Here is a 60,948-nt window from a genome sequence, read left to right as displayed (position 1 = left end):
TTCAAAACTCTACTTAAAGGTCCATACAGTATAAAAGTCTATTTCCATGTGTAGTGTGATTATAGATCAGGTCTAGGTTCTATATTAATACTGTGAAAGTATCAAAGCCTCAGTCCACAGAGAAATGCACACAGCCTGTATTCAGAAACTGAGCCTTAAAACCAGCCGTCAGGACTTCTGGAACTTTGTGATGTCACAACAAAGCAGTCACCAAGCTCAGTGATTCTCCAACACAGATTCCTCTGGTTTGAGAATTGGCACAACTCAACAACATATAGAACATAGGTCTAATTGTTTTTAGACATTTATATGTGGAACATTTACAGATTATAACTTTAAAGCATCAAAGTAAAAGTCTTTTAAACTTTAAGTGATTAGCTGATTAACTGTAAATGAACTCAAATATCTCATTAACATTAAAGGAGAAGATCAGATTGATTGAAACATTGTTCTGCAGGAGTAAATAAAAACACAATGTGGGGGACGACCTGACAACTGATCAGCCCTTCCTGGATACACGGCTGCATCATTAACCTGTTCAAACCTGATTTACCCATGGAGCCACTTTTCACTGTGACATACAGTATTTATACCCGTTAGACGGATTATTTCAGACATTGATTGAAACACGCATTTCCTTCATTAATGAGATCATTGTTTTAACCTGCAGACACAGAAAGATAAATGCAGCTGCTGCAGTGGCCGCTCTCTCTCTCTCTCTCTCTCTGTCTCTGAGGTGGGTTCAGCTCTATGTGCACTCTGCTTTTTTTTTTCTCCTCTTTATTTCCAAAACATGAAGTCATTCATCATTCTTCGCTGCAGACTGGGGGCATGAGGACATGCTTTCATTACTGTCCCCTTGTAAGGGCAATTTAAGCCGAGCAGACCGTGCAGCCCCGCTCCCTCATTCCAGAGGCTTTGTGGTGGTCGGTTCCCTGCATGAGGCGCAAACAGAGCAGCTGTGGTGGGCGACACATTTTATCTTCCCATTACTATTTTATTTTTCTCCAGATAACAAATATTGATAGAGATAATTATCCCACGACCGTTTCAATTTCTTGTTAAAGAGACATGACTCAGTGTATCGTTACTGAGAAAATGTGCGTGTGTGTGTGAAAAACTCACACAAATGGTTGATATTTTCTACGACTCTAGATAAACCGGGGTGTAATCTGAAACTAGTCTGAGTGTGGGAGGCACTAAAGTGAACTGGAATGCCGGGGGCATAAAAACTGCATGTTGGTTATTCCAGTTATTTTGTACTACACAGCACCACCCTTTCACACATCCACCCACTAACACTACTGACCTACTGACTGCCCTTTTCATACCTTTAGCTGTTGCTTTCTTTTTGGGATTTCTTTATTTCAGGTACAACTGTGTGCGTTCCCCTCCTTTTGTCAAGGCTTAAGAGCCGGGTCGGACAAACCGGGGGGCTCATCCAGGAGTTTAGGAGTCATACCCCCGACCTGTGGACGTACCTCCATGTAAACAGACTGAATGACTGATCATAAGACTGAACACACCTGAGATGCTGGGTTGAAGACAACGGTCACCACTCCTGAAGAGACCATCTGAGCGTCTGAGTTTTTAAAAGAAGAAGACTTCGGCTCTTTTCAGCTTCGGTGTTTTATTCTGTGGAAAAACCAAAGTCAGAAGGTCACGTGACAAAGAGCTTTTAATGTCAACACTCCGCAGGAGGAGCGGAGCTTTGTTTCTGTCAGGTGGAAGACGACCAACACAGTTAGGTACCATATATAGTATAGCTGTCACAGTGTGTGCTATAAGTCTGTGTGTTTACATGAGCTCACAGGACGTCCCATGAGCTGCCACCTTTGGTCAGAGTAAATTTACCAGGGAAGAAAAAAGGTGGAAGTCGGACAAAGCATGAGGCAAATGCAGCATCCGTGGAGAGTGGAGGTAATGACAGAGAGCAGGTGTGATGATGGGCCACTGATCGTCTCAGGTCACCCACAGAATCAGCCATCCATTCCATTACGTCCCTGTTTATCCAGAGTCATAGAAAACATGAACCATTTGTGTGAAAATCTGTCACAACTGCTGCGTGAAGTCTTCGGTAATGGCTAAAAAGTGTTTTCTGAGGTCACACTGACCTTGACCTTTAACCTTTGACCACCAAAATCTAATCAATTCGTCCTTGAGTCCAAGTGAATGTTTGTACCAATTTTGAAGACGTTCCATCGAGGCGTCACAGAGGTTTCGTGTCCATGAGAATGGGACGGACGATGGACGGACAACCTGAAAAACACTCTGACATATAAAACACAGCCATTTATCCGGTGAGGAAAAAAAAGCCTCATAATTTAAAACAGCTGCAGCGTGTGTTGGGAGGGTTTAAATCCTTGTTTCTAAAATGTGGATATGTAGCAAGTTGGATTCGCTGAGTTATTTGTTAAGTTAAAGGATGTTAAGGCTAAATCCAGGCAGGCAAAGGAGATTTCACGCTCATTCAGGAACACAGCATGTGTGAGGACCATGAGACACAGCTGCTTTTCAAAGAAGATATTGTATTTCAATAATATTTAAGAAAGAATACACACACACACAGAAACCAAAATAAGCCATCTCGGATTTTTCCAAGTATTCAAAGTTACTTTGAGGAGGGGAAAAAATAATAATAACAATAGAGCAGTTCAGCCCAGTCTTTGTGTGGAAAAGTTCATTAAATCCATTGAGTCCTCTCCTACCACACGGTGGAGGCGGGGTTCATCTTAATCCAAGGTGTTTCCAGTCTGACGCTGAGGAAGACAGGAAGTCACCTGATCTAACCCGGATATTTATACATGTCTGGGATTGGCTAGAACAGTGCAGTTGGCAAACCATGGGTTATAGATGACTTTTAAGACTCTCCATTTTTAAAATGCTCTGCAGCTTATTCCATGTGTCTGGAGCTTTACATCCAAGCGGTAACCTGAGGCACATGGAGTTTTGCTGGTACTAACTGATCTGACCAAGAGAGATGTGATGTAGGATGGTCATTTCCCAATGAGGGCTTTTTAAATAAATAGGTACCAATGAGAGAGAGAGGACCAACCAACCGTGTAGTACAGGGTCACATCATCATCATCTAACCCTGACAGGAAGACTGCTTCACTGATCACAACTCTGGTTTAAAACATTTTTCCTGAGTCCAAAGTGACCTCATTCTGCAAAAATGTTCAGTCTTCAAGCTGTAAGAATCCTCCCATCTGACACACACACACACACACACACACACACACACACACACACACACACACACCGCAGACACAAGGCTGTTTTTAATTCTCATTCCCCTCTGAGGACCTGCTGGTCTCAGAGGGGAAGCGGACTCCGCGGATCAGCGACGGTCCAGGTTTATTTGGACAGACACGAGCGGTGTGTGGACCGACACACATGTTTCTCACCCAGTCGTGGGTGTGTTTATTTGAAAGAGCCTGTCACTTGCGGAGACACAGGGCTCGTTGTTCAGCAGGATGGAGACATGTTTATCTGACTCTTCTGTCTCTTCCTGTGTCTCTACTGAACTTTATGGTTTAAAAACCACTGTAGGAGTTTGAGGAGATGGATACTCTGTCTGAGGAACATTTGAGCGGTCATGATGAATAAAACGGTTTGGTAACTTTTCAGTCAAGGAAAATAAATTCCTGCTGCACATGTTGAATATGTGAAGTCAGAGTCCTCCAGAGTAACTGAGTGTAGAGCTCAGTATGGATCATTAAGGAGCTGTCACTCATTATTCTATAAAACGTTTCCATAGAAACACATCTGCTCCTGAGCACATTTACAACCTTGTCATTTCTATGATCTGGATCAGAACCTGTGACTCAGGCAGCTCAGATGGAGACAGACAGGAGTACATGTGATTCAGAGGCAGCAGTAATATTTTCAAGTGAGCCATGAGTTGGAAAACGTTGGGAACCACTGCCTCACATCACGTTACTGAAAAAAGTAATCACATTACTGCAACATGTTACTAAGTAATGATTTACCACCCGTCACTGCCTGGTACCGAGCGTCGACCTCTGAGAAAAATAATAACCAAAGCCTGCAGTTCCTCTAATGGCCACTAGAGTCTGGCTCCAACAGTGAGTCAGTCCCCATAGACTCCCATGTTAAAATGTCCAACTTTACAGCACAAATAAACATGTTTACAGCCTGGTACAAAAACAGTTTTGCTCTCTAGAGCTAATTTCCTGACGACTGTACGGGCAGTGAATTTTTACATAACTCGCTTGTTTAAATTTTATTAAGGCTTAAAGTTCTGCATAATTAAGGGCGTGGCCGCTTTGAGTGACAGGTGGGTGAGTGTATGCTTGCCACGAACCATCATGCACTGCAGTCTCAGCACCACACGCGCTCCTCCTCTTTGCCCATTAGCTGAGAGTTCGGCGGAGTCAGGTACTGCCAAGATGGCGACGGTGGAGCAGCCCACTCTGGGCTTCAGAACGGTTCTCTTCCTGAAAGAATTGAAGTAAAGGAATTATTTTACATGCACACCTGGAAGTCCCTTTGTGTCCAAGTCCAAGTATATTTCCTTACATTAGATAGATAAATAGATACTTTATTTATCCGGTAGAGGAAATTCATAGTAATTTTCGTCATAATCAGGTGATTGATGGAAACTGTATATAAAACCAGATGAGAGTGTGCACCTTACACAGTAGGCTGAAGGTTTAAATATAACAGGTTAACTTACTGAACAACAGTGTGAACCAAAGAGAGCAGACTGTGAAGAAATCTGACCACCTGTGAAGTCTTTATTATCTTCACCTTGTGTCTTTTCATCATCACTGTCACTGTAGACTGCAATGTAACACGAACAAGACATTGGTCATAGGGAAGGAAGCAGTGCAGTTTCTCATCAGGCTCATAGTTTCATTAAAGACTCGTCCTGTAAAACTTAATTAAACTGTAGTTATTGTAAAAGACACCAGAGACTCATTACGTCAACAAACACTTGAGTCTGAGGGGAAGCTGAGATCCTGAGAACTCAGAGTCTGTGGATCCGAGATCAAATCATTTATTTGGTCACTTGTTTCACTCACATATAAGTTTAAGTGGAGCATTAATAAAACTAACCACAGAACAACTTTCACTTCATGAATATATCGTAGATGTCAGTTTCATTAGAGTTTCTTCAAAGACTCAGTGAGAGCTCAGGTCAGAAACTACAACCACACCTGAGGCCTGTCAGGTAATTCACTGCCGAAATCAAACTCCAGCACCAACTGATTTCCTCTGTTAATCATGGAAGGAAGCAGGAAAGATGACGGATCATGTTTAATTTGGCCGGACCATAAAGAGACGAGTGTCGCCTGACACTCACAATCTCTCACTGCTGTTCGACAGGTGGTGTTAGAGCACACACAGTCCGTCAGCTGGGATTACCTGGACTTTAATGAACACCTGGATCATGATGGTTTGGCAGTAGAGGGGCCGTGGGAATGACTGTATAGGACTTCATCCTTCGTTTACATGGCTCTGTGTATGAAAAGTTGTTATTGTCAAAACTGCTGAAAGCACGTGAATCAGATTCATTCAGTGCAATTTAAGCATTAAGAACAAAATCCTTATTTTGCTTAAATTAAATTCATTTTTTTAATTACATTTTGGATGAATTCAGTAACGACCATTACCACAGTCCATATGGACACACGTGAGCACATATGACACACGTGCATGCGATTTTGCACGTGAAATTGAACATTTGAAAACACGCTAAATTCACATGTGAAATGTGTGGAACACGTGCTGACACATGGGCAACATGTGGTTCTGTAGCAGCTCAAATCAAAATCATTCAAACGGAAAATCTGATTAACATGCATTCAGTTGTATATCTTTAATCTCATCAACAGTCTGAATAATATTAACATTTTTATTGATTGAGTTAAATTTATTTCCACATTTCCAGAAGCTGCTGTGATGGTTCAATAAATACAGGTAGAAAACGGAGCTGGTCACAGAGCCTCTAACTAAATCCATCAGGAGAATTCAGTGTCAGTAGTTCATTAAGTACCAGGAGATATTAAATCTCATCGTATGCATCCATCAAAATCTGTACCAGCTACTCGAGGTCACTGAAAAAGTTTATTATTGTATATTTTCTAGAAAGACGAGAGAACAGTTTCACTTGAGTTTGTGTTTTGCTTGTTAGTGTCTTTAGATTTTTACTGGAGCAGACTGAGATTATTGAGCTTATAAATACTGCAGGCCCTATTTCAATCTAAACTCACGACGTTAAGCACATGGAGCAAGTGCATTTAGGGCGTGACATTTACCTATTGATTTATTTTAATGTGAATTAATGAAGGACACTAATGTTTAATCTTGTGCATAAAGTACAACAATTCTGTGGCAACCTCATCTTCATCATCTCCAGAGAGGGTTTTTAAAAATGGGAACTCCTTTGTGATCAGTTAAAGAAAAAAAAGCCAAAAAGATTTAAAAAACAAAAAGAAACAACACATCCACTCATCCATCTTCTGGGGTTTTTCTTTCTTTGTGCGTCAATCAAGAAGTTAGTTAGCAAATTTTCCGGTGGCCTTGTCCTGTGAGATGCTTCTGTGAAACTGATCTGGGGAGATATTAATCCTCCTCACGTTCAGCTCTGCAGCGAAGCCTCTCGCCTTCTGGTAGAAGAAGAGCGACAGATCCCGGTCGATGAGGAAGTTGTGGTAGATGGTGGCGAGGCGCGTGCACAGCTGCAGCTGAGACCTCTTGTTGCCCAGGTCCATGGCTGCAGCCAGAGCCAGGTGGTAGTAGCCTGCAGCATCGAACGGGTCCTGGAGAGAGAACGGCAAAATGCACGGCCCTTAAAAATTTGGTCATATTATTGTCTGTTGTGTTTGATACAAATGACAGTTAAAAACACATTAATACGGAAGCCAAGTTGGTTGCATTGTTTTTATCCTGTTATTTCGAGATCATGATTCATTTATATTTAAGTTTGTTTATTTATATTAATCTTCAAGAAAAGAAGCACATTTTAATTTTTATTTTCTATTTTCAAGTTATATGCTGTTATGGAATTCGAACTCTAGTACTGAGTAGAGAGCAGCAATGTTTTTATGAGTGAGTTCCCATTTTGTTTGTAGTGTGCATGAGTGCAAAGATGTTCATGCACACCAAGCAGCAACCTCCAGGGCTGAAAACTGAAGCCGACACCAAAACCTGCAGTTCCGCTAATGACCACTAGAGTCTGGCTCCAACAGGGAGTCAGTCCCCATAGACTCCCATGTTAAAATCCAACTTTACAGCAGAAATAAACATGTTTACAGCCTGGTACAAAAACAGTTTTCTAGAGCTAAATTAGCTCTAGAGCTTTCTCTAGAGCTAATTTCCTCCTTCATGACAACTGTTTATATAACTCACCTGTTTACATTTGATTAAGGATTAAAGTTATATATAATTATGGGCGTGGTCTCTTTGTGTGACAGGTGGGTGAGCATTTACACCAAAATCTTGCTTCCATTTTAGGATTAGTTGGGAGTTAGGGGCGGAGTCAGGCACTGCCAAGATGGCGACGGTGGAGCAGCTCTCTCTGAGCTTCAAAACCGCTCTTCAGAAACCTGTAAGTGACACCACAGAGGCTACGTCCATCTTTATTTACAGTCTATGATGCACATGCATGAACAAAAGACCAGCGCGCAACACCAACACGTCCTTCAGTCTGAACAACTGAAAATAATTTGTCCCTATTATAAAAACATCCACAGTGCCTGAAGAACAAAGAGGTGGTAACTGTGAAAACTATCACTGTGTGGCAGCTACACAACAAACAGCTCTGTCCATGGTTCTGAAACAGCTGAGCAATAGTCACAGGTACAGATTGGTGAGAAATTATTAGGAAAAAGGAATAAATAAGTGAAATCATAACAAAAGCAGATGCCTCCGTACAGGGAACAAGAGTTCCCTGAGCGGGTTAAGGAGTATGAAGATTAGCACTATGCTAACTTTGTGTTGAGATGGGCCTTTCCTGTTGTCTGTGCAGCGTTTCATTGACAAAATCAGAAATGACTTGGAACTCATCTTCGATGATGAATGACTTGCTAAGTTCTTCAAACAAAGTTCAGGGGCCAGATGCATAAAACTCAGTGTAGATTCATGACTGAAACTACGTGTCGCACAAAACCAGAAACATACACACACATTCTTTTCAGCAGGATTATAAAGCCATGTGTGCGCATGGTTCCACTTTATAAATCTCACTCGTTGAGAACTCGGGCGCATGTGCACGAGCCTCATTTCCACTCCCACGATCAGCCATCAATAATCAGTCAGTTTGTCTCCACCACAAGTGATCAGACACAGAAGGAAGAGGAGAAAAAGAATTTCACTGATTGTGAAACAGGTACAAACGTTCATCAGTTTACTTTAGTACAATTACTCTAATGTAAAGTTTATTGGGACCAGAGAGTCTTAATGAGGCTCCAACACTGATCAGTCAATATTCTAATAGTATGAAACAGTTACACAATGACTCAAAATGAAGAATAAGAACATTAAATGATGCTGAAGGAAACATTGAGCACAAACATTAGTTCTGTTTATGATTGTTCAATTGTTATTGTCATGGTTTGCTATGGCAGACACTTTTTGTTAGTTTTGTTTTGGACTTTTCGCACTTCCGGTTTTATTTTGTAATAAGGTTTCCTTGTGTGTCTCAGTGTTTTGCTTCCTGTCTTGGTCTTGTTTGTGTGGTAATTGTCTGCCCCGCCCTAATGTGTTTCACCTGTGTTCAATCACCCTTGGCTTCCCTTGTCTATATAGTCTTTGTGCTCTCCTTTGTCATTGTCGGTTCGTCTGTTTATCCCTGTTGTCTCTCCGTTGTTCTCTGGTTCTTGTGTTGAATAAACCTGTCTGCATCGTCCCCAATGTGTTGGCTGCATTTGGGTCCTACTTACCTCTATCCCTGACAGTTATTGCTGTGTAAACAATAAAACGTATAATCATGATAATGAATGAAGCTCCGTGAAGTCCGTTATTTTATTTTGTGTTAAATTACGTGTCTCTGATTTAGTATTTCCACTTCACTGTAACATGGATCACTCAAAGGAATAGCCTGTGTTTATGAATACCACTTTATGTGTACGCATGGTTTTTATGTGTACGCATCATTTACGCATCTGACCCCTGGTCTTTCAACTCCCAACTTGATGGTCTTGACCTGGGACAGGACTCTGGATGTAACCTTTACAGTCTGGCGGTGCACATCATTGATATTTTGCGGCACATCAGCTCAAGTAGGCCTCAGTCTGAACTCTGAACAAAACAGTGTGGCACATTGTCTCGGTGACCTGTTACGTGACCCCTCACCTTCAGGTCGTAGAAGATGATGTCCCCCAGTGTCTGGTAGACCCTGACGTAGTACAGTGTCTCCTCATCAAACTGCAGAGGTGCTGGACACAGGGTCAGGGTCTTCAGGTAATGGTGTTCAGCAAGTTCATACTGCTCCAGGCGGTGGTAGAGAGAGGCCAGGCGGTGGTAGGCCACCCGCTCATTCAGACACTCACCTGTATGTAAAACACAAACGCATAAAAACACAGGACTTCAAACTGTCAGGAAAAACTCACATGTGCACCACTATCTACCACTAACTGCCTGTGATAAACCCACAGAGCTGCTGAGTCTCTGTGTTGACTTGTTTCTCGTACCCTGAGTGATGCTGATGTCCAGAGCAGTCTGAGCAAACTCCACAGCGTCCCCGTACAGCTGGAGACTGAGCATCACCTCAGTCAGTTTATTACACAGCCTCAGCCTGGTGTGAACGCTGCCGCTCTTCACTGCGATGGGCAGAGCTCGGTCCTACACACACACACACACACACACACACACACACACAAACAGGACAATTTGAAAGGCTTAAAGGATAATTCTGAGTCACTTTAACAGAACTCTTATTGCTATAGTTTCAGCACCTACCCTGTAGAAGGTGATGGCTTTGTCTCTGTCCTGGCAGCTGTTGAAGAAAATGTCTCCTGCAGCTTCCAGCAGCTTCAGGATGAACCTGGTGTCTCCGATGCTCAGAGCGACGTCCTGAGCTACCTGACAGGGACATCAGCACAAACACAGGCTTTTATTCTGAAACTTCTCACTGTGAGTCTTAGTTTACCTGTCAGTGGCAGCAGATGTTCAGGGTCCCACGAACACAGTCCGGAAAAAGTACAGTTTTCTAATACACACCAGTTTTTAGGATTTGTGCAATTATTCAATCAGCCAATCATGTGGCGGCAGTGCAGGACAAAGTCAAGACTGGTTAGAGCTGACAGAAAGACTGTGGTAACTCAACAGCCCCAAACCCCGCCCACCTGGACCCACCATCCAACCTTGCATCTGCTATATTTTTATTCTAACATTCAGAAAACAGTCAGCCAATCAGAAGAGAGGCTCCTCTCTTCTGATTGGCTCACCGACCTGTTGTTACTAGAGCTCCAGAGAGAAGCCTGAGAGAGGAGATGTAAAACTACACTGAGATGGTTTTTGGTTCTTAAAATCACAAATATATTTTCTTATGGATCACCACTTCAAATAAAACACAGAAGAGGAAAATATGGAGCTTTAACCTAGAGATATTTAGTATCAATGATTTGCTTTTGTTGTTTTGTTTTATTTGGATTATAAATGTTAGTTGCTAGAAGCAGCTTTGTGATAGGCTGGAGATCTTATTGTAACTTGTTAATAAATGATATAAATATAAATGATATATAAATGATTTACAATAAGGCTCCTTTTACCAGTTATAAATGGTACTAAGTCAGTAGTAAGATTAATATGTAGAAAGCATTAACTTGATCTTGCCAAATAGTGAGCCTGCATTGATGTATGGAAACTGTTGTAACTTGTTTATAATTGTTTATTTCTGTTTTCTAAAGTGTTAACAAACTAATTAATAAACCAACTATATACCATTTATAAACCCTTTATAAGTGTAAAGTGGTACCCCTGCCTCTCACTCAATGTCAGCTGGGATTGGTTCAGCCCCCCCACGACCCTCAAAGGGTAAGCTAGTGGATGGATGGAGCTGCTGGATTTCGATTTTTATATTTCATATTTTGTGGGACAGACCACTCTAATGGCATGATACAAAAATACAAAAGTCAACAAAAAAAAAAAATCCAGCATTTCAGACCTAACAGTACTTTAAAACTCAACAGTTTAGCATCCGACTGACAGACAGAGACTGTGTGTTCTCAGACCTGAACATAAAGGTCCACCAGCTCAGTCTGGCCCAGCAGGTGGTAGATCTTCCCGGCCTGCAGCCAGCCGTACGCCTCCTTCTCCCTGCAGCCCAGATCGATGAAAATACCCAGACTGCTCTTGGTGTAGTCCAGAGCTGCCCTGTACGCCCTGACAACATTCACACACTTAGATTATTTCAACAACTCAAACTCATCTTTGACGCACACACACAAGCACGCACACACGCACGCACGCACGCACGCACGCACGCACGCACGCACGCACGCACACACACACACACACACACACACACACCTCTCTGTGCCCAGAGTGAGGTAGAGCTGGCTGACGGCCTCCAGTGCGTCCCCCTCCTGTGCTCTGTCTCCGGTGCGTCTCAGCAGCTGGACCTGGTGCTGGTTGTAGATGATGCACTGGGCCTGGTCTGGACTCTCACTGCCGTACAGACAGCACAGGTCTCTGGTTGCAGTCAGCTGACCTGGCAACGAGCAACAGTCAGTTACAGATCACTGAAACAACACAGCATGATCCCAGAATATAAACCAGAACAAATGCACCTACAGTCTAACAGGTTGGCGTTGATAGCCAGCAGCAGAGCCCACTCGTAGCATCCTTTCCCATAGTGCACCTGCTGCTGCGTCACGTAGAGCTGCCCAAGCTTCAGCAGCACTGTGATGAAGTTCGCCTCATGACCGTCTGAATCCAGCTCTGAGAACAGCTGCACAGCCTCCGTCAGGTGCCTCTGAGCCAGGCCTCTAGCTCCCGCCTTCAGACACAGCAGCCCTTCATGAGGACGAGGAAGGACAATGTCACCTCACAGGACTGAAGTCCGCCGGAAGACCCACCTGTCACACAGCCTGTGTGGTCTTACCGAGGTTAGCCTGAGCTACAGCCCAGTTTGGCAGGTCCTCATACTCTTGGCAGATGTCGACGGCAGCCTGGTAGCTCTCTGCCGCCCTCTGGAGGTCGCCCATACATCGGAGTGCCACACCACGCATGTTGAGCACCACACCTTCATGTTCAGTCAAACACATGTACTTTAGCATGAATGACACAGCCAGGAGCAAACTAAGACACAGAGAATTACCAAAAACATTTATAATAGTCATAAAATACATCAAATAGTAAAGATTTAAAATCTCCAAGGGAAATGTAAGACTATAGTATGCATAGTACCTGAAACCAGTTCTGACAATATAAGTGTGAACATGAGGGATATCGATTGGAAGTAGTTACTGTGGATACTGGATTTAAATGAGGGAAGAGATTTGAGGTAGTTTGGAAGCTTTATAAATAAATAATATGAGATGTCTGTTTCTTGCTGACTGAAGCGAGGTCCAACCCACAGTGCAATATATGTCGAGTATTATTACCTGGCTGAAGTTCTTGGCAAGACTGGCAAGTAAACAGTTGTCAATGCAAACGTTGCTATGTAGCAATAGCTAAACCTACAAATAGCTCCTTTAATCTCTGAGGATGGGCACAATGCTCTGACACGGGACACAGGCTAACCACAGGAGCCGTTATGAGCATGTGCTCCTGTTAATAAAACATGTCACTGACATATAACTGACAACTGTATATAGGGTTGCCACTTTTCCATGCAGAAAAATAAAGGACGCCCCCTCCAGTGGGGGCGCCGCTCCACTGGGGCCCGATCACATCTGGCCCAAGAGTGGGGTGGGGCACTAGTTGTGGTAAATCATAACTTTAAATATTGTTTTAATAAAATCTTAAGATTCATACTTTGAAGTGCTCTATAACCAATGTTTTTTAGAAATAAGCTTTATAGATATCTTTGAAGTTAGAAACTTCGAATCAATTTTACTTCAGTCAATGTTGACAAATGAACTCCATCTCTTTATCACAACTCAACAGGCTTCTCTAGTGGTAATTTTGTCATAGCTGAGAACAATAGGCCAACATCAGAGCGTGACAGAGAGACCATGAAAAAAACAGCATGTATCCTCACATCATTTCACAGTGCTAATTTTAAGAAATAATCTACAAACACAAAACCTTAGTGTAAAGGAAGATACGAAAGATAAGACATTAATGTTTGCACAATGAAATGCACATAACACAACGTTGGCAGATGCTTATTACTAGCTATTTAACGTACACCTTATTAACTTAAACTTCAAATTAACTTATTAACACACTTTCTCTCACCCTATCACTGACGATCTATCGTTCCTTGTGCTTAAAACTAACCAACCAAACCAACGAACGCTATGGGCAGGCCGGTACTAGCCATAAGAGGCTGAATGCGGGTTGGATGATGCTGAGTTCAAGGCAACTGGGAATACGGGACAAACAGTGTCCCGGGACGCAATATTTAATTGTAAGAAACGGGACAATTGTGTATTTTACGAGACAGGTGGCAACCATAGTTGTGTAATAATTTTAAGTTTCATCTTGCTGTAACATGTAACCATAAAAATCCACTGACCCTCCAGGGGGCTTGTGCAGTGCTCTGGCATTGAAGACAGGACCGAGTCCAGTATGTCCAGAGCCACACCAGGCTGTTGGTCGTCGATGTGAAGCCATGCCAGCCAGATGAGGGCGCTGTTTCTCTCTGGCACTGAGATGGGGACTTGCTGTAAAGGTGGACTGTTGTTGATGAGGCGATGCATTTGGTGGATGGCGTGGCCAACCATTCTGTGCTTATAAAACAGCTGGCAGAGACATACAGTCAGCTGATGGAACAAAGTGTGGTGTTGGTTCTTCCCTCCTCCCTGGAACTTGGTGAATGAGAGGGCCTGGTGTAAAAATGGCGCCACTTGAGGCGGGACGGAGACATCTTGCTCCGTGATCCCATTCAGTTTGTGTACATTGTCCAGAACCAGACCCATGCTGTGAAGACAGTCGCTCAGCTGGGCAGACGGCTGCAGAGAAGCTCTCCTTGCTGAACTGACGCTGAGGTGGGGGAGGCAGAGTTGACTGTAGAGCCTCCCCAGGCTGAGGTATCCATGACTCAGAGAGATGCTCCATGTTCTTTGAGCTTCAGCACAAAGAACAAGTAGTCTTTCAAGATAGGGGACAGCTTGAGCCCCATCAGCGTGGGTCCAGTGGTGCTTTGCCAACAAGTAACAAGCCCGGGCCTCTGCCTTTCTGTTGTGGGAGAGCACAGCTTTCTTGAGGATGTATTTAAGAGCAGAATTGTCCTCTAAGCTCTGCATGCAGTCTGGGATTCCCAGAATCAAGGCAACGAGTCGTTGAGTCACAGCAAAGAAGCTCTCTGTGTTTTTCTGCAGCAGGTAAATGGCGGCCAGGTTAGAATAGATACTGGCCAACAGCTTGAAGTCCCTGAAGCCCTCTCGTGGAACGCTGAGGGCTTCCTCAAAGTAAACCCGAGCCTGGCTGAACTTTGACCTCCCAGCGCAGAGCTTACCCAATAGGAAGCACAAACGAGTCTGTGACCAGAAGAGTCGCTTCTTCCTGGCTGTTTCCCTGGCAACAGCCAGGAAGGCGATCAGCTGATCCTCGTCAGAGTGACCAGAGAAGGTGGAGGAGGTGAGGAGTTCAGAGTTGAGACCGTACAGGACGCCAAACTCTGCTTTGTAGAGCTGTCCCTCCAGAAACGAGAAGAGGGGAATGAAGCTCTCAGTGTTGTTGTTTCCTTCAACAATCGGGTGAACGGTGAAACGGGGGGGGCTCGGGTCTTCAGCCTCTGTAGACGGAACCGAGTCCTCCCGAGACCGTTTCATGGTCACGGTGAGATCTGGTGCTGAGTCTTTTCCCTGATCCAGAATCCTCTGAATGTTCATCTTCAGCTCAGTCTGCTGAGTCTCAGCTTCACTCAAACAGCTGACTGCAACAGAGAAATGGATGGAACAAGCAAAACTAAACTAAAGAAGAGACAAATAAAAAACATGTTCATATGACATTTAAGCAGAAACGCTTACCTAATGGTTTCTTCTCAGAGTCTTGGCAACTGATAACATCTGAGATTGAACAAGAAAAAGTGAATGAGACAACTTCCTAAAAACAACGATTCAGTTCAAATCCAATTGTAAAATGTTTTAAACATTGGTTTCATAAATCAAGAACGGTCCGGCACATCAGTGAGCTTCCTCGTACATGTTCAGACTGACAAGAGGTCACATGGGAGGAGCTGCATTGTTGGTCACGACCTCTCCTTCCTGAGTTACAGTTACAGTTTGATGTCATTATGATGTCAATGTGAAGTTGACCTTTGACCTTTTGGATATAAAATGTCTTCTCTGGATCATTTTATCCATATAGACATTTTTGTTAAATTGTGCCTTAATTACTGAATGAATTTGTGAGTTATGGCCAAAAGGATGTTTTGTGAGTCTGGTTGTCATGACGCCTGTGCTGAGCTCACATTAACCCAGAGTCTGTTCTCCTCCTTGTCTTTACTGCTCTGTGTGTGTGTGTAGTGGATTCTGCTCATTTCACTCCCTGGTCTCTTCAGTTATAGAAGAAACAACCTTAACACTGCTGCCGTGAGCCAATTCCAATTAAAAAGTATGTTCTTCGGATCATCCCTGTTCATAACAGTGTGTTACTTTTGTTTTGTCAGAGGTGAGAATACATTCAACAGATTTCTGTCTTATAACACAGTTATTACAGTTTTGATCCATTAGACGTGTGGTCAGAGGATGTCGACATCTTCATCGTCCCCAGAGGATGAATCCTAATGACTAGCACGATCACACAGCTGACTGGTTTTGACTTCTACTGAAGCATCTTGACAACTGTGGACTGCCATGAAATTAGGCTCATATATTTATGCAGGAAACTACAGTAATCCTTTGGTTCACGAGCAAATACCTGCAAAGTTTATGACCCATCAGCCTCAGCTGGACTGGAGTGTTTAGTGCTAATTAGCATGCTAATACACTAAAGTAAAATGGGGAACATGGTAAACTTTACACCTGCTGAACATCAGCACTGCAGCCTCTCTTACCCAGTTTGTAGTTGTGACCAGTGTCATCTTGGGATCTCTTCTTCAGTAAAGTCGTCGTCTCCTCTATGACTTTGTCCTCCTGCAGACTGAAGAACCTCCCGTCCTCTTTCTCCAAAAAAATATCTGCTGAGCTGCAGAGAAGAGAACAGCATATAATCCTGTTGTAAACAGTGACAAGAAAACATGTGAAGCCTCTGGAACGGCCTGTTTTTCTGCATTAACTGGCCACCTGACAAGAAAACACTGATTTGTTTGTCATTAGTTCAAACAGATTGGGTTTGTTCATTATTGATGAAGATCTGATCAGATTTTAACACAAATTTAAACATAAGTGAAGATAATTCCAAAGGCTTCACCTACTTTCTCTTACCACTGTGCTCTATTGTAAAATTACTGAATGTGTGTTTTATAATACAATATATCCACATATACTACATAATAGATGACATATAATTAATATCGGTGATACACCCACTCGCAAATGTCAGTGGACGGTTTCACTAGGCTCGTCTTGACCAGACCCACTTCTCCTGTCGCCTCCTTTCTCCCTGTGAACCAATCAAAACAAGACACCAGGAGTCCCACAATGATGATACGATCACCTAGTTCCATGCTCAGCTCATCTGGGCCCTCAGCATCATATTCCTCTGTAGCCACACAGGTGCCCCTGGCTGAACAGAGCAGAGTGAACATTAAGGCTTTTAATTCTCTTCAGGAAACACTAAACATAACATATCATTGATAACTGTAGAGAGGGCTGCTGTAAGCTCTTCATATACTGTATCAAACTGATGACAGCAGTTGAATTGTCAGTTGAACAAGGAAAATGTATGTATTTTACGGCTGAAAATTTTTAATATATTGTTGAAATACTATAAAAAAGTTAAAGTTAAATGGCAGATAAAATGTAATTCCTGGTTGAAATGGTAGTTTAACGCTCCATATTTTCCTCTTCTGTGTTTTATTTGAAGTGTTGAGCCATAAGAAGTTATATTTGTGGTTTTAAGAACCAAAAACAATATAAATGTAGTTTTACATCTCCTCTGACTTCTCCCTGGAGCCAATCAGAAACCTCTGGAACTTTGTGATGTCACAACAAGACAGTCACCACCCTCAGGCTCTGAGCGTTTCTTCTGATTGGCCGACTGTTTTCTGAGTGATCCAAAGAATATTGCAGATTTCAGGTAAACACTCAGAGAAACCAAATCCTACAAGGTTGTGCAGTGAGAGTGGCGACTGCTTTGTTGTGACATCACAAAGTTCCAGAAGTCCTGACGGCTGGTTTTAAGGCTCAGTTTCTGAATACAGGCTGTGTCCATTTCTCTGTGGACCGAGCGCTTTAATACAGTCACAGTTTTACTATAGAACCTAGACCTGCTTTATAATCAAACAACACATGGACATCTCCCTCTATACTATATTGACCTTTAATATAAGCCCTTAACAAAGCCGAAGTACCATCTGAAGTAAAAGGACTTGAAGATTCAGCTAAACTTTAGGCATGAATTGGAGTTAAATCAAGTCTATACTACTACTACTACTACTAATAATAATAATAATAATGATAATAATGATGCAGTTGAAACATTTGGAATTGTTGAAATACTGTAAAAAAGTTGCAGTCAAAATGTAATTCCTGAAGAAAGATGAAATGATAAAATAAAACTGAAATGTTAAAATAGTAGCCCTACAGTACTATAAAGTTATACGTAAAACACTTAATTATGAACATGATTCTAAGTTATATAAGGGCATTTCTCTCTTTTTTATATGTTTATATGTTTTATATGTTGAAACCACCCTCCATAGCTTTTATTGCTCTTACCAAACTGCAGAGGGAAGTCACAGGCAGGTTTGCCATCTCCAACTAAAATGCTCTCAGAACAGGATTTGAGAAACCACCTGTGAATACATGGATTATTAGACCAGAGCAGAACAGCGCCTGTCTACTGTATGATCAGGTCAGTGTGAGATCCTATGAGATGTGTTGAGTCCACACAGCTCTGTGTGTACAGGCGACTCACTGATGAAAAGGAATGACTGGCTCCAGAGCAGGTTTGGGTGCAGTGCCCCGGGCTCCGTTAGCCAGGCAGAGAACAGTCCAACCTGAGCCCATGAAGGGAGGCTCAAACTGGGCTATGTCTCCCTGCTCCAGGTACAGGTCTCCACCAGAGATGGAGCTGTCAAACATCTGGTTGGCGCTGCAACTAGCAAACAACGAACCTAAGGACAGAGAGTGAGGTTATTGTGTCTGTCTTAGCATTTGTAGTGATATTTATATATTCTCTGTCTGTCATTCTTTAGCTGCTGTATATTTGCACTTTTATAACAGTGCACTTATTCTTCTTCTGCCCTGTACAGCCTCGCAGCAGACATCTCATCTTCTGAGTGACAAGCCGATTTCATCACCTACCCTCCTGCATGAGGATGCGTTTGTAGATAAGGTTGAGCGTTTCCTCCTGAATGGAAACTTCAATAGCAACGTCGTCCTCTAAAGAACTGAGCCAGAACGTCTGGTCCAACAACAAACTCTCCATACACTGACCCAGGAAACCTGGAGGAGAGGAGGAGGAGCAGAAAAGTGATGATCATATTTTACTATGAAACAGACATACATCTTTAATATCATGTAATAATTATCATTATTAGTTTAGCACTGTTGCATTAGTACAGATAGTTCAAAATATTGCAAAAGATGCCACTGACAACTATATTATTTTATTTCATTACAAACATACCTGTATTGTAATATGTGGTGAACTTCCATATCTCCTCAAATGTTTTGAATCTCACATAAATAACTTTTTCTTCACTGTTGATGGAGATGACGTGAGCAGAAAGCTCCTGCAGACAGAGACAAGAAAGATGTCATGACTACAGACACTCCTCGATGTTACAGTTTGGGTCGGTGTATTTGGGTTGAAGTAGAGAGTGGAGGGAGGGGAGAAAAGCAGAGGAGGCAAAAACTTCCACAATACTCATGGTTTATTAACTCACTACACTTCACCTTTACCATGCCTGGCTGGACGGCTCTTTACAGTTTAAAAGGACACAAGCTTAATAAGTCAGGCGGTCAGGTGTGTGTGCGTGTGTGTGTGTGTGTGTGTGTGTGTGTGTTTGTCATGAGCTGTACCATGAAGAGAGCGTTGACCTTGGTGCTGTCGACCTGCAGAACACGCAGTTTCCCTCTCAACATTTCCTTTAACTGGTCGTCTGCAGGAAGACGCTCAGGACCTCTGACCAGCTCCAGCTGCACAGGCAGAGCTGAACACAGAGAGCAGTCAGAGAACAGGCAGAGAACAGGCAGAACACAGAGAGCAGTCAGAGAACAGGCAGAGAACAGGCAGAACACAGAGAACAGGCGGAGAACAGGCAGAGAACAGGCAGAACAGTCAGAACACAGTGAGAAAAAAGGTCAGATGATGTCTGACTGATGGCAGACAAATGTCAGAATAATGTCTGAATGATGTCATAATAATGTCATAAAATTGTCAGATTAATGTCTGAATCATGTCAGAATAATGACATAATGACATCATTATAATGGAATAATAAAGTCAGAATAATGTCAGAATGATGTCAAAATAATATCATATTGATGTCATAATAATGTTATACAAATGTAAGAATAATGTCATAATGATGTTGTGATAATGTCATAATGATGTCAGAATAATGTCATAATTACATAATAATGAAGTCAGAATAATGTCACAATAATGTCATAATGTCCTGATAATGTAAGAATGATGTCATAATTGTGTCATAATAATTTCAGAATGATTTTAGAATAATGTCAGATTAATGACATAATGACATCATTATTATGTAATAATAAAGTCAGATTAATGTCAAACTGATGTCATAATTATGTCATAATGATAACAGAATGATGTCAGAATAATGTCAGAATTATGTCAGAATAATATCAGAATGATGTCATAATTATGCCATAATAGAATCAGAATGATGTCAGAACAATGTCAGAATAATGTCAGAATGATGTAATAGAATCATACAAATATCAGAATAATGTCGGAATAATGTCATAATGATGTCAGAATAATGTCATAGTGTCATAATTATGTAATAATGAAGTCAGAATAATGTAAGAATGATGTCATAATAATGTTATAATAATGTCATACCGATGTCAGATAATGTTGGAATAATGTCAATATGACATCATTATTATGTAATAATAAAGTCAGAATAAAGTCAGAATGATGTCTTAATGACTGTGCATGACTGTTGATGCTCAGTCTTTCTTTTTGGACTCCCTAAGAGAATTAAATCTTAATCCACCTACCATTTCCTGATAGTGGTATAACATATAATAGATCTGTGTTAATCCTACTAACTCAGTTTCCTTTACAGATACCTGAAACACTCTGATGGACAATGAGACCTGTCATGTTTCTGACCAGCAGTTGACAGTATGACCACCTTTTCATGTGATGAATGATTGTGGCTGTTGTTGTTAGATTTAAACCATGAGATTGATTCACTCCATGATTAAACTCCACAGTGCTCCTGTTCTATAAACCCATGCAGTAATTTGACTCGATGATGACACTGTGACCGACTGTCAGATTAATGAGTGACTTTGGAGGAACTCACAGGTTCAAGGTATAAACCACTTCAGATTCTGTCACATGATTTTCCTCTGAGTCTGTTTTACAGGTCATGTGTTTACTCTCATGACCCTTTGACAGAGCCACTGACAGCAATGCATCATGGTACATTTGCTCTGTTTTATCTTGAATATAAATATCAACCTCTAATGGGCAGTACACAGTGACCTGTACTGACTATATACACTGATGGCTGCCAGCAAAAAGGGGGACGTGGTGTCACATGCCACTTCCCAGTGGCATCAGACACATATAAGACTGGCACACAGATGGCACATGCCAGACAGTAAGCAGTGGTATCTGCAGGTGGAACAAGAATGACAGACGACAACCAGTGGAACATCACCAACATACAGTCAAAAGCTCCATATGCCCCTAAATCAACAGAGGCGTAACATCAGGTGCTTTTTTTATCTCTGCATCACTAATGACATCAGACAGACTGAAGTTACCTGCCGGGACGTTCTCCTCACATGTTGACGGAGTTCCCTTCACACTGACAGCATCTGTTCAAAACATTACAGAGCACAGCTGGAGTCACACAATATCACTACTACAGCTGTTATGACTGACCTGTCTTCACCTGTGTTTCTGTCACCAACAGGAATCACAACAAGCAACGTTCACCACATCTACAACAGTGTCAGTCAGAGCTACGGCAAGAGCATCTTAATAATCATTCCGGACATTGTAAAGTGGCTTAAACGTTCAGTGAGGTGACAGGAAGGTTGCGGGTTTGACCTCTGACCCAGCAGGACGGACTCCGTGTGGGAGACCCTCCTCCCCCAACCACTGCTCTCAGATCAGACTGTGGTCATGTTGAGCTGTCCAACCAGAGGAGACTGTCACTATCAGAGTGAAGACTCTTTATTTACCTTTACATTAATTTACTCATTAAAAATAATGTCAATAAGGTCTTTTGTAATGTAATTTTAAGGGATTAATCAATGCATAAAGGAATGGATTAATGTAGTTTAATGGATTATCTGCGTGGTTTAAATTAGCGGCCTGGTTAAAACTGACCAAACACAATGAAATGTCTTAAATCCATGAAGGTATTAATGTTAAACATCTTAACTGAAAATCCATTTTAAAATAAAAATTAAGAGATAATTAAGAGTTACTTCGTAAATGTCAATGTACCTTAAAATGTCTAAGATATTTTATAATGTAGATGTTGTAACTGGTTTTTGTGAGTGAGGAGAACACTCACAGCAGTTGTGGTAATTTAATCTCATCACAGCTGACTATGTTGTAATTGTAATTATACACAATTATATTGTAAATATGTTGTAAATTGTATTTTATCTGTTCTTTAATTATTCATTTTGTTACGTTTGTTTTTGTTATTTAACGTTATCGTACAGCAGCTTTTTAAATCTATTTTACTGCATCTCATTGTCACTTTCTTTCTTGACTTCTTGAAACACTTTGAAACTGCACTGACCTGCAGGAAAAGTCCTATATGAATAAACTCTGATTGATTAATTGATTGATATATGAATAATAATAACTTCATCATTTTATAACTCCCGGCTCCAGTTGATGTTTGGAGGTTTACATATGAATAATTATCAAAATTGTTATTGATGGATTATTTCCTGCCATCAGCTGTTCCATTATCAGTCCCTGTAACATCCACTGGAGCTGTATCAGTTGACTGACATACTGGAACATTAGATCGACCACGTGACATGAGCTGTATGTGAGCAGTAATCAGCTGTTTTGATTATTATAAGAATATTAGTACAGACCCATTCTGCTGGTTCTGACGCGACTTCCTGTCCCCGGTGCTGCTGGCCGTCAGTACAGCTCTTTCTCCGGTACCTGTGGCTCCTGGTGTCTCGGTCCGACCGGGATCATGTGCCCTGCTCAACCATCCAGATGCAGGCGGCAAAACTTGTGTCTCAGTGTCAAGCTCACCGCAGGAACTGCCCTGCTGCTTCTTTTCAAAATAAAAGTCATGTTGACAAAAACGTGTCAGAAAACATAGAATTCACAAGTTTGCATCTTATTTTTTGAGGAGATTGTTTTAATATATTTGAATAAACTATAAACTAAATAACAAAATAAATTATAGCCTAGTTTCTTGTAGCCCATTCACAGTAGTCTGCCTTAATGAATATAGCTTTAGTAATCGAGTTTGTTAATTATTTGTTGTTAGAATAATTATTGAAACTTAAAATAAAAATAATATATTTTTCAAAACATTATCATGTTAAGCTTTAGGCACAAATATAAAAATAAAGAAGAAGAAATGGAAAACATTTTCAATGTCAACATTATCTTTGAATCTTCTTAAGTAGCCTAAAAGTTGGACGGGTAATTTATACAAAAAAGTGCAAAAAAAAAAAAAGTGAAACAATGTAATGTAAACATGTAATTGCTCTGATTATTAATTCATGTGTTTGTTAATTTATTATAAATGTTCATGATTTATATGAATTTGTTAATTTATTCACTTGAATTTATTGACTTTATAAATATATTATATCTGGTGTATAATTGATTTTTATGTCTCTTATTTATAGGGGTTGTTTTGGGGAGATGGAGTCAGTATTTTTATATCCTGTAAATGTTATGACTAAATTTACTGTGAATAAAATGACAATCTTAACATCACTATTAATTTGAAATTACATTCACTTAGTTTCCTGTTTTACTCTGGTTAACTTGGCTTGGACACTTTATTGACACAGACCTAAACCCTGATCAGTATTTTATTGTTTCTTCTTACTCCTGTTCAGACTGTTCAGCCTGTTCAGACTGTTCAGACTGTTCAGACTGTTCAGACTGTTCAGACTGTGCATATGAATCTAAACTCAAATGATAATTATTTAATTTTGTGTGAGATTCAGCTTTGAAAAGGTCTCTCCTCAGAATTCAAGTGCACAGTTTTCAGGTTAATAATCACTCACTGAACAAATAAAACTCCTTCTCTGACTGAACCGCTGTCTGTGTCCTAAACTGTCTGTTTCACTGTCTTTTATGTTTTTCACAGTGTTTAACCCAGACTGTGAGTTTTTAATCATCCCAGGAACCCACTCAGCATTTCCTTTCCTCCGCTCGGTTCCTCCGTGGAACCAGAGCAGCTCTAAAACTGGAGCAACACTCAGGAATTTATAACAGCAGCAGACGCACAATCACAGGAAGAGGATCACAAGTTCAGTGATGGCTCAGCACTAAAGTGACACACACAGAGTCTACTTACTCCTGTCATTACACTTTATATTACACACAGCGGCTTTCAGGTGACAAAGTGGTGTAAAGTACAACGTGGTGTGAGTAAGTCTCACATGTATTCATTTGGAGAGAATTCGTACTGACGTCTTTCTGCCTGCCATGATAAATATAGTGATACAACACTTGCATCTAAAGCAGTGGTGAGCAGCTGTGGCCTACCTGCACAGATTAGACAGGGCTGAAAAAAAGTGTCTACAAACTATGATTTTTGGGTCAGAAATTGTAATTTACAGTTAATATTGTCCTAAATAGACACATTAATTGAACATCGGTCAAAAATAAGAAGGTGTTCTTCGCAGTAAACAAGTCAATAAATCAGAAATGATCATTTACCTACAATTTAAAGCGTTACAGAGCATTTCTACTTTTCTGTTATTGTGGGAAACACAATATTACACATTATAGTGTAATTTGTTATTCACTCAGTTCATTTAAATGTAGATATTTTTTTTGTAAAAAAAAAAAAAAAAGCTCATGAAAATCAAACCTATTAGAAATCCTTTTTCCCCTCCTTTGGTCTCCACCAGCTCCTGAGGGGAATTTCTGGAAATATCCATCTAAATGCTCCATCATGTTCAGTCTGTCTGTCTGACGTTTTGTCTGGAAACAGCTGCTGCTGGAAACAAGACTGGTGAGGGCAATTAGTGAGCTAGAAAACCAAAACGAGGAGCTAAAAGAAGCTAAAAAATCTTAAGTTAAGAGTATGTGATTTCACTGTGTGGGTTCATCACTGTGACCAACATCTGTCTACACACAGTCATTTGATCCATCCAGTGTTAATGTAGAACACAGTTGTTTCTTGCAACCCCCCCCCCCCCCCCCCCAACACCTCACATGCAGTCAATGGTATACACTAGCTACAGCACACATCAGCAGGAGCCTCACTTATGTGGGTTTCGGGGCAGCAGTAGTGCACTGTATAAAGGTTTGATGCGCCAATATCATGGGCAATTGCGGGCCCCTGTTTTGGGGGTGGGGTGGGCAAACATTTGCCTGATTCTACTATCTATCTACAGACTCATGATTGTTTCCTCCACCAAGCAGCCAAGTATCAGGAAATATGGTCTCACTCTCTCCTTCCTGAGTTACAGTGTTGAATAATGACCAGAAGTGTTTTTGCAGAACATTATGTCACAGTGAAGTTGGCCTTCGACCTTTTTGGATATAAAATGTCATCACTTTACTTTATCCTTATAGACATTTGAATTAAACTGTGTCATAATGAGTGAATGACTTTATGAGTTATGGCCAAAAACATGACTTGACCTTTGACCATCAAATTCTAATCAGTTCATTCTTGAGTCCAAGTGAAAGTTTGTGACAAATTTGAAGAAGTTCCATCAAGGCAGAAGGACAACCCGAAAACAATATGCCTTTCTGATATACATTACATTTGTCTCAATTACAAACAATAGATCATATATATTATATTATTAATGAATAAGAGAAACGCAGAAAAGAGGGGTTAATAATGAATTAACGGGTCAATTAATGAATTAACAGATCTAGAAAACATTAGTAAATTATTTATCAATGCCTTATTTATTACAAAATACAGTAATACCATAATATTAATAAAACGGTCAATATTCGTTTCCTATTATAGCCTTTAGAGGGCGCTACTTATGAAAATTGATCCTACAGAATTCAGCCATTACTCCAACTCTGTTGTGTGAATCTATCAAGTAAACTAATATTAAAGAGGATACTTCCTTTAACCGCTTTCAAAACAAAAGTCGAATGGCGAAGCTAACCCTGGGCAGTTGTTTGACATGATGGTGCTTTTATTTTGAAGACCGATTCTTGTCACATCCGGCGTTGTTCGCGCTAACTCTGGCAAAGCTAACTGAGCTAACTACTGTCTTTCAGCAGCATCCAAACATTAGCTTGCTGAGTAGCTTGTAGCTAGCTAAACTCCACAAACTAGTCGAAGCTAACCTATGAGTCGCAGGAGAAACTACAGTTTCGCTGAGACGAGCCTGACTCCTGAACTCCACGGCGCCTTCATGGAGCCTCCCGGGACAGCCAGCCGAGCCGACGGCGATTTCCTGGAGCTGGAGCCCGACGAGGAGCTGCTCTGCTCGGTCAGCGACATCACCGAGCACCTCGGCAGGAACATCACCGTGGTGCTGGAGACAGCGCTGTCTGAGATCCGCAAAATGGTCAGCATCCGGATCCGAGTCCTGAAAATGGAGCTACGAGAGAAAACCGAGGAGATCGAAGTGTTGAAGGCGAGACTGGACACAGGCCAGAGGAACGGCAGGGATCCGTTCCCCGGCGCGGCGACCACGGATCCATCTACAGAGGCGGGCTACAAGAAGCCTGACTTCAGCTGTGGAACCAAGCACAACAACGCCGACCCCAGGAGAGTCAAAGCTGTCATGCCCGGGGTGAAGAAGGAGAACATCGACGCGATCTGTGACTATCTGATGAAAGACAAGAACTCCAGAGGCTGCGCTGACATGGACGGGGACCAGAGCAGCCAAGCCAGCGGCGAGAGGGAGGCTCGCCCAGACCAGGACCCGCACTCTCTGAGCCTGTGGCCTGACGGCGGCATGGCGGGCTCCGGGTCTGGGCACGGAGACTCCGAGTCCACCACGGATGATATCTTCAGCATGCTCCCCTCTGGCAGCAAACGGATGTATGACTATGAATGGATCGCACCGATCGAGTATTCTTCAGACCTGAAAGGTAAACACACAGACCCAGTGGTGAGGTGTGTGAGTCACAGAGGTGAGGACACACAACCTGTACAACAGATGGAAGGTTAGGATTGATAATAGTAAAAATACAGTGAACAAACTCGTCTGACTGACAAAGTTAACAGTCAGAGTTAAAGTTAACAACAGTGAAGTGTTGTGAGACTGACACAGTACAGGGGGATGGTAGGGACCCTCTCCCTGTCTGCAGTAGCTGGTGTAAAGACAGCTCCTGTCTGGTCCCCCTTCAGGCAGCGTTTTTCCCACAATCGCCCCTCTCAGCGTTTGGGGTCAGGGCTTAGGTTGGGTTATAGTTAGAAGCAGCAGAGATAACCAGTTGGTGTTAGGTTCAGGTTAATATGAGAGGAAACAGATTCCAACTCGACACCAGCACCAGTCAAAACTAAGTCCTGATGTGATGTCAGTATAGTTTGAGGTGATATGATGTCACACGGTTTATACTGTGGTTGGCGTCTCTTTAAACACACAATCTGTAACTTCTGCTTCTAAGTTTCTCTCAATCAAAACAATAACAAAACACAGCGTTGAGTGGTAGCGTGGGATCATGGGAGTTGTTGTGTTCACCACCATTACCGTAAACTCCTCCCGGTTTGGATTCCTTCAGTGTCAGTGGTTCAGGAAATCAAACAGACCTGGTGATTCGAACCATTAAAAACACAGAATGAAGCAGTTTGACATTTAAAGTCAGTGTTTGAGCGACGCTGTACGGAGGACAGAGACTCAGGGAAGAGCTGGAGCTGAGATTGATGCTAACCTTTGTTCTGATTGTTTCTTTAATAACTTACGAAGCAGACGTTCAGCAGGTTTTTACCAGCAGCTGAATTATCCACAGAGGTGTCCTCCTCTCCATAACAAACACACCCGGGGATTAAAACCAGTAGAAACACTCAGAAAACAGTTTGACTTTAAAACTCAGAGATTCACTGACGCTCTTCAGTGACACAGGACAGGACGTCTCCAGCAGCTGGGAGCTGAGCTGTCTAACATTTCCTCAGCTTGTTTCTCTGATAACTTCAGATCCAGACGTCCGACGACTAAAATCCTTCGTCTGGTTCAAATATAGAGCTGAAAACCACCAAGGTGTAAAAAGTGTATGTGGCTTAAAACTAGATAAAAGTCAATGTTGAGCTTCTGTCAGACAAACACACTGACACATGATCATAGAGGATATGATGTCACTGAGAGGCGACCAATGACACGAAGCGTTACCATGATTAATATCACAGATTTCTCTGGTTTGAGAAGTGATGGAAACATTTTTGAAAATGTAAGAACACAACTGAACGACATATAGAACATAGGTCTAATAGTTTTTAGATGTTTTACTGAGCTGCAGAGAACCTGTCCACCCTGAAGACTAAACACAGAGGTATAATGTAGCGTACACAGTTCAGTGCAGTGAGGAATGAACACAGCTGTTCACTGAGGAAACCAAACAACTGCTTCACAAGCACATGGCACAACACAGGAATGCCAAGTCCTCAGGTCAGGACTCAGCGGTCCACCTCCATCTGAAGGACAGTCCTGGTGGAAACACTGATCCACTTTGACCCTCACAGCTTCATGATAATTATCTACTATAATTATTTATTCTGCTGTCTTAAAATGTATCAGATATTATGTTTAGAGATAATATTAACAAGTGTTTTTTCTTACTCACTACGTAATAATTGAGATGTTTTTAACACATATCATTTTTGGGTCGTCCTTCCGTCCGTCTGTCCTATTCTCATGGACACGTTATCTCAGTAACGCCTTGACTGAACTTCTTCAAATTTGGCAAAAACATTCACCAGGACTCAAGGACGAACTGATTAGACTTTGGGGGTCAAAGATCAAGGTCACAGGGAACCTCACAAAACACTTTTTAGAAAATATGTTTTTCTTTTTTTCTTCTTTCCTTTTTCATCTTCTTTTCTCTGTCCCACCCGAAAACTTTCAATAAGTCAAAGTATTATGATAACAAAAGCCATGTCATGTTATGTCATGTCATGTCATGTCATGTCATGTCATGTCATGTTATGTTATGTTATGTTATGTCACCCTCCTTGTCTTTGTCTTGCCTTACCAAAAAAAGTGTGTTGCACACAAGAAACCAAAAAGGTAAAAAAAAAAAAAAAAGTCTGAGTCTGTATTTCCGCCCTAGAATCTGTGTAAAAGAGTAAAAGTAGCTGCTCATGTTCAACACAGACAAAACACTGAACTCCATACCAGCTACAGTCAGCAGCTGCCTATAAGAGCCGCTCCCCTTTATTTTTTATGATTGACAACTTCTCATCTGGTGGAAACAGATGTCCATAAGAAGCTCTTCCCAGATGTTCGTTCTTCTGTATTGAATATGAAGAGCTCCATAAAGACATACCTGAACGTCAACTTCCTGCCAGTAAATCTTTTAGTAAATATGTTTCAGCAGATCTCTTGTCAGTTTGTCGTCATGGTAACCACTGACCGAATTCTATTCGTATTTCCAGTGATGAAGGAGCCCGAGTGTGAGAACGCCCTGACCGCTGAGACGGACAACGAGGATGAAGACGAGTCGTCGAGGAGGGAAGGAAGCGGACTCGACCAGAACCAGGTTCCGCTCCCACACGTCCAGCCCCCTGACTTCTCCATCGAGCCCCAGAGCTCTTCAGCAGAGGGAGGCAGCCCCCTGGAGGGCAACGCAGACAGGCCCGAGGCAGGTGGGTAAGACGGGGAGGGGAGGAGGGGAAGGACCGACAAAGAGAGATGATGCGAGCCAGGGCTGGATGACTGATGTCACATGACTCAGCTCCAGTCCTCACTCCTCTACACTTTAATAATAATAATAATACATTTTATTTGGCAGCGCCTTTCACAGCACTCAAGGACACTTTACACAAGATTAAAACACAATAAAAATGATAAAAAACAACAGACAGTTAAAAAGAAAACAATGAAATTACGGCGAATGAGCAGATTGAAACAGATGAGTTTTGACTTTTGATTTGAACTGGGGTAAAGAAACAATGTTACGGACGTCTGGTGGGAGAGAGTTCCAGAGTTGGTGCTGAGGCGGGCGGATGGCATAGAGAGGTGAAGGGAGGAGGAAGACCTGAGGGAACGAGAGGGGGTGGCAATGCGGAGGAGATCAGCCAGATGGGGGGGGGGGGGGGGGGGGGGGGGGGGGGGGCAGGTTGTGAATGGCTTTGAATGTATAAAGAAGGATTTTGAACGTGATACGGAATTTGACTGGGAGCCAGTGGAGCTGCTGGAGGACGGGGGTGATGTGGTGAAAGGCTCTTATTGAGGTCCTGGTCAGGTCCACAACAAACCAGCTGGACCACATCTGTCTCTTTACATGTTCATGTTTTTTAATAATACTCACAATCATATCCCCTGCTCTCTGATTTCAGGTCAGCAGTTCCCCTCTCACACCTACATCTGCTCTCTGTGTGGAACCTTCTGCCCCGACTCCATGTTCCTGGAGGAGCATATTAAACTGATACACTCAGACTCTGCTGGTGCCCAGACCCTGCAGGCCCTGCAGTCCACCTCCTCCGCCGCACCCACCATGGGCGACGGCAGCGGTGAGTCCAGAAGGGTTGAAGAGGGGCAGAGCGAGGACGGCACGAGACCGGGACCCGGTGTCGGCATCAGGAGGGGAGGGGGGCTTGTGAAAAAGGAGATTAAAATTGAGGGGGGGTACGAGTGTGGGGACTGTGGCCGCCATTTTAACTACCTTGGCAACCTGCGCCAGCACCAGCGTATCCACACCGGGGAGAAGCCCTTCATGTGTCCGGAGTGCGGGGAGAGGTTCCGCCACGCGGCGCGGTTAAAGAGCCACAGGCTGGTGCACAGCGGCGCCCAGAGCCCCTTCCCCTGCCCGCAGTGCGGCAAAGGCTTCTCAGTGCTGTCCGGACTCAAAAGACACCAACGGGTGCACACCGGAGAGAGCCCGTACGCGTGCCCTCAGTGCGGCCGGCGCTTCAAGGAGCTGGGGAACCTGTACACCCACCAGAGGATCCACAGCGGGGCCACGCCCTACTGCTGCCAGCAGTGTGGACGCAGCTTCCGCCACCTGGGGACCTACAAGAGCCACCGCTGCACGCTGGCGCAGTGAACTGTGCGGGACACGGTGCTGACTCTGACTCTGAGTGTGTGTCTTCACTGTCTGATGTGTGTCCGTGTGGGAGGAGCGGGTCAGGTGGAGAACAGGGTTTGTTTTTTTCTGCCCAAGCTTTCATCAAGAAACACTGTGTGATTCAGCTTGAAGGTTCATTCTACACCCGGTTTGAGACTCAACTCAAGGTCCCCTTACTTATTTGAGTTTGCTCAGTTGAGTCCACATTGAGCCATCACAGTTAAAACTCCTACAGCTGCTCATCCACTGATGAAGACTGTGTTACATGGCTGAGAGCTCTGGATTAACTTGAGTTGTTTTGTCAAAAGCTTGTGTGAGGAAAGCATTCAGGTAGTAAGAGGTCTTTTAGTCAAAGTCATGATGAGCAGAGGTGGATCCAGGTCCACGTCCCCAGAGGAAGACCTTCTGGTTACTGGACTGGACCTCACCAGTGGTTTCTGCATGTTTGAGTCCACTTCCTGTAATCTGGTTACATTTAAAAGATATTTCCTGTTTATTACAACTTTGGTTTGGTGCTCACAGCTTTGTCCATCATTTTATCTGTTATGATGACTCTGTAGTCACCAAGGTAACAGCTGAGACCTGTGACATCATCACAGTCAAAGGATCAGTCAGGAAACAACAACACCTGAGATGAGGTGAGGTTCACTAAGTTTCAGCTCTAAAAAGTTTTATATTTAACTTTTTATCTTTATTGAACTTTTAGCCTGTAACTTTTGGAATGAAACTTTTTTTCTGGTGTCTGTCCTCAGCCAAATAAAAGACGAGTTTTAGTTCATTTATACTTTGAAAATAACAAAAATGTCAAGGATTCAGAGTGGATGAAATGCTGTCATCACGTTTCTGATAATCCCTCATCGTCCAGGAAAACTGTGCACAACTACTGATGTTCCTCAGTGAGCTCAGTGTAACCATGACTGATAAAACCAACGGCCAGAACTAAAAATAAAACTGAATCATTACCAACCTTTAATACAGAATACACCCACATCACAATCAGACTGTGGTGTGGTTTGAAAATGGTTTGTATTAATGTATAAACTATTAGAAGTTGGAGAATTAAAGAGTGAAATAAATTTAAGAAAAAGGACAATTTGAGAACATTTCACACAGAGGCATCAGTTTCAACTATGACAGGTAGTGAGTGAGTTTGGTGACGTGACATTTAAGGAGCTGAAGGTGAAGATAAATCCATGTTTTGATTTGGTCTGTGACCCGCTGAGCCTCCAGTCCGGTCCCGACCCCTCTGTGCGGAGGTGGATCTGTTAGAACGGCAGCGGGACGTCACCATGTGGACCATCTGTGTAACTGCAACAGAGGAGATCTGGGTCATACTGTCAGCTGATTGTCTGCGTGGTGCTACGTGTAGAGCAGAAAGTCCATCATATAAATTTTTAACCAGTGTAATCTTACAGTGTAATCGTAATGTTACAGACTATATATTGGTTATTTTATATGTTTGCCTGTTTGACGACTAAAAAAAAAAAATGCTGATCGAAAAAAAAAACCTGCTTGAAGGAAAATAAAAAACCAAGTGTCTGGTGAGTTTACTCATTAGAAAAATGACTGAAACATGAGTTTCCAGGTCGTAGCTCTGAGTGGAGGAAAACAACGTATCCAAACCTGTGGAGGTGAAACACTAACCACTGACAATCTGCTTTCGAATAAACAGTTGTCTTAAAGTCATGAATGAGTCTGGAATATTTATTCACTTGTCCCTCACTGTCCCCTGAACACCTCATGTGCAGACTATCGGGAGACAATGCAATTTACAGATGTTCCCTGAACACCTCATGCAGACTAGATAGCTGATGCACTTTACAGATGTTCCCTGAACACCTCATGCAGACTATCACTATATGATACAATTTACAGATGTTCCCTAAACACCTCATGCAGACTATCGGAAGACGATGCACTTTACAGATGTTCCCTGAACCCAACGTCAGGCAATAGGTAGATGGTAGCAACAGCACATGCAATGCATTGTATAGAGTGTTTGTGGGAGGTTTAAGGGGGTTTTGTTCTCTTTGCAAAATGTGCCAATATATGAGGGGCCACATGGGGCCCCTGTTCCCCTTAGGGGCCCACAGCATTTGCCTTGTTTGCCTCTCCTGACGGTGCCCCTCTGTCTGTATTCAACAATGTGTGAAGAGGTTTAAATGCAGCTACAATACTACAGTAATCATAAAACAATGTCGAAAATGTTTTTTTTAAATTGAGAATTCTGGAGCTCCATAGTTTAATATAATAATAATAAGCAGGTAAAATGTATTGCATCAGTTCAGTGTAATACACTGTGGACAGAGTGTATCAGTAATGTAACAGAGATGCATCAACAGTGAGCGGCCTCAGTAGTTACAGTCCACTTCACTGCCAAAGGGACAGTCGATATGGATCGTCTTTGGACTAATCATTTGTACCTTGGAATGTTTAATTACCTTCATTCATTCATTCATTCATGACATTTGTCCATGACCCACTGACATGATGTGTAGTTGTGTAGAAAAACAGAGGGTAGAGTGCAATCTAACCATTTCTAGGTACAAGTAATTAATTCAAGAGAACACATTAATAATTAACGCACACACATTACCTCCCACTTTACCTCTGATAAATCATTTGTGTGAATTAATTGCAGGGTTTGGGTTAACTTTAGGAAATGAAGTATCATGAGTGCCCTCCCTGGACGCATAACCTGGTGCAACCTCGCCATCGGGGGGGGGGGGGGGGGGGGGTGGGGGGGTCAAAGGGTAGAGATAACCCAGGGGGGCTCACACACCTTAAAGGTCTATGGTTGACCCTTAGCACAGTTTACTTACTGACTTATATCACTGCCAATACAATTTATTTACATATAAAAATGAGCTGAAAACACAAGTCAACTATCCCACCCACCCCCACTGTTACTGTAAAAATGGTGCAGTGGAAAAACAAGTCAAAACACTGAGTGAGCAACAATCAGGGGCTCAGAAAGAACAGAGAGAGTAAAGAGAAAACGAAAGAAGGAGAGTATGAAAGGTTGAGCTGAATGCTGCAGGTGAAGACTAGCATGTAAAACTTCACCTCTAAGAAACACTGGCATGCTCACTTCACGAGGTTATTATCATGCGTTATTATATTGCTTCTCAGTAGCAAGTTGTTCTAAAGTCAGCAAGAAAATAATGAGCGTTCTGATATCAGCCTGTGTCACTACAAGGATAATGACCAGGAGCTTATCTGAAATTGACTGTGTTGGTTTTAGAGCTGAGGGCGGTGGGGGTGAAAATGTTGTTCATTATGGCTGCCTCTCATCCAGTACATGCCAGGACATATAGATTAGTATTTGAATGATCAGCCCCTCAGAATAATCAAAGTGTCTGAACTCTGCATTAGATTGACCTGAAAAAATAATTTAAAAAATAAAAAGTTTGAACACTGCAGCTGCAAGACAGAGTGTCAATATCAGAGCTCAGCTGTGGAAGTCTACAGCTGCTGATATTAAAATGAAATCATTCAATTACAGTTTTTCTTTCTGTGTGCATCATGTGCACTGGTACGAAGCCCTTCATTAGAGCAGGTCATAGCGCTTACATTTGATAATTAGATATGCTCCAATAAATTGATTATCCTCTTTTCATTTATGTCACATCTGACTAATGAGCGTCGAGAAAACAGCAACTCAGTATTTCCTAAAGGAAAGTTTGAAAATTCTGAATATTTCCCATTGACACACCAATGAAGAATTTATAAAATAACTAACTAACACAAATTCTTATTATTATAATTCTTCTTCTTCTTCTTCTTCTTTTTATTATTATTACTACTACTACTACTTAAATTTATGCATTTACTAAGTTCGTAGTAAAACAGTAGTTCTTTTCTCATTAACTCAAACATCGCTCTGTTATTTCAGAACCATGGACAGCGCTGTTTGTTCGTGTTGTCAAGAGATTTATTTATTTAACCTCACAACACAATGTACGTCATGTAATGAAAGAAAAGTTAAAGGAGCTATTTGTACGTTTTTTTTTTTTACGTTAGCATTAGCAACTGTTTACTTACAAGCCTAGAAGAAACGTTGTGAGTTCAGCATCAAACTTTATTCCTTTACTCACTAACAGCTGCATCCAGAAGTGGAAACAAACATGTTAACTCATGTTTCTATCGCTTCTTTTCTTCTGCTGTCGACCTGCAGAACACGCAGTTTCCCTCTCAACATTTCCTTTAACAGAGAACAGGCAGAACACAGAGAGCAGTCAGAGAACAGGCAGAACACAGTCAGAACGTGGTCAGTCACAGTCAGAGAACAGGTCAAGGAAAAAGGTCAGATGATGTCAGAATGATGTCATAATTATGTCATAATTATTTCATGATATCAGAATGATGTCATAATTATGTCATAATTATTTCATGATATCAGAATGATGTCATTATGATGTCAGAATAATGTCAGAATAATGTAATATTGTGTGTGTGTGTGTGTGTGTGTGTGTGTGTGTGTGTGTGTGTGTGTGTGTGTGTGTTAAGACAACGGTGCAGAGCAGGACTGACTGATCACAAGTTTTACAGCTGTTGTCACACTGATCTTCACATGTTGGCTGTCACCAACAGTCTGCAGGCTGTAACAGAAAAAAAAAAATCAAATAATCCAGTTATATTTGTTGTTTTTAACATGAACCAAAGAGGGAGGATTGAAGTCGGCTCATTTGTTGTTTTTTTAAAATGTCCCCTGATATTATTCTAGAGGTGAAATCAAACAGTTGAAATGTTCTCAGAACGCAGCGACAGTCTGAACCTTCAGCGTTTCACTGAATAGTATCTTTGTTTCACTGCTGTGAGTTTAGACTGAAGTAAATGACATGGGCTGAGCAGCGCCCCCTGCAGAGACACCTTCTAACTGCAGGGGGCGCTGCTCCTCTGCACAAAAGCCTGGGAACAGCTATATGAAAACATCAGATGTCAGTCTGTTGCTGAGCTACACAGAGCTTCATATAGTTTCTGCAGGTGGAATAACACAAAACACAATCACATGAAAAACACTGTGGGATGTAACACTGACACATTTGGATTTTTATATAAAGAAAAATCATGAAAAAAGATGAATATGATGGATGCCATGAGACATGATTGGATTTGAATTTAATCCAAAAAAATAAGGGCATGTTGTATCTTAACACAAATTACAAATGAAACAATCTTTCACTCAGGGAGCAGGGGGATGTAAAAAGATCATGTGATCATAAGGGTGGGCTATAAATGTCCAAATGAACCTCCACCTGAAGGTGAAGAAGAGCGGGAGCCAGAGCCGGGGGGATCCATCATGACAACATGCTACACACTGATGAGAAAAACAAGTAGAACGAGATCATGAAAACCCAAAGAAAAAGAAATCTGATCTTTCATTGAATATGGGAATGAATGAGTTTAACGAGGATAAACATGGATTTACATTAATCTGTTTAAAGCCGATGTTACATTTAAATCAATCAACATGACAAACCAAGTCAGTTTATTGTTTGAAATGAATATAAGATAATACTTGATTAGTGTTGGCTAAGCTTTTGCTTAAGTCAGGTTTGTTTTGGTGTGTTAAACATGCTATCAATGCTAATGCACACAACTTAACTGCCATCCACGCTTCAGGACAGCTGAATGTGGTCTATTGAAAACATCTGCTGGGTGTTAAACTGAGCAGCCTGTAATGTCGAGGGTCTGTTAGTCATCTGTCTAGTACTGAGCTTGGTTTGGGTGCAAAGAGGTTCCAAATATTGACATTATTTACATATTATGTGGTCTAATTAGTGTCAGTTTAGGGTCCTTGACGTGAAAAAGTTTGAAAACCACTGTTATAGAAGATACAATATTCAACATGTTCGTCACAGGGAAGCGCTTTGAATTGCAACTGGATAATGGATGGTGTCCATTCAGCTAAATAAGAAATGCTCAGCCACGTGCACAAGCACAAAGGTTCCTTTCAGGTCAAAGATTTTACAATGTGGTGACTTCACACACTTTTCTAGGCTGACCTTGTTTATTACGGTGGTCTACGTGGAGAAAACCTTTTAGCAGAGTAGAAACTTCTGGCTGCCGAGGAGCATGGAGACGAGAGCGCAACCTGGAGAGGCCAAAACTCATCAGGGTCACTAAACATTACAGAGAACATTTAGATATGATGAGCGTGAGACAAAACTCATTTATGAAGAGGATGTAAGAATATCTTGTTTCTACCATCTATGAGCAGTTAATTACTTACATTAAAGGTCCCATACTTTACATATTCTTAGTTTAGTATTTGAGCATTTACAGTAGTAGCATTACTGTAAGCATGTAAATGTATTATCATATACAGTATTTAACTAAATCCAACCTTTTAAATCAGCTAATTAAAAATATATATATACTCTATTTAGTAAACTTACTGAGTAATAATGGAAGCACATATTTTTAATATATTATAATACACACTGTCAGGAGTCTCAGTCTCAATCTTTTGCCCATGAAAACACATTTGGGAAGCTAAATTATATTGTTGAGAGTCTCCAAAATAATGTTAAATAAACACCACATTTTCTGCCACTCGCTCGTTTACTCAGCTTGTTTCTCTGATAACTTAAAGCTCCATATTTTCCTCTTCTCCTGTGTTTTATTTGAAGTGTTGTTCATAGGAAGATATAGGGGGCCGCTAGCAGGGGGACAGACTTTCAGTTTTGCTCTTGAATATTTTACAGCATCAATAAAACCTCTCCCGCTCCACCCCCTGACATGAACTGCTCCCTGAGGGTTTCTTAAGTAGTTTGCATTTAGAGAGGTTTTCCGTGTAGAGTTAGAACAGTTAGAATGGTTTTCATTCACGGGCCATGTTTCCTAGTTTGATTTGAATGCACCTAAATGACTGAGTTTTTCCATATTTGCTGTGTCGTGCAGTGCAGACTGAGGATGATGTCACACTTGCTCTCGTATGAATGTTATTCTATTATTTAACTCATCGAAGTGTTACAGGAAAGTTATAAATAACAATATTATACTTTGCTTGCTTTAGTATGAGTTGTTATTTTCTATACAGTGTCAGATCATTCTGCTATTTTACTATCAGCAAATACTATATATTGTGACTTTATAGTTATTCATATGATGCTGACATATAGAGTCTTTTAATAAAGCTGAATCCCCAATAAATCTGTTCCCTCATTGACGTGTTTTTCTGTATCTGTTGTTGAGCAACTTTGAAATTGTGACCAGTTTGACCGTGTGTCATCCGAGCAGCAGCCTGGCTGTTCACACCAGAACCACATTTCTCCACCGCTCAACAAGTGATTTAGTGATAATAATCTTATAATGACCTCATGAATCTATAACACAGAGCTTTTATGTGTTCCTGGATGAGTAGGGTGTCGCTTCTTCTGCAACAGTGAAGTTCAAATGACCATCAGTTGATGACCAATGACCAGTTTCTTAGTTAACCCGATGTTTTGCCTCACCCCTTGGATTTGTTTGCCTGACCAGATTGATTACCTGCATACCTAACCAGTTTGTATTAAAGACCATGCCTCATCTTGTGGGTGTGATACAGATAGCTATCATGGTGCCCTTTTCGTTGCGTGGCTATACAACCGGGGCTGATTTGAAAGCTCTTGGTGCATTCAAGCACACTCTGACATTCAGTTGTTAAGAGTAAACTTTTGGATAGTGACTTTTTTTTAAAGGAAAGAACCGGCAAATGCCTTCATTTTCCTGCCATTTCCCTTTTCACAGCCTTCATGTACCGTAATGCTTTGCATGTTAGTTTTCTAGAAGTAGCCAATCGAAGGCAAGAAGCCTTGCTGGAGGCCCTTTATAACTTTTGCTCACTGAAAAACATGCTAAAGTCTACTCCTATCCATGCAGGAAAAGAATGCATGATTCCAGACATGCAAAAGACAGAAGAATTAGAAGCAGCTCAGGAGGAAGATGATGAAGGAAGAAGAAATTCCCACGCAATTGTTGGTAGATCACCCCTCACATATCAAATCAAGGTCCAGGAGGAGGCACAGGGAGAGCTTGAAAAAGTGGATGCTGAGACCCAACATGAGAAAGAAAATCCATCCTCCTGCCCAGGCACTGTTGATGTCCTTTCTGAGAGCTACCTAGGGATTTTCTGCTGTTTAGTCATTTCAATGGTCTGAATCTGACAAAAAAGTTGGTCCGAGTAAAACAAGGGACACATATTTCCATGTGGAGAGATGGTCTGGAATTGTTAAACAGTCAATTGCTAAAAAGCAACATGGTATCACCATTGATTTTGGTATGTTTTCTGGACAAATCCGCCATTTGAATAGGCATAAAAAAAGAATAGTTGAGGTTAATGGAATTTTTTAATATTAGATAAGCTTCAGAAGCACAAATACTGGTTCCGTGTAATAATTTTGCCTCAGGGCCGGTCCAAACTGTTGAATTATTTTGTGTTTTTATAGATAGGAATTTTATGATTTAATACTGTTCTTTGCAAACAAACAGTTAGTTTCATTGTGTACCTTTAAAACAATGGACAAAAAAACCACAAGCAAACCTGTCTTATTGCACAATACAAATGTTTGTCAAAGTTTTCCTAAATGTATTAAGTATATAGTTCTTCATTGCTTTCTGGACTGTCAAATAAAATCGAAATGATGGGATCACACCAGCCACAATGCGTCAACCTGTTGACGTTCCGACCCATAAGCACTGACCACACTCATCTTCCGACTCAGCATTCATTTAATAGCCGCCACGCTGCTAACAACTACTTTCTGCTTTCTCTGTGGTTTGATTATTTCCCTTTAGGAAATGCATGTGGCACTGTGCTGTTTGAGAGCCAACCTGACCATCCCATCCCGTCCACCTCCCAAGTGTTAGCGCGGAATGAGATGTTCGTAATGGCAGGGAGAATGATAGGCCATTCTGACAGGTGCTAGCCCTGCAGTTCTTCATGTGCTGTTAGGTGATACACCCCCACAAAGCCACCATCACCCTTGTAGATGTGGCGGATATAGACATCAGGGAGACCTTAAAACCGGTAACTAAAGCGATCCATCAGTGACGCTGTTTTCATTGTTTAATCTCTGTACTCAGGCACAGTGTTTCTAAATGAGGCTGTGGGAGATGGGTAAGTGCATGTTGTCAGCTTTAAGTTTAGAGTATTTACATCCAGTGAGCTGTGCAGGAATTTCAGATCATTTTATACAAAGTTCATGTGTTTAATAAAGCCAAAATTAAGAGGACAATTTAATGAAAATATTACGGCTTGGTTGCAAATGCTTTGCATTTAATTACTGCCTGAAGTGTGTGCCCCATCGACGCAGTCATTTGCTTGTTATCTTTCCTGGTGATGCTCTGTTGGACATGTATTGCAGATATCATAAATTGTATGAATGTGGCAGAAGTGAATACTGAACATTTTTTTTTAAATATATATTTTACGGTTCACTTAAATGACAGTTTTCCAGGGTAATAGATGAACCCAAGATTTACCTCTGTCTTCAGCCGTGATTCTCAACAGCTTCACTGAACAGGGCAGGGGTAGTGGAGGCCTTGTTGTTATTGGCAACACCGAGAATCTATGGTAATAATACAGAACAACACCTTCATACTGTAAACCACACATTTGATCTTATTTTCTAAGATTGATTTAGGTAAATGTGATAACATTCATGACCTTAAGCTATTACTACTGTCAGGATCTGTATTCATTTTATTGGCATTTCCTGTTTTATTTTGAAGTCTTGGCTCTGTTGTGTTGCTGTTTGTTTTACTTCCTGGTTTTTCCCTCCTGTTTTGATTGCTGTCTCCGCCCTAATGTCTTTCACCTGTGTCTTGTTTCCTGTGTATTTACACCCCGCCTCATTTCTCATGTCTTTGCCAGATTGTCTTTGTTACCCTTGTGTTCAAGCTCTCTTGCGTTTAAGTCCAGTTTGATTCCCTGTGTATGATCTGTTTTTGGTATTTTTGTGACCCTCGATTCTGCCTGTTCCTGATCTGCCTTTTTGCCTGGTCTGACTGTCTTTTGGTATTTTGACCTCTGCTACGTTTCTTGGATTAAAGATTTGGATTTCGGACATTGTACTTCTGCCTGACTCTCTCTGCATTTGGATCCACACACACCTGCCCTTTACAACTACATGTTTTGGGTGTCCATATGAAAAATACGGATTTCAGCATTAAAAAATACCATTAATAGACATGCTGTATAGAGAACCTTCCAATAATTATCATTACCTTCCTTGACAAGCCATCAATTCCTTCGAATACCACCATATTGTACCTTAATTAAGATGAGGGAAAACATATGTATAATTACCCACCACCTTATTTCCTACGTTGTGAAGAAGTCCTTAAATAGGCTTCTATTTGACAAACACAACCAACCTTATAAGTTTGTGGTTCGTGTGAGTGTGTCCTGTGTACAGCGCAACTCTGACATCATTCTGTACTGTGCATGTGGGTTGCTGGAGGTTGACCAAGTTCATCATCACTTAAGTGACTGTACAGATCCGTCACAGAGAGATCCCAGTCACTCATACGTCTCTGCAGTGTCCATCTAAAATCATCTACAAGCTGGGCAATGCACTTAACAGACACATATTCCTTGCACATCATAACTCTGGGGCGGCCAATATTTCCCCTCTCCAAGGAAACTTATACTTTCTTTTTCCTTGTCAGTCTGCGTAGAGACAAGGCAATGCACCTCAGCGAGCTCATCATAAACAGCTTGAGATAATCTGGATCTAGCGGAGCACGTTCGAGGCAGCTTGATAGTCTCCTGTACAGCCTGTCCAGTGGGGGATTGAGCAGCATTTCCTGGAGAGGAAAAACATCGTTGCGATGATGTCTGTAACGTTATGAGAATGAGCACTGTGTGTCAAGAATATGCATGATTTAATTTAAATCTTAATACACTTCTTCTCTGACTCACGGCACACCTCCAGGGACACTATCACACTTACTTAGAAAACACCATTACATTAAATATATACACACGTGGACAAAATTGTTGGTACCCTTCCGTTAAAGGAAGAAAAACCCACAATGGTCACTGAAATAACTTGAAACTGACAAAAATAATAATAAATAAAAAATTTACTGAAAATGAACTAATGAAAATCAGACATTGCTTTTGAACTGTGGTTCAGCAGAATCATTTTAAAAAACAAACTAATGAAACTGGCCTGGACAAAAATGATGGTACCCCTAGAAAAGATTGAAACTAATTTGAGCATAGGGACATGTTAAACAAAGGTGTGTCCTGTAATTAGCGTCACAGGTGTCTTCAATCTTGTAATCAGTCCGGCTGCCTATTTAAAGGGTGAAAAATAGTCACTGTGCTGTTTGGTATCATGGTGTGTACCACACTGAACATGGACCACAGAAAGCTAAGGAGAGAGTTGTCTCAGGAGATTAGAAAGAATATTATAGACAAGCACGTTAAAGGTAAAGGCTATAAGACCATCTCCAAGCAGCTTGATGTTCCTGTGACTACAGTTGCACATATTATTCAGAAGTTTAAGGTCCACAGGACTGTAGCCAACCTCCCTGGTCGTGGCCGCAAGAGGAAAATTGATGACAAATCGAGGAGACGGATAATACGAATGGTAACCAAAGAGATTAGAGGTGAACTCCAAGGTCAAGGTACATCAGTGTCAGATCGCACCATCCGTCGCTGTTTGAGCCAAAGTGGACTTGATGCAAGACGACCGAGGAAGACTCCACTGTTGAAAGCAAATCATAAAAAAGCGAGACTGGAATTTACCAAAATGCATATAGACAAGCCACAAAGCTTCTGGGAGAATGTCCTTTGGACAGATGAGACAAAACTGGAGCTTTTTGGCAAGTCACATCAGCTCTTTGTTCACAGATGCAAAAATGAAGCGTACAAAGAAAAGAACACTGTGAAACATGGAGGAGGCTCGGTTATGTTCTGGGGCTGCTTTGCTGCATCTGGCACAGGGTGTCTTGAATCTGTGCAGGGTACAATGAAATCTCAAGACTATCAAGGCATTCTGGAGCGAAATGTGCTGCCCAGTGTCAGAAAGCTTGGTCTCAGACGCAGGTCATGGGTCCTCCAACAGGATAATGACCCAAAACACACGGCTAAAAACACCCAAGAATGGCTAAGAACAAAACATTGGACTATTCTGAAGTGGCCTTCTATGAGCCCCGATCTAAATCCTATTGAACATCTGTGGAAGGAGCTGAAACATGCAGTCTGGAGAAGGCACCCTTCAAACCTGAGACAGCTGGAGCAGTTTGCTCACGAGGAGTGGGCCAAAATACCTGTCGACAGGTGCAGAAGTCGCATTGAGAGTTATAGAAATCGCTTGATTGCAGTGATCGCCTCAAAAGGTTGTGCAACAAAATATTAAGTTAAGGGTACCATCATTATTGACCAGGCCAGTTTCATTAGTTTGTTTTTTAAAATGATTCTGCTGAACCACAGTTCAAAAGCAATGTCTGATTTTCATTAGTTAATTTTCAGTAAATTTTTATTTATTATTACTTTTGTCAGTTTCAAGTTATTTCAGTGACCATTGTGAGTTTTTCTTTCTTTAACGGAAGGGTACCAACAATTTTGTCCACGTGTGTGTGTATATATGTATATATATATATATATATATATATATATATATATATATATGGCGTACGGATTATATATTAGCGCGGTTAATCACTGCATGCCTAGCTATGATTGCTGTAAAACTTGATAGCCAGGGCTTTTATTTGCTGAATTCATCCGGACTATATTTGTCACAGGCGTCTAACGCCTTTAATTCCTTTCTCACAAAGTGCGATGGGAAATACTATCACATTGATGATGTAAACCAGTATGAGTATTGCTCTAATAACATATTACAAATCATTCATTTGAGCTAGCTCTGACAGACCGCACATCTAGGCCAACCCATGCACGGAGAGAGAGAGAGAGAGAGAGACCCCTGTCAAAATATTGGTAGCCTACCTTGATAAGGATTCAGCCCTAAAACAGCCTCGATCACAGGTGTATGACCTCTGAAGGGTTTGACTTCGACATTCTGCTGACATGGTTCAGACTGGGAAAGATGGCGGCATGTACACCTTTTCACACCTGAGCAGGTGGATCTGCTTCTTGGTTGCATTCAGAGATCTGATTCGTCAAAGATGCGTGAAGCGACTGCAGCAGCTGAATGTAATCCATGCAATCAGCGACTCTCGTACATTACTCACAACCAACAGGGTTAAACGGTCAGTCTGGTGTTCATCTATGTTTTTGTCATTGTCAATAAATACCATGCAAACTTAGTCTTTCTATACCTCCTGACCCCCTACCTGAACCCAACTGCATCCAATGTCATGTAAGTTTGTGGACTCTGTTCTTCAGAAGCCGAGCAGCCATGACTAATCATTTATAATCCCGTCATCTCAAGAGCACATGTTCGTTACACGGTTTTTCCCCTTCAACAGGTTCATTATCTTGTTACCTCAAGAAAACAGAAGCAAAGCAGAAGGTTGAAAACAAAATAATTGACTGGAGCTGACAGGATTAAAAATGAATTGCAACGACAGCCGGTGTCCTTAAGTGGCCAGCCAGTGCGTCGTCAGGTTGAGAGTCTCAGACGCTGAGAGACGGTGCAGTTATTTTAGATTTCTCACTCAAACGGGGATAAATAGTGCATTTGTTGGGGATCGCAAACACAATACACGTTAATGGGAAACATTAACATATTCGGCACTTGTTAAACCGTTGTTAAACGATAAGAAAAATGGAAGATATAACCAGACTGAACCTTTACAGTATATTCTGTCTACGTTCGCCCACACACTGATGCAGAGATCAGTGAAGCTCAAAATTAAATGTGTTATCTCGTTTGCTTCATCAGTGAACAAACTGAAACGTTGCAACAAAAACAATGTTCCTATTGAGCAAGTGCTGCCCCTCGACCATATTCACACGGCGGCCATATTCCTCTGACGTCACGCTCAGGGTCGTACTGCTGTGACCCAGGTCGTAACTCATACGAACTTCGGGAATCTCACAAATCATTTCATCCGTTTTCCCGGTCGATTGGCGACTGAGAAGACGCCTTCGCCCTGACGGCTGGTGGAACTGCTTCCCCGACTCTGTCATTTAATATGACCTTGCGTTGTGAAACCTATTATAGTATTTTTTTTTTTTTTTGGGCTTTTTATGCCTTTAATGGACAGTATAGTGGAGAGTGACAGGAAACAGGGAGGCAGAGAGAGGGGGAATGACATGCAGCGAAAGGCCGTCCGATGCGGGATTCGAACCGGGGCCGACTGCAGCGAGGACTGTAGCCTCTACACATGGGGCGCCTGCTTAGACCACTACGCTACACGACGCCCCTGAAACCTATTATAAACCAGTAGAATAGCACTCATTCATTCCACAACAAACACAATGAAAGGTGAAGTCAGCAGTGATGCACGTGCTCCTCTGTCATATTACTGTGTTACTGATGCAGGATGATCATGAAACTAGATAACAATAGTTAATGTTTAACGTTTGCACAAGCCACTGAACTGATTTGTCACCCGACAACTTCCGTAACGTTAACGCAGACATTTATCTTCATTTCAGACTTCGTGTTTTCCAGTGTGAGCTGCTCCCACTTTCAACATCCTGGGTGTAAGATTCAATTCAGCTGCTGTGTCCTTTTTAAAAAAATGTAAATGTAAATTCATCCTCCCATTTATCAGTTTGGTCGAATGAAAGTGAAGTAAATAAGTTCAGTTTTTCGACCTGTCCACCTGGTTATTCATGCAATTATCCAATCAGCCAATCATGTATCAGCACTGTATAAACTCCTGCAGATCCAGGTGAGGAGCTTCAGTCAGTGAGGAGAAATGTGATCTCAGTGACTGTGACCATGACATGGTTGTTGGTGTCAGACAGAGCGGTTTGAGTGTTTACTGGCTGTATCGTTGAGTAGCTTTTTTTTCCCTGTCTTTAGTGTGAGAGTGTGCGCTCTGTTCCTGCGAGGAGCTTTGAGTGCTCCACTGGCTGGATTCCTGGGTGTGGCCTGAGCAGCGTCGGACGCCGGTTGTCTCTCCTCCACGACGTCCTGCTTTTTTGAAATGCCTGGTTCCTCCGGTGGTGAGAGAAACCTGACAGCAGCATCTCTTCAATCCTCAGCCTCCAAACACAGAAACGTGTTGCACAGACGACAACAGAAGTGTCTCCAGGGGACACAAGGGAATGATGAACCCGGCTGGGACGCTCTCGCCTTTTAACTTCAAAAGTCCCAAAGCGTTGAACAAGTGCATTGTGTTGTGAGTAATTGCAGCGCATTTGTCTTGATGTTTTCTGAGTTTGTGTTTTGTTTCTGCATGTTTTTATTATTTTTAATTGCCGTGCTTTGAGCTCTCTGAGCCACCGTACTGATCCCATCCTGACCCAGATCCAAACTGAACGCACAGGGATGTGGAGGATGCACATGCAGTGCAGCTCGCCAGCACATGTTTGTATTATATTAATTAAAAACAGTAATGAGTGTACATCCAGCATCTATCCTGAACATGGAGCGGCTGGATGTTGTGTTTGCTCATCAAAAGTAACAGTCTTGTTGGAGTCACAGCTTAATGCGTAAAGTAGAAAAGAGAAGCGCCCAGTGCCGGTAGCTCCTCCCTCTCATGGTTTGCTCTGACAGGACTATTCATGTTGATTCTTTATGTTTGGACTTTTGGTTGATTTCCTGTTTTAGTTTGGAATTACTTCCCTTGTGTGTCTTGTGGTTATTTTACTTCCTGTCTGTGTCCCGTTTCCCTCCTTTGTGATTGTCTGCCCGACCCTAATGTGTTTCACCCGTAGACTGAATAAAGAGGTTTCACCTGTGTTTAATCACCCCTGCCTTCCTTGTGTGTATTTAGTCTCTGTGCTCCCTGTTGTCTGTGCCGGTTCGTCCGTTGCGCTCCTGTTTTAGCTTCAGTTTGGAGTTTTGCTGATCGCAGTATCTTTTGAATTGGTCCAAAGATCAAAATGCAATCTTTCCGCCAACTCTCTTTGTTTGTCTGCATTTGGGTCATTAACACTCCTAAACCTTACAAACTCAGGTAAATGATCACCAGCTGCCACTGCATGACGCTGATGTCCGTTTTCTCGTCTCACACTTAGAAAAAAAATCTAAATAAGCATATTTTGTGACAAATTTGAATTCTTGCCTAACAAGATCTTTTTCACAGGTACAACAGTGATTTGTCTCTGCCAGTCCACCTCTCTGGATCTGACTGTTCCTCTGCAGCAGACCTCAGTACTGTGACCTGTAGAGAGATGAGTCAGTCGGTATCGTCCTCTGTGGCTCTTTATAGATTTTCAGTGGAGTCAAACTGAGCGTGAAGCTGCAGGAATTCAGTAAAGGTCAAAACACGACTGAGGTGAAGAGCCAAACAAACGTCTGGACAGATGTGGCATTAACCTGAAGGTACTAGGTGCATCTATCTACTGTCAGCAGTGGTTTCCACGGGAACGACACTGGGCTGCTGTAATCTGTGACGTGTTAGGCGGGATGTTTGGCCAAACAATTATACAATGTCACACACACACACACACACACACACACACACACACACACCCATACGCACCAGTATGTTATGACACATGCCTGTCAGCCACACAGTGTGAGATCAAACCTGTGCAGCTCAGCGGTGAGACAGTAACATTAATAACCATTCATACGCCCCACTGTACAGGAAGCTCCATTTAGCATTCACTATGACTCACTCATCAGTAACATGTTATAAATGCATGACATTCATATGTCTTCATGAGAGAGCAGAGGATCATTTACAGTGCAGGATGTTAAGAGGAACAACACAGAGCCTAAAGAGGAGCAGCTCCATCAGACAGATGGTAGATAATCTCAGAGCAGTCACTGAGGACTTTAAACATTAAATATGAAACAATAATAAAATCAATAAATACTCACAGTGTCCTACATTATAAGTCTATGCACATGCCTTAATCTGCTGGGGTTGGGTTGGTATTATAATAACACAGCTGAGACAAAACAGTCTTAAAGGAGCTGTTTGTAAGTTTTTCTAATGCTACGCTAACGTTACATTAACAGCTGTTTACTTACCAGTCTAGAAAAACATTACGAGTTCAGCATCAAACTTCATTCCTGTACTCACCAAGAACTGTCTCCAGTGGTGGAAAGCAACCCTCATGTTTTGCTTTTATTGTTATCAAATCTTTTCTTCTACTAAAGTCTGCACGCTCGCCAGCTAGATATGGCCAGGGCCAGCCCATCTAATCACTTTCCGATAGCGAGTCACAGTAGCATCTAGTCCACCCTGAAGAAGTAGTGCTGATCTGAGGGCGGATTATAACTACTTTATTCTAAACACAACGATGGCTGAAGCTCTCGGCAAGACTGGTAAGTAAACAGTTGTTAATGCTAACGTCGGCTATCTAGCAATAGTAAAACTTACAAATAGCTCCTTTAATTTAAGATCCACTTCCTTGTTTTTTGGCTCTTAGAAGCTATGTACTGTATATATACTACACACCTGCAACAACAAATATACTTTGGGTGAAATGTGACTAAATTATATATTTTCTATGAACATGAATTCTATCCTACTACTCAAATCATCTTGAGTATTTGATTGTGTGGCCAGGTGTAACATACCTGAGTCCATGTGAGTGATTCACTGTCTTTGTTCCTGAACAGGTGTTGTTGAGGTAAAACCTGTCTGGGCTCAGTGTCAGTCAGGTGTCCCTTCCATCTGAACCAGCAGGTGTCCCTGACACCGGCGCTCCCAGCTGGATGTGTCACCACCAGCTGCTGCTCTATAGCACTCAGATACCCACACACACAGTTTACTGTACCGCGGCTCGTTACATAACGCACACACCTGCTCTCCCACACGCCGACCTTGCTGTGTGTCATACAGACTCTTCAACAACTCTTCAAGGAGACCGGACTGCAAGACTGAACTTTACATACATTACATTTATACGGTATGTCCATTGGACTCATTGCATTCAAGGGTTTCCTTCAAAAGCCACCAGCTGCACGTTTCAACCTTTCAACCACTCTTCATTTTGCTGAGGTTATTTTTGTTATTCTTGCCCCCTTTATCTCTCTGACTGTGACCCTGTGCTTTGTTTGCATCACTCTCTTGCTGCTGCTCTCCTTGCCATGTGCTGAAAAGTCATTATGCATCAGGGGATTTGACTTTTATTAGCTCTGAAGATATTTAAAGTCATAATATGTAACTTTTCTGCATCAAAATGTCTAAAAACAAATTGGGCCTATGTTCTATATGTTGTCAAGTTGAGTTCGTACATTATCACAAATGTTTCCATCAATTCTCAAACCGGAGAAAACTGAGTTTAATCATGGTAACGCTCCGTGTCATTTGGCCTGTCAATGACATCATATCCTCTATGTGCATGTGTCAGTGTGTTTGTCTGACAGAAACATCAAAACATCAAAACTCACTTTTCATCCAGTTTTAATATGTATATATATATATTAACCAGATGAAGGACATTAGTCAGCAGAAGTCTGGAGAAACAAGCTGAGCAGAAAATGGCAGAAGAGCCGGTCGCAGCCTCTCAAGATGTCCTGTATCCACGGAGCAGTGTCGGAGAAACACTGATCTTTAACATGAACCTGCTAAATTCAGTGTTTTTACCAGTTTAAATCACCATGTCCATTTGGGAACATAATTTGGCTCCTGAACAACTGAGGCCTCAGGAATCCTAACTGGGAGAGCTTTACTGCAGTAATGGCAATGGTGGTGAAAACAGCTCCCATGATCCCACATCACTTCATGATTTCACCGAACTCTGTCTTTTATTATTGTGATGATTGAGAGACCCCTAGAGGCAGAAGTTACATACTGTGGTGCTTAAAGATCCATCTATAACTGCAGCGATGCTGTCTTTAGGACTGAGCAACAAACTTTTCTTCATTACACGACAGGAAAAAAAAAAAAAAGCCAGCTCTAAGTGGCGGCCTGTGATGTCACTCCTTGATCAGCAGACATCTTATTTTATTCCCTGCAATTATATTGAAAGTGCTCTACAATTATAAAGTAATTACACTGTCATTTATGCGACGTAATCAACAGCATTAACACACATCTTCAAAGAGTGTTGTATCACATTACACTATTAAAGAGACAACATGCCATTCAACCAGGGAAACCTTTACACATGTAAAACATCTCCATTGAAATCTCCGGTGAAACAAGCAGGAAGTGCGAGGACGTGAGGGATGTTCTCTGTTGCAGATGAGCTGGAGTTGAAATCAATCATAAAGTCATGACACATTGAGGAAAATGTAAAATGACGAACAAGCATCACAATGACACAAAGCTGTACTTTCACAAGAACATGAAAAAGGCGTGATAGTATGAGACAGATGCCACAGTCATTTACTCATGCAGGTGATTACTAGTGAACCCTGTAAACTCAGATCGTCCACATCACTCATTTTACAGTATGATGTTATTCTTTAAAGATGACAGCAGTTCTTTTTTTCATAAAAACTTTATTTTGTTATTTAAATTGAATCTTTTAATATCCTGACTTTTTCACAAAATTACAACTAATTCAATGAAACTGATCTTAATTCTTGTAAAATCATCATAAAATTACAACATTATTCTAATATTACAATTTGTTCTTCATCTTGTAGTGAAAATACACATTTATTTCATTACATTGACATCAATCTTGAAAATTTTGGCTTAGTTATAATTATACAAAAACTTGCAACACTATGATCATTCTGTCTATATTCACTATATATATACATATATAGTGAATATATTCTGTATATCATCATATTTTTTATCAATGATCTTATCATGTATTTATTCAATCTTTGCATCCTTTTATCCATTTAATATCCACTCGCTGCTTTTTATATTTTCCCACTTTCCCATTCACATTTCCACTAATTGCAGTATCCAAATCTTGCTCTGCTGCCAGTCTGAAATCTGCACTCTGCATTATTTATCTTTTTTTTCCCCTCTAACTAGCAGCAACAAACCATTTTTAGACAGAAGATGAAGAGGTAGGAGGTAAAAGAGCAAGCGACAGAGAGAGAGAGAGAGAGAGAGAGAGAGAGAGAGAGAGACAGAACATGTCAGCGTGCTACATAAACAAGTGTCTGACAGCAGCAGGGAGAGAGAGCGCAGGCTGAGAGCGTTAAGCAGCTCCCAGATCAGTGGATACTGACAGACACGCAGCGGCTGATGGGCAGAGGGAGACACACAACACAAGATATCTCACCTTCCTGGAGGAGGTGGAGGATGGGACCAGATGTACTGGCCGTTTTCACCGTCACAGCGATGAGGCTGGAGGGACAGCAGCATTAATGCAACTGCATGGGAGACGGTAAGTTACTAACACACACACACACACACACACACCTGCAAGAATTAAAGTTAATCATCGGCTTGAGTGAAGGTCGAGGAAAACTAGGCTGTGTTGCTTTGTTTAACATTTTATGTAAATCGGCTGCTCGGTGTAAACTCATTTTCGGGGTGGACACATTACCTGCAGCAGCTCAGATGATTATTTAAAGTGAAAAATCCTCATCAGCTTTAATTCACCTTTGTTTGTCTGACCTTCATCTTTTGGACGGCCGATAGTCATTTTACATTACATCAGTGACAACTAACCACAGATACAGTGTGTCTGTGTAATTGCTGTCAAAATGCTCAGACGTTAATCACACATGCTCCTTACACTTTGAAAGAATGACAGTTACTATCCTGAATGATTCATTTGTCAGTTTTGATTCATCAATCAGAAACTTCCATATGTTCAAATCAGTTTAAATCAATCTTGCAATTGATGGAATTTAGTTCTTGTGCTTTCCATGATTGTAGCAGTATAGGAGCATTGTGAATGTACAGTATTGAGGAGTAATTAGTTGCATGCAATGGGATTATGTAATTCAATTATAAAATAAATGTAATTGTAATTTGTCACAGCTAATGATAAAAAAAATTAGAATATAAAAAAATATAATTGTAATTTGTTACAGTTACTGAAAAAATGTGATTAAATCATAAAATAAATTTAATTGTAATTTGTTAGTTACTAATAAAAAATTTAATCAAATTATAAAATACATGTCATTATAATTCATCTCAGTTACAAATAAAAAAATTTAAAAATTAAATTTTTTAATTAATTTTTTTAATTGATTGATGATTGATTTTTATACACAAACTGTACAGTGTTGGCATCTCTCTGGGTTTAACTGCCACAGGAAAGACTCACTGTGAATTCTTTTTTTTTATTTTTAATTTATTTAAAATTTCTTTTTCCAAAGCTAAACCACATTTAAAACTGTTACCATAGTGATGTCATATCATTAAAAACTTTTTACAGCAGTTTCCTCTAACACGTTTCGAAATGCACAGTCATGAAACAATCAGGAAACGTGTCATTGTGATTTCACAGTGACGAATGTGAACTTTGCCCTTTGGTTCCCCTAACAGAACTCATTAGCACCAGACAGTTGCCTTTGAGCGTCGCGGTACAGAGTCGGTACGAAGCTGCAGCAGCTCTTCGCTTCTGAGCGGCGCCGCTGTGGCGGTTCAGAACAACACGTAGTCACATGCCCCCGTCGTCTTCTGAGGTGAAACCTTCAGGCTGCTGTGAGAGAGAGAGAGAGCAGGCAGCGTCAGCGCTAACATGCTGCTTACTGACTGAACTGACTGCTGAGGGGTTCAGCCCGCTGGGACCGCACACAATGCATGTCAATTAGCTAATTGATCAGCCGATCAGTTATATTGACTGACTGTATACAACACACTGGCCCTAACCAGTCAGTACCTTGATCAGACACAGAGGGGACACCAGGAGCAATGTTCCTTGCTTACGTCAGACAAATAAATGTCAATTTCTAAGTCAATTTCGACACTTTTGTTTGGACTGGATTCTAGCTGTGACACAGGGGGATGATGCCCTGCGCGTGGAAATAGCTGTCAATAGTCAAGTTTCATCAATCTATGAATCCATCAGTAATCTTGATCAAATTTACAGAATCATAAAAAAAAATCTAACAAAGGTAAACTGTCCATCCAGTAGATAAACAGCTGGTGGAGCTGATGCTCCAGTCGGTGCCATTAAACCACTGCAGAGGAAGATGAGCTCATAAAACCATGAGGAGAACATGATGGAGATCTGACGTCTCCGTTTGTTTCATGTGTTAATGTGAGGAAGGTTCCAGCCTCCTCATCTTCATCGCTCCGCACATCTGATTTTTGTCTCCTCACCACAAAAAGACATGCTTCTTCAGTCTTTATTCGTTCGCTAAGTTTGTTCCCACTTATCTCCTTCTGAACTCTATTATCTTATCAAAACACCCACTTCTCCAGGTTTTAATTTTTGCACAAATTGACATAAAAACAGACGCATGGAAAACAGAAGAGACTGAGGTCTGGTTACTTTTCAAATACTTTGCATGAAGAAACTTCTTTCTGTCTCTGTCTGACTGTTCCAGTCATCTGCACCCATGGGTGTCGTGTACAGGCGACGCTCAGGAGAAACAGAATGCTGCTGTATCTGGGTCTTGAAGATAATTGCTTCATTGTTTCTGTTCATAATAGTAACGTTGTGCTCGCCAAGTTCATTTCTTGGCTATGAAAACATCACTAAAATAGTTTCTGCAAGTGCAAGAATAAAAGTTTCTTCACTGTAGTGATGTCACCATGTTCCCAGATCTCTGCAGTTATGTTAATGAGCACAATTTTACCATAACTGATAGAAATTATGATTAAAACTACAAAATGAAATAAAGCACAGGTGGCTTCAGGTCTCAGTTTTACATTGTGCAAAACTGATACAGGATTTGGAGGCTGTTACTAATATTTGAGAGGTTTCAAAATCTGATAATGATATAAGCTATTAGCCATGATCATTTTTCATAAGCTCATGGCTTAAAAACATTTTCTTTAACAATCCCTTAAATTTGTTTCATAAAGAATTGTGATAAATTTTAAAATGTAAAAATAAACTGTTAGTGGACAAACTGTGCAATAGAAACATTGTTTGTTTGTTTTTTTAAATGAATTAAATACACATTGAAACATATTTTGACATTCCTGTACTGGCATATTTTGATACCTACAGGCCACCATACATGGCTATCTTTACTCTAGAGCTACAGAAATAATTATGATATTATTATATACTTGTTATATAATCAGTGCAACAATTTTCAACACGTACTCATGTTGAATGTTGTGCTGACAACGTACACTTCCTGCCTGGGGGGCCGGGCCCCCGAGGGCTCTGACAGCCTCAGGTTCACCAGAGCTTGAACTGGTTTGTTGTTATTTAATTACTAATATTGAATGAGTTTATGCACGAACTGAAGCTCATTGTCATAAACACAGAAATCTGTTTTAATGACCTCCATTATTTTAGTTGATACTAAAATACAAAATACACAACATACAGATTTCTTCAAATGAAACTACCGGAGGATCAGTTCACACAGGTTGATTTCTGGCTCGGAGCAAAATCTAAAGAAGCTGCTGTGTGTGTCCTGCTGTCTGCACTGTGCTTGAGGTATGGAGGTTCATCTGTGACAAAACTACTGAGAACACACCAAACTCATTTTCAATCAACACATCCACATTTAAGAGAAGAGAGAAAGTAACACATATCATGTGTTTAATCAATGTTTGAAACTTGCAAGAAGAAGATGAATCAGATTTGAGTGAGCAGTAGGATTTCCTTTGGTTAATATCTTCAAAGTTGTGCGATATTAGTTTTGTGTCTATCACCAAAAACTGAAAGACGTGAAAATAAAATAAACGAAATAAAATAAATGTATTGAAAAATATTCACTGACAACCTTTTCTTCCACAATCAAATAGAGACAAAACATAATGAAAAGTGCCTCTGTCATATTTTACTGTAGTGTATCGTAATGTTTACTTTGGTAACTTTAGCTAACACTGCCAGCTACTGGATAGAGATTAAAAAAGGTAAGCTAATGTTAACGTAGCATCAAGTTAACAGTATTCTTTCTGCAGATACTCAGCTGACACCAACGTCATTGGATGATATTTGGTTGAATGTAGGTTGTGATGTCAGGTGACCAAAATTCAGTGTCTGGACAACATCTAGTGTCAACGTTAATCTAGAATACTGACGACAGCTGATGTTGATATTTCGTTGGTTTTACATCCAGTGTTGTCCAAATGTTTCATGTCTACGACATTTTAACATAAAATACCGACATTCTAGTTGTCAGCAAATATCAACGTCTGCTGAACATCTAAATGTAAATTAGCCAACGTTGGGTTCAAGCATCAACCTCCGAGGCTGAACACTGAAAGCAACACTGAAGAACCAAAAGCTGCAGTTCCTCCAATGACCACTAGAGTCTGGCTCCAACAGTGAGTCAGTCCCCATAGACTCCCATGTTAAAATGTCCAACTTTACAGCAGAAATAAACATGTTTACAGCCTGGTACAAAAACAGTTTTGGGTCTCTAGAGTTAATTTCCTTTTATTAAGGATTAAAGTTCTGTAGAATTGGGGTGTGGCCTCTTTGAGTGACAGCTGGGGGGGGGGGGGGGGCGTATGCTTACCAAAAACTGGCATGCACTGAAGCCTCAGCTCCACACAAGGCCCACCTCTTTGTCCATATCTGGGTTAACTCGGGGTTTGGGGTGGAGTCAGGCACCGCCAAGATGGCGAGAGTGCAGCAGCTCACTCTGGGAGTCATGGAGGCTACGTCCATCTTTATTTACTGTCTATGATTGAGTTTTGATGTCAACCTGATTTTCATTTCCAACCAAAATTAGCTTATTGTTCAGTCCAATGTCTTTGTGACGTTACATTAATGTTCCACAAAAAATATGTGTCCGTCTACCTGTTTGTTGGTGTATTTTCAATTTGAGTTTATAAAAACAAAACAGAAATTTGAAAAAAAAAAAATCCTTGGGATATCACAGACAGAATGTCACGCTTAGCTGAGCTGGAACAGTTGGTGTATTGAATGTGAATAAATGATGACATACAGGAGCCATGTGATTTATCTGTCACACCAGCTGAGGAACCTTCCTCGCATTAATACATGAAACAAATCCATCATATGTTCTACATTGTTTTCCCTCATTCCCTCATCATGAAGTTTGAGGTGGTTTAATACGTCCTCCTCTTCTGAGATGGTTTAATGGCACCAGCATCAGCTCCAGCCTCATATTAACATGGAAACAAGCATTAATTCACGTTTTTCTTCTGACAATTTTATGGGCATTTGGGTAAAACTTGTGCAACATTCGGATGGAAACTTGGCATTAGACTCAAACCTGAGGACCACATTTTGATGTTTTAGTCCTCGACAAAGGACATAAACTAAATCAAAGGAGGTGCCAAAGGCAGAACTCCAGGCGGTTTCTAATGGCTTTCCCATATGTCTTCAGGCATAACTCTGAAATGTGTGGGATGCCGGGCACATCATTTTGAACCGGATTACCCTGAAATTGTTTGCATGCTCCGTCTGACATTCTCAAGGACTGAGTGTTTTCCAAGACACCTGCAGGAAGTTGTGAGGGAACATGTCGCCCTGAGAGCACATTTAGTGTTGAACAAACTGTCTCTGCGTGCTCTCAAATCCCGAATTGCAGCTTGATTACAGCTTGAATTAAATCAATTAAAGTGTTGCTCATTCAGTTTTCGTATTTGTATTTACTACATTGGTGTTAGCCTGATTCACACTGCAGAGTGGCGTTGACTGAGAGGGAGACTGGTCCCTGAATGCGACGGCTCTGACGGACAAGATAGTGTTTGAAGCATCATGAGAGAAGAACAGGACTAAGAGTCAGTCGGATTCTTTCTGTCTTCCTCCCGTCGTGGCTGCAGAACATCTCTGCAGGAGCAGTGTATGAGATGTGTATGAGGCATCTGGAGTAGAGGTCCTGTATGTGTGTTTGCTTCTGGTAATTAATTATGTTCATTGTTAAGCTGTGTCTTTTATGTCCAACACTCCCGGGCCTCATTTAAAGAAGATGTGTGAAGGTGTCAACTGAGTAAACATAAAAGAAATTACACATTACCATGTTTCTCTCTTCAATGGGCTCAGGAGACGCAGCAAATCTCAGTGAATTTAATTCAATTCACTACAACCATAGTTAATTAAATCAGCACATTTAAGGGAAACTGTTATTCATCATTATAGATCCTTTCTCTAGGGAAACCTAATGTTTTGGAAAATCAATTGCATGTGATGAATTATTTTATAATTTTTCTTCTTACTAGAAATTGCATCACTTAATGCAATGAATATATTTCTTGAAAAAATAGATTACTTTCTTATTCACTTGAATGGTATTTTGTGTCATATTTGATTGGTTGAAAACATTTTTTTTAAATCAAAGAATTTCCTCATCTGAGGAGCATGAACATGCTCGCAGTATTTTATGGGTCAACTCTGGCCCTATATGGAGGATTGAAGCTGCCAAAATCAAAAATAAATATATTGATATTTAAATACATTAATACTATTGAAAATAAATACAGGCATGGATTAATTGATATTTCTGTTTTAATTCCCTTTTGTATTTATTTGTATTAATTCCCCTATTTATTTTACTCCCCTATTTAAATTTATTAGGAATCATCCTCTGGGGAACATACCAAGCAAAAAGTTTTAATTATTGACCTTTACCATGTTTTATTTGTTAAAGCTGTTTCATTATATTTTCGGTCACTTTTAAGTTGTGTTTACACCCTAAATCAGGGGTGTCCAAACTACGGCCCGCGGGCCGACTGCGGCCCCTATGGCCCGCACAAGAATCTAGAGCTCAACTCTGTTGCAATTCTCAGTTTCAACACTAGATGGAGCCAGCGAAGGAAACGGTGCTTCTCCACTAAACAAAGAAAAACTTTAACCGCGAGTCACCAGAAATGGCAGCACCGAAGAAACGCAAAATAGCAAGTGAGTGTAGAAGATCTGATGTGGATGCTGAATACGGGGATGTACTCTACCACTGTGATGTGCGCTGGCTCTGTGCATGCAGCGGTTTTATTCGCCGAGGTCAGAAATCGACCAGTTTTTGAAAGAGAAGGGTCGACCTCTTCATGAACTGAGTGATCCTCTGTGGCTGGCAGACCTGGAATTTTTGGTTGATATTACACATCATTTGAATACACTGAACCTACAAGGCAAAGAACAGCTGGTGCCACACCTGTATGCGCACATGAAAGCCTTCTGAGACACAACTACGAAGCTTTAATGCTGCACACTTCCCTGCGCTGTCTAAAATCAAGTCTGCTTTTCCAAAGGCCGACCTTCCTGCTAAAAAGGAGAAATATGTGTCTGTGATTGCAGAATTCAACCAGCGTTTCCAAGATTTTTCTGTCATTGAAAAACAAATCAAGCTGTTCTCGACCCCCTTTTCCTGGTGGATGCAGGAGAAGCGGAAGAGAGTCTGCAGTTAGAACTGATTGAAATGCAATGTGATGATTCTCCGAAGAGTCAACATCAGCGTCTCTCCCTCCCTGACTTCTATCAGAGTTTGGATAATGCCAAGTTTCCTCTGATGAGACGCCACGCAGAAAGAATGATGAGCTTGTTCGGCTCATCGTACATATGTGAACAAACATTTTCTCTGTTAAATCAGAACAAAAGCAGACTGAGAACCAGAATGACTGATAGCCGTCTCTGTGAAGTCCTTCGTGTGACATGAACATGTCAGCCATCCTTCAATCCAAAGGACGGCATCACTGCTCCCACTGAGTGCAATGTTCTTCACATCATAGGTGAGTTAGAAATACACACAGTATTCATGTGTCAATATGTCACCTCTAGTGTGTGGCCCGGCCCTTTGTTTATTTCTCTGTATTTGGCCCTCACTGAAAAAAACTTTGGACACCCTTGCCCTAAATAATAAAATAAATGTCAGTTCAAATCATTCTCCACACTGACAGCAATAATGTTTGAAAGAGAAATTTCTAAAAACAAAAATTGGACTATGGAACAAATCCTCTTAACTGAATTAAAGTTGATGCAGGTGTCTGTCTGTAACATTAGGTTTAAGCTAAGCTGATGTTAACGTTACATCAAGTTAACAGTCATTTGTTTGGAGACACACAGTTGCCGCCGACATTAGATCATAATGTCATAATCATAATGGTTGTGACGTCGGGTATCGCAGGGCAACATCTAATGTCAACGTCAATCTGACAGAACTTTAAGGCCCCTTGGTTTCAACAGTTGTACCGTTTAGCTGTTGAACTGAGCTGAAACACAATACTTATATTTAACAGTGTGATCCTCAGGCTCTCTGTCTGTGTTGTTTGCTGCCATATTATTTTCATTACCGGTGCACAATGAATCTTGGGATAGTTTGGACCATGAAGGATCCACCTGTTGGAGCCTTCGTTACCCAGGAAGATAAGGACGTATTTGAAGGGAGCCTTTGAAATGGGACAGTCTAGTTACAAACCGCTACGACGCAATCGGTCTACGAATGCAGCCTTCAAAGGATGACACAGCTAGTGTTACTATAGCTACAGTCTCTGTCACTGTTGCTACCAGCGCCAGTATCCCAAGATCAATTATGTAAAAGCGTCATTACTGATTGGAATTACGGCCAAAATTCCTAATTAATTGATAGAAATGAAAAGAAAGTGTTTCCTTCTACCTTCTTAAACCCACACTTTATGCACAAAGCAGCACTTCTGTTTGTCGGCCAGTTAGAAATGAGAGTGAACGCAGTGAACCTATTCAATCATACCGACTACAACGCATGCTGCATTCTCTATCAGATGCTCCTCGACCACCTCAGCTAAGAATAGGCAGCTCTTCAGGCTGCGAGCCGCAGATATGTCGTATGAAATGAGATGAAAATGGGCCCCAGCATGTAAACCTCCACAGCGGAGAGTGAAGAGAATGCAAATGAAAGCGAGGACGAGCATTCAAAACTCTCTCTCCCTTGCACTTCATTTTCCCTGCACCGCGCCAACGGCTGCGTGATTATGGAAATAGGGTGAACATTTTCGAAGGGGGACAATTTCAGCTCGGCTCCGGAGATTAATTTACCGCTGGAGTCTGACTGAATGCTCCTTTAGGTTTGTCAGACGATCATTAGGGCGGCAAACGAAGCCTTCTAGGTGGAAGCGAAGCTTTGTGACGAAAGAAAAATCAAAGAATGTCTGAAGGTGATGGATCTAAGGTAAATGAGTTCACCGTGTATAGGTATGTAAGAACAAATAACTCCCCCCTTTGGTCTTAAACAGATCTGTCTGCTCATTTCCAACCAGCCTGGAAACGTCAAACATTGAGAACGAGCAGCAGCGGAAGCAGAAAACCAGCACAGTCCTTTCACCAACTGTTCAAATATCTAGTGGAGAAGCAGCTCCAGATTATAACTGTCACCGAAAACACAAACTGTCATTTCTGTTTGTATCGACCCGAACGACCAGACAGGTTGTTTGTTCCCTACGGTGGCAGGCGCACCGGACTTTGGTTGTCATGGTTACGATTATAAACAGTCATGGCCCTGGTTATGTTTAGGAAAAAGATTGTTAGTGTGTTCCAGTTCAGGGGCTTCATCCTTCAGATGCTGCCTTCGAAGACCCCGTTACGTCACAGCAGCGGGACCAGACTCTCCCATTTCACAGGCTCCTTCGAATGCGTCCTTCTTTTCCTGGACGAGGAATCCAACAGGTGGATCCTTCACGGTCCAACATATCTGAAGATTCATTGCATACCAGTAATGAAAATAATATGGCAGTAAACAACACTGACAGAGAGCCTGAGCATTACACTGTTAAATGTAAGTACTGTGTTGCAGCTCAGTTCAGCAGCAAGGGCCTTAAAACCTCACGTTTATGTAACTAAAAAGTTACATGTTGTCAAAGTTGCTAGGAAACAGGAAGGGCAGGAACAGCTGGTGACGCAAAGCGAAAATCTTCCGTAGGCCAGAATGTCTCAGTTTTGGTTCAGCGTTCACGGTCTACATTGGTCCCTGAATCGCAACATAGTGATTGTTTGTGTTAAAATAAGTACGATCTTTGTTGTCATGGTTACAATGATAACAACGTGGTTACAGTTATCGAACGTTCATGGATAATGGGATCAAAATAAACCATCCATCCATCCACAACCACAACCTCCTGGACTTTGTCTCTCTT

The 60,948-nt window shown here is 41.4% G+C and overlaps 3 protein-coding genes across 3 annotated transcripts in view; 2 read left to right on the top strand and 1 right to left on the bottom strand.

The window, feature by feature from the left end:
- Positions 1–5,009: 5,009 nt before the first annotated feature.
- LOC130164045 (SH3 domain and tetratricopeptide repeat-containing protein 1) lies at positions 5,010–24,790 on the bottom strand. Its single transcript, XM_056368430.1, has 20 exons — positions 24,503–24,790; positions 22,527–22,717; positions 21,225–21,278; positions 19,272–19,402; positions 18,877–18,982; positions 18,552–18,692; positions 18,163–18,361; positions 17,964–18,040; positions 16,614–16,809; positions 16,139–16,269; positions 15,111–15,149; positions 13,655–15,016; positions 12,074–12,214; positions 11,764–11,985; positions 11,500–11,680; positions 11,202–11,352; positions 9,928–10,050; positions 9,660–9,810; positions 9,322–9,518; positions 5,010–6,788 (listed from the first exon to the last, which is right to left on the bottom strand). The coding sequence occupies exons 2-20, from the start codon at positions 22,528–22,530 to the stop codon at positions 6,525–6,527; spliced, it is 3,870 nt and encodes a 1,289-aa protein (XP_056224405.1). The 5' UTR covers positions 22,531–22,717; positions 24,503–24,790; the 3' UTR covers positions 5,010–6,524.
- A 682-nt stretch (positions 24,791–25,472) lies between these two features.
- Positions 25,473–32,523, top strand: znf16l (zinc finger protein 16 like). The gene is made up of 3 exons (XM_056368324.1): positions 25,473–26,706; positions 29,207–29,416; positions 30,110–32,523. The coding sequence occupies exons 1-3, from the start codon at positions 25,956–25,958 to the stop codon at positions 30,814–30,816; spliced, it is 1,668 nt and encodes a 555-aa protein (XP_056224299.1). The 5' UTR covers positions 25,473–25,955; the 3' UTR covers positions 30,817–32,523.
- An 18,451-nt stretch (positions 32,524–50,974) lies between these two features.
- sstr1b (somatostatin receptor 1b) overlaps positions 50,975–60,948 on the top strand; it is a 20,931-nt gene continuing 10,957 nt past the window's right edge. Inside the window, exon 1 of the mRNA XM_056368431.1 lies at positions 50,975–51,175. The gene's annotated coding sequence lies outside the window, so the exon portion shown is untranslated. The remainder of the gene's footprint in view (positions 51,176–60,948) is intronic.

Source organism: Seriola aureovittata, chromosome 23, assembly GCF_021018895.1.
Source record: "Seriola aureovittata isolate HTS-2021-v1 ecotype China chromosome 23, ASM2101889v1, whole genome shotgun sequence".
NCBI classification, from domain to species: Eukaryota; Metazoa; Chordata; class Actinopteri; order Carangiformes; family Carangidae; genus Seriola; species Seriola aureovittata.
Note: the sequence above shows the minus strand (reverse complement) of the source record. Positions and strands in the feature narration are given on the sequence as shown.

Coding starts and splice junctions, on each gene's coding strand:
- znf16l (XM_056368324.1), top strand. CDS start 25,956: ATGAGTCGCAGGAGAAACTACAGTTTCGCTGAGACGAGCCTGACTCCT. Junction 26,707..29,206: donor GTATTCTTCAGACCTGAAAG/GTAAACACACAG, acceptor TCGTATTTCCAG/TGATGAAGGAGCCCGAGTGT. Junction 29,417..30,109: donor CGCAGACAGGCCCGAGGCAG/GTGGGTAAGACG, acceptor CTCTGATTTCAG/GTCAGCAGTTCCCCTCTCAC.
- LOC130164045 (XM_056368430.1), bottom strand. Junction 18,693..18,876: donor CACCACATATTACAATACAG/GTATGTTTGTAA, acceptor CCTCTCCTCCAG/GTTTCCTGGGTCAGTGTATG. Junction 11,986..12,073: donor TGTAGCTCAGGCTAACCTCG/GTAAGACCACAC, acceptor GTCCTCATGAAG/GGCTGCTGTGTCTGAAGGCG.